This window comes from Musca domestica, unplaced genomic scaffold, assembly GCF_030504385.1.
Source record: "Musca domestica strain aabys unplaced genomic scaffold, Musca_domestica.polishedcontigs.V.1.1 24, whole genome shotgun sequence".
In the NCBI taxonomy this organism is placed as follows: domain Eukaryota; kingdom Metazoa; phylum Arthropoda; class Insecta; order Diptera; family Muscidae; genus Musca; species Musca domestica.
Window position 1 is genome coordinate 1,837,913 of NW_026712272.1, and position 72,089 is coordinate 1,910,001.

At 33.2% G+C, this 72,089-nt stretch overlaps 1 protein-coding gene across 1 annotated transcript; it reads right to left on the reverse strand.

Moving 5' to 3' along the window:
• Positions 1–24,666: 24,666 nt before the first annotated feature.
• Positions 24,667–57,656, reverse strand: LOC101891014 (neurogenic locus protein delta). The gene is made up of 6 exons (XM_011294885.3): positions 56,535–57,656; positions 47,483–47,794; positions 41,590–41,656; positions 36,997–37,245; positions 33,088–33,142; positions 24,667–27,680 (listed from the first exon to the last, which is right to left on the reverse strand). The coding sequence occupies exons 1-6, from the start codon at positions 56,592–56,594 to the stop codon at positions 25,883–25,885; spliced, it is 2,541 nt and encodes an 846-aa protein (XP_011293187.1). The 5' UTR covers positions 56,595–57,656; the 3' UTR covers positions 24,667–25,882.
• Between the last annotated feature and the right edge of the window lie 14,433 nt (positions 57,657–72,089).

A 72,089-nucleotide genomic window follows, 5' to 3' on the forward strand; every position in this document is an offset into this window, starting at 1 on the left:
TTGCTCGGCGGACAGGCAGACAAGAAAACAAACAAGTGGATGGATGGATGGATGACACCGAGAATCCATCGATCCATCGAAAACCCCAAAAACACATACGCACTTATTAAAAAAATATTTGTATATCTTTGAACAAAAACAAAACAACAAAGAAAACGAAAAATCGCTTTTTAACCAAAACCCATGACAAATGATGAGTTAGATAGCCGCTGTACACCCGCCTGCTTGCTGGCTAACTGGTCCCGTTCACAAAACTCCGAGAGATCAACTCGCCCCCTTACCAAAAAAAAAAAAAACAAACAAAGATATCGGCAATAGATGACAATGGAATTGACCGCCTCAGTGGTTATTGATATTGGTTATGATCAGCGGAGACAGCTCAGAGAGAAGAAGAAGAATATGGATGGCTAGCTGGCTGGTAGTGGTGTCAAGCATTATGACAACATAAACAATGTATGTGTAGCATGGATATTTAAATTCCTTTTTTCATGGTACCCTACACTATGGGAAGGAGGGTATATCCGACTTGATAAAGAAGACTCACGGGCTTTTAACTCTTCTATTGAGATACCATGGGCAGGCTCGCATATGGTAGGTCACTGGCCTTCTGTTTCTCAATATAGACTTCCGGGCCTTCAGCATGTCGATATGGAAACCCATCTCCTCCAGCTTGTCTATTAAAACCCCCTGGACCTGGTATTAAGAGACTACCTAGTCCTTGGATTGTCGATATAGATCCCCCGGCCTTCAGCTGGGCGATATTAACTTCCTGGCCTTCAGCTCGTAGAAATAGAACATCTACAGACTTTCTAGCTTCAGCCTGGGACTTCAGGCCTGACTTCAGGCTTCAGGACTTCAGGTTTCACCCCTGGACTTCAGCTGGTCGATATAATAGCTTTAAACTCGCCGATATAGACTCCCTGGTCTTAAACTCGTCGATATAGACTTCCTTCATCTTGGATTTCAGGCTTCAGGGCTTCAGACCTGGACTTCAACTGGTCGATATAAACTCCCTGGCCTTAAACTCGTCGATACAGACTCCCTGGTCTTCAGCTCGTCGATATAGACTTCCTAGCTTCAGCCCTGGATTTCAGGCTTCAGGGATTCAGACCTGGACTTCAACTGGTCGATATGAACTCCCTAGCCTTAAACTCGTCGATACAGACTTCCTGGTCTTCAGCTCGTCGATATAGACTCCCTAGCTTCAGCCCTGTATTTCAGGCTTCAGGGCTTAAGAACTGAACAGGTCAATATAAACTCCCTGGCCTTAAACTCGTCGATATAGACATCCTAGGATTTCAGGCTTCAGGGCTTCAGACCTGGACTTCAACTGGTCGATATAAACTCCCTGGCCTTAAAATCGTCGATACAGACTCCCTGGTCTTCAGCTCGTCGATATAGACTTCCTAGCTTCAGCCCTGAATTTCAGGCTTCAGGGCATCAGACTTGGACTTCAACAGGTCGATATAAACTCCCTGGCCTTAAACTCGTCGATATAGACTCCCTAGCTTCAGCCCTGGATTTCAGGCTTCAGGGCTTCAGACCTGGACTTCAACTGGTCGATATAAACTCCCTGGCCTTAAACTCGTCGATACAGACTCCCTGGTCTTCTGCTCGTCGATATAGACTTCCTAGCTTCAGACCTGGACTTCAACAGGTTGATATAAACTCCCTGGCCTTAAACTCGTCGATATAGACTCCAAAGTCTTCAGCTCGTCGAAATAGACTCCCTAGTCTTTAGCTCGTCGATATGGACTCCAAAGTGTTCAGCTCGTCTATATAGACCCCCTGGCCTTCATCTCGTCTATTGATACTCTATTGAGATTGGCCTTCAGTCCGCCGATATAGACATCCCAGCTTCAGGCCGCCGATATAAACTTCCTTCACTTCAGCTGGTCAATATAAACTCCCTGGCTTAAACTCGTCGATACAGACACCCTGGCCTTCAGATCGACGATATAGACTTCCTAGCTTCAGCCCTGGATTTCAGGCTTCAGACCTGGGCTTCAGGCTGCAAACCTGGACTTCAACTGGTCGATATAAACTCCCTGGCCTTAAACTCGTCGATATAGACTCCCTTGTATTTAGCTCGTCCATATTGACTTCCTAGTCCTCAGCTCGTCGGCTTTCATCTGGTCTATTGAGACTCACTCCCTGGCCTTAAACCCGACGATATAGAATTCCTAGCTTCAGCTCGTCTATATAAACTCTCTTAGCTTCAGCCCCCGATATAAACTCCCTGCACTTCAGCTGGTCAATATCAACTACCGGTCCTTAAATTCTTCGATATAGACCCCCTAGTCTTCAGATAGTCGATGAACTGCCTGTACTTCAGCTGGTCAATATAAACTTCCTGCCCTTAAACTCGTCGATATGGACTACCTGGCCTTCATCTCGTCTATATAGACTCCCTGGTCGTCAGCCCTTCGATATAGATTTCCTAGCTTCAGCCCACCGATATAAACTCCCTGCACTTCAGCTGGTCAGTATGAACTCCCTGGCCTGAAACTCGTCGATATAGACTCCCTGGACTTAAACTCGTCGATATGAACACCTTGGTCTTAATGTTGGATCTCTTTATCTCTCTAACACTTTCACGTATCGCTTCTAGCAGCAAAGGGTGAAACATATTCGTTGGAGCCTAATTCAATGACTTTTCTATAAAATTTGGTGATTATTATTTTTTCTACAAAACACACACACAGCTGCAGGCGCACCCACCGAACCCCTTAGATAAACAATAACATTTTTTTCAAAAAACCAACGCATCTTTTTTTAATATTTGTTTATTGGAAATGAATAAAACGTTAAGTGTTCCCTTTTTCTTCGATTTCGAACTGGACGGCTTTTTTTAGTTTTTGTTTGACCGTTCTTCTACTGTCTTTGAACCGGAAAAAAGAAAACCATCTCTGTTATTCTGAAGAAGAAGCCTAAAATAATATTTTCTCAGTTCGTTGATAGAGTCAATTAAATTTAAATTTAATATGTTTACATTACAATAAATTTTGGTATTTTATGTTTTCAAATGACGGTGTTTGTCGACCGTCTCTTTCTTCTGGGTATTCTTTAGCCATTGTTTGCAGACCAATATGAATTTGGTGTAAATGATCCAGCCCATTTATTTTCTAATGGTTTTAATAATTCTTAGTTAAAAGGCCAGTGATCTCCATTGGAGCTCGCATTAAGTTAATCGTTTTTGGTGACAGCTATCAGAATGAGAATTTGAAATGTTTTACAAAACGTGTGGATAAGATTTGGGGCATTCGAGAGCTGAAAGGTTTTTATTTAATATGGAGAAACTCAATCAGTGAACCAAAAAATATAGAGAAGTTCTTCGAGTTGCTGGGCTACCAAGTCTCAATCAACTCCAATAAATGAGAGTATTTACATACGAGCAGATGGACCAGAGAGTCCCTATAGAGGAATTGAAGGACAGGTCTTTACAGACGAGCTGGAGGGTCACAAAGTATCTATCAACGATGGCGGGCCATAGAGTCTCTATAGCCCCCTATAGAGATAGTCTCTAAAGATTGCCTTTTGGTCAAATAATCTCTATAGAGAGCTGGATGGCAGAGACTCTCAGTAGACCAGCTGAAGAAACTCTCCGTAGACTAGCTGGAGAACAGAGAATATCTGTAAACGACCCAGAGAGTCTCTATAGACGATCTGGCGTACCAAAGAGTCTTTATAGGCGAGCTGGTGGGCCAAAAACTATCTATAAACAATCTGGCGTACCAAAGAGTCTCCAAAGACGATCTGGCGAACCAAAGAGTCTTTATAGACGAGCTGGTGGGCCAAAAAGTATCTATAAACAATCTGGCGTACCAAAGAGTCTCCAAAGACGAGCTGGTGGGCCAGAGAGTCTCTATAGACGATCTGGTGGGCCAGAGAGTCTCCATAGACGATCTGGTGGGCCAGAGAGTCTCCATAGACGATCTGGTGGGCCAGAGAGTCTCCATAGACGATCTGGTGGGCCAGAGAGTCTCCATAGACGATCTGGTGGGCCAGAGAGTCTCTATAGACGAGCTGGTGGGCCAGAGAGTCTCTATAGACGAGCTGGTGGGCCAGAGAGTCTCCAAAGGCGAGCTTGTGGGTCAGTGAGTCTCTACAGACGAGCTGGTGGGCCATAGAGTCTCCATAGACGAGCTGGTAAGCCAGAGAGTTTCCACAGACGAGCTGGTAGGACAGAGAGTCTCTATAGACGAGCTGGTGGGCCAGAGAGTCTCCACAGACAAGCTGGTAGGCCAGAGAGTCTCTATAGACGAGCTGGTGGGCCAGAGAGTCTCCACAGACGAGCTGGTAGGCCAGAGAGTCTCCACAGACGAGCTGGTAGGCCAGAGAGTCTCCACAGACGAGCTGATAGGCCAGAGAGTCTCTATAGACGAGCTGGTGGGCCAGAGAGTCTCTATAGACGAGCTGGTGGGCCAGAGAGTCTCCACAGACGAGCTGGTGAGCCAGGGAGTCTCTATAGACAAGCTGATGGGCCAGAGAATCTCTAAGGACCATTGGGGCTCTATATTCGTGCTTGTGGGCCAGTGAGGCTCTATAGACAAGCTGGTGGGATAGTGAGGGTCTATAGGCGAGCTGGTGGCCCAAAAGGTATCTGAATGGCTAGAAGATATCTGAAGGCTCAAAAGATGTATGAAGGGCTAGAATATATCTGAAGGCCCAGGAGATAACTGAAGGACTAAAAGATTTCTGAAGAGCCAAAAGGTATCTGAAGGGCCAGAAGATATCTGAAGGGCCAGAAGGTATCTGGAGGACCAGAAGGTATCTGAAGAAGTATAAGTTATTTGAAAGACAATAAGTTATCTGTAAACGAGCTGGTGGCCCAAAAGATATCTGAATGGCCAGAAGATATTTGAAGGGCTGGAAGATATCTGAAGTATCAGAATATATCTGAAGGGCTAGAAAATATCTGAAGGCCCAGAAGATGTCTGAAGGACTAGAAGATATCTAAAGGGCCAGAAGGTATCTGAAGGGCCAGAGGGTATCTGAAGAAGTAGAAGTTATTTGAAGGACAAGAAGTTTTCTGAAGGGCCAGAAGTTAGCTATTTTGAAGGGCTAAAAGATATCTGAAGGGCCAGAAGGTATCTGAAGGGCCAGATGTTATCTGAATGGCCAGATGTTATCTGAATGGCCAGAAGGTATCTGAAGGGCCAAAACGTATCTGAAGGGCCAGAAGTTATCTGACGGACCAGAAGGTATCTGAAGAAGTAGAAGTTATTTGAAGCGCAAGAAGTTATCTGAAGGGCCAGAAGATAGCTGAAGGCCGGAGGGTATCTGAAGGGATAAAGGCTCATTATAGACAAGCTAAATTGCCAGAAAATATCTGATTTCCAAAGAATATCTGAAGAGCCTGAGATTATAAAATAAGCCAACGAATATTGAAAGAGCCAGAGAGTATCTACGAAGTCAGACTGTACCGTGTAGTGTCAAAAGGCCCAGAGAGATTTTAAGAAGCCAGGGTGTATTTACATTGCCTGAGGGACTCGGAAGGGTGTAGAAGTGTACACAGAAGCACACAAGGTTCTCTCCCCTTTCAAAAGACGTTTCAAGGACCTTCTGCCTGCATAAGGCCTGTAGAATATTTTTGGTCTTTATTAGAAATTTAAGTCTACAAAAGACAAGTGGAAGATCTCCTGTAAAAATATGCCACACACCTGGACAGCATAAATTTTAAGGTCAGAAGTGCCCTTTTTATTTATTATAGCGTACAACTGTATCTGTTTGGGATATATTAAATTTGATTGGACCAGCACAATGTCTCGCCGATCAAAGTCGATCTAGTTATGTCCGTCCGTTAGTCGGAAATGTGAAAAAAATGAAATGCACCAAAAAATGATTTTTTGTTGATTTTGCAGATGCTTTTCTGAGTTGTGCACTAAGATAGAGTAGTACAGGGCGGAATCCGACCATTTTGAATGGTTATCTGTTAATATTTAACGGTTGACATGGACCATAGTTTTTTGTGAAGATATCTGAAGTAAAAGGTCTTCAGCCAATCGTAAAGATTCTTCTATATATAGAGTGAGCTCTCTTTAGGTCCCAGTCGAATATGTGTATCATCAGACCTGTCCAGCCATTGCATTAAAATCATCACTTGTAGAGGTCAAATATCCATAGAAAAGAACTCTAGACCTTTGAAATTTCCTCTACATATGGAGGAGCACTTTACAGGTCTTTATATGAACAAACCCCTTTTCTATCCATGATAACGAGCCTTTCTCTTACATAAACAACACATCATCGCATCTTCTGCACTTGTCCAGGTGAAATTGAAACCGCAGCGGCACTTGAAACCCACAATAATTTACCGTTTTGTTAACTTTTCCTTTTTTAGCGTTGAACCCCAAGACGCTCTCGCAGCATGTGGTTTCAACAGCTAATTAACAATTATTAAAAGTCACTTTTCGGCGCAGCATCTCTAATACAATTAACCCAGAAATCGATCAGACCTCATACAACAACAACAACCGCAGCAACAACACCAACGCCGAGGAGTCATAATATTTTTCGATAACATTTTGTTGTTATTTATAAAAAACAAAATTCCGTGCACCCACCATTCATCCCTCCATGGAACGAGCGTGCGTACCTACACCTATGCAGATTCGAAAAAAACAACAATGGAAATCATATTACTTTTGTTTGCTTGACTAGCTGGCTGGTTGGATGGATGGTTGGATAGATGATCGTTATGACGATGATTACGATGAATGGTTTGGAAAAGAAGATCACGATAAAAACAAAGAAACAAAAAAACAATGAATTTCATCTAATTCATGTTATACCCATTCCAACCAAGTACGCATTTACACTTGATCCAGTACCGCTGTTGGTGTGGATGATGATTCTGCTACCTCTGGTTGGAGCGAGGTATTTTCTTCGATTCACTCGCTCACTCACCTGCTGGGAATTATTGTGGTTTACTTGTCACGATGGAGCATGTGTTTTCATAGTTATCATTTTTGATGGAACTAAGTACATCCATCAGATGAATGGAACGATGTATGAATGTGTGTGTGTGTGCGAGTATTTAAAACAATGTAGGTACATTGGGTCGTATCAGAGGTGATATTTTTAAGAATTTGCACATAATGCCAATTAAGAACTAGTAAGGAGAGATCAAAAGGCGGGCGGGGCCGACAATATGATACCCTACCATTACTATGCCTATTTAGTAGACCTCCCGTAACAAAAAAGTTTATATCGGGAATTTATGTGAAGTAGATCATACCAAATATGACCCTTATTTGAATAGTTGTATATCGAAGGTATATAAAAATCTGAACCGGTCTCGATAAAATATAACAGAGGTATTTTCGAGCTGTATCTGAAGTCCGGTATCAAATATCATTGTTGTGCAGTACATATTACGCATGTGAGGGACTTTAACACCAAGTCGGATGAAACATATATATGGGAGCTATAGGTATATCTGAACCGCTAAAATTTGAAGTACTTGCTTTTGGGCCGAATTCCATCGGATGTGCCAAAAGGCAGTCCATTTTGGTTGATATTAGCCATTTGGTGCCCAATAAACCGGAAATCAGATAAAAATATATATATGGGACCTATATCCGACCATGATAAAATTTGGCAGAGATACTTCTGGGCTGCATCTGATATCTGGCACCAAATGCAATTTTTTTGAAGTGCATATTATGAATGTCGGGGTCTTAAACCTAAAATCGGATGAAACAAATATATGGGGCCTAAAGCTATTTGTACCCTTCACCATAGTATGAAGGGTATATTAAGTTTGTCGTTCCGTTTGTAGCACCTCGAAATATAGATTTAAGTATATATATTCTTGATCAGCATAGAATTCTATGTCGATTTAGAGATGTCCGTCTGTCTATAGAAATCACTCTAGTTTCCGAACGAAATGAAGAAGGTGGTGGCCCAGTGAGTCTCCGAGCTGGTGAGCCAGTCTTCTCTAAAGACGACCTGGTAGGCCAGTGAGTCTTCTCTATAGACGAGCTGGTGGGCCACTAAGTCTCCTCTATAGTGGAACTGGTGAGTCTTTATAGACGAGCTAGTGCGCCAGTGAATCTCCTCTATAGAGGAGCTAGTGCGCCAGTGAATCTCCTCTATAGGGGAGCTGGTGCGCCAGTGAGTCTCCTCCATAGAGGAGCTGGTGCGCCAGCCAGACTCCTCCATAGAGGAGCTGGTGCGCCAGTCAGACTCCTCCATAGAGGAGCTGGTGCGCCAGCCAGACTCCTCCATAGAGGAGCTGGTGCGCCAGCCAGACTCCTCCATAGAGGAGCTGGTGCGCCAGCCAGACTCCTCCATAGAGGAGCTGGTGGGCCACTAAGTCTCCTCTATAGAGGAGACGAGCTGGTGGGCCACTAAGTCTCCCTTATAGAGGAGACGAGCTGGTGGGCCACTAAGTCTCCTCTATAGAAGTAGGTTGATAAAATTTTATTGAAATGTGTATTAGGTCTGTAGGACTTTTGGTATTGAAAATGGGCCATGTAGGTCCACGTTTTGGTATGGTCGCCATATAACGGCCCCTCCCTATTTTCGGTATTTTGATGATTTTGGCGACATTATTTACCGGAATTGTTTCAAATTTGTTATTTGAAGTTCGTAATGGATACTACAGCCTATGACAGAAAATTGTCTGTGCAGGTCCACGTCTTTGTATAGCCCTCATATAACGATACCTTCCGATAATCGGTATTTTGATGATTTTAGCGACATTATTCACCGGAATTGTTTCAAATTTGGTATTTGAAGTTCGAAATGGATACTACAACCTAAGACAAAAAATTGCCAGTGCAGGTCTACGTCTTCGTATAGCCCCCATATAACGGTACCTCCCGATATTCAGCATTTTGATGATTTTAGCTAGATTATTTACCGTAAATGTTCCAAATTTCGTATTTGAAGTTCGTAATGGACACTACAACCTATGGCAGAAAATTGTATGTGCAGGTCCACGCCTTCGTATAGCCCCCATATAATGGAACTTCCCTATTCACAGATTTTTTCCCAATTTCGAATATACGATATTTTGGCTTATGACAAAAGTTGCCTATCCAGGTCCGGACTTTTTTTTTTTTGATTTTAACAGAATTTTATATATATATATATATATATATATTTTTTTTCAAAATTGGCAAAATAAGGCAGTACACATAGAGAAACCGTACATAAAAACCTTGGTATCGACATCACCGATCAACGATATTTCTAGAAAGAAAATTGGTTCACGTATTCCAGAAAACATCAATTACTAAGACAGTGTAACTTATTTATTCATATTGTGAATATTTTTTAGCTCTATATATATATATATATATATATATATATATATATATATATATATATATATATATATATATATATATATATATATATATATGGAAGGGGCAAGATATTTAAAAGCCTTTTGAAAACCTTATCACCACAGATATTTAGAAAGATTTTTTTTTAGACGCAGGTCTTTTTAACGTTTTTTCTGAGCCTATTGTAGGATTTTAGTGGATATTTCTAACCCACTTTAAGCCCACTAAATGTTTTTTTTTTTTCGAGATAAATTTGTTGTTATTATTTTTAACTCTATCATTTTTTGCCATTGCTTTGTAGCGCAATTGTAAATTTTTAAAAATATTTTTTCAAGCCTACCCTACGCTTAATTTTTTTCATTTTTATTGTTTTTCAAGTTCCAAAATTAATTGAACCTAATAAACAAATCATCAAAGTACAAGTTGCAAGTTCTTCTCCACAACAACAACCACAAAACAAAGTTCCGCACTTTTCATCGGCCCCCTACATCAAGAATAACACATGCTGCAAAGCTATCAGTTTCACTATGACAATAGCATAGACCGACTTTAAGATGTCTTAACTTACAGCAATTGTCTGCCATGTTATGAGTTACATGTACTTACCCCCACCCAAAAAAAAAAAAAAAAAAAACAGGTAAACTAATCTACCAACAGAATCAGCCAGATCAAACCTACAACTGGTGGCCACACCGCCACCACCAGCACCACATACGGTAAATTGGTAATTTGTATACCTGGTTTGAATGCCGTGGTTTAGAATCCATCATCATCATCATCTCATCACTACAGCCCTATTGATCTCATCACTTTGTTGGCCAAGAAGATGTAAAGTATCTGGCCTCTGTAGAGGGCTATGTTACATGTGGTGTAAGTAAGATTGTATGTCTGTCTGCCTCTGTGTCCGTCTGTCTCTAGGTTTTGTTATTTTCGAATGAAACTGAAATTGAAGATCTCTGATAAGCAGAATAAATTATGGAATGGTCAAGTTTAACATTGTAATACGACTCTTAGACATGGAAACTTCGGCGGAGTAATGAATAGGTCAGGAATCGTTGGGGGTTAGCGAAAACAAAACAAAAACAAACTGAAGCGGGAAGAGTCATTGAAAAATGTTATCTGAGGTTCTTATATACAGTTACTCAGTGTTGGAATTGTACTAGAGAAAATAGAAAATTACCGTATAACAGAGTTAGAAATATAAGGACCCAGAGAGCTTTGTTTATGAGAAGACCGGAAGTTCTTCCTCGTAGAAGACCAGAAGGTCTTCTTCATAGATAGCAGGAAGGTCTTCCTCATAGAAGACCCTTAGATCTTCTTCATAGAAGATCCTGAGGCCTTCTAGATATAAGACTCTGAGGTCTTCTTCATAAAAGACAATGAGGTCTTCTTTATATACAACCCTGAGGTCTTCTTCATAGAAGACCCTGAGGTCTTCTCCAGAGAAGACCCTGAAGTCTTCTCCATTGAAGTCCCTGAGGTCTTCTCCTTGCGATCTTATTCATAGAAGACCCTGAGGTCTTCTTCATAGAATACCCTGAGGTCTTCTTTATAGAAGCCCTGAGGTATTCTTCATAGAACACCCTGAGGTCTTCTTCATAGAAGACCCTGAGGACTTCCCCTAGAAGACCCTGCAAACCCTGAGGTCTTTTGCAGACCATGAGGTCTTCTGCCTAGAAGACTTTGAGGTCTTCTCAAAAGAAAACCCTGAGATCTTCTCCATGGAAGACTCTAAGGACTTCTTTCTAGAAGACCCTGAGGCTTTTTCCATAGAAGACCCTGAGGTCTTCTCCATAGAAGACCCTGAGGTTTTCTCAATAAAAGACCCTGAGGTATACTCTTTAGAAGACCCCGAGGTCTTCTCCATAGACGACCCTGAGGTCTTCTCCATTGAAGGCCCTGGGGTCTTATCCATCGAAGACCCTGTGGTATTCTCTATAGAAGACCCTGAGGTATTCTCTTTAGAAGACCCTGAGGAGTTCTCCATAGAAGACCTTGAGGTCTTCTCTATAGAAGAACCTGAGGTCTTGTCCATAGAAGAACCTGAGGTCTTCTCCATAGAAGGTCTTGAGGTTTTCTCCATAGAAGATCTTGAGGTCTTCTCCATAGAAGATCTTGAGGTCTTCTCTATAGAAGAACCTGAGGTCTTCTCCATAGAAGAACCTGAAGTATTCTCCATAGAAGACTCTGAGGTCTTCTCCATAAAAGACCCCAAGGTCTTCTCCTAGAAGACCCTGAAGTTTTCTCCATAGAAGTCTCTAAGGTCTTCTCCAGAAAGGCCTTCTTCATAAAAGACCAGTAGGTCTTCTAGAAAGACGAGAAGAGTATTCTCTAGAAGACACGAGGATCTAGAAGAGCAGGAGGTCTTTATCATAGAAGACCAGAAGTTTTTCTTTATAGAAGACCAGAAAGCTTCTGTGAAAACCAGAATGTCTTCTTTATAGAAGACCTTTCTTTCAGAAGAGATACAAAAGGTCTTCTTAATAGAATAAGGCCGGGTGGTCTCCTTCATAGAAGATCAGAAAGTACCTTTTGTAGAACGATTTACTTGTTATTCATTACTAAACAAATTCTCTTAACCCAGTTACGCCCATCATGAAAATAATTAATTATTTAACAATTTCTAATACATTTGTTGTTGGTGTAAAAATACGTTTTAAAGTTCCCAACTTCTTAGGTTATTTCGAATGGAAGAACGATGATGGATGATGAATGGCTGGCTGCGCAGTTGAACGAACGAGAGTGTAGTTAGTCTTTGGGCGGCTGCAGAAATATTGCCGATAACTGCACTCACACACAGCCTAGAGAACGACATAAGTATGTTGCGCATGCGCTGATGCATAATTTAATTGAAGTTGTGCCTGCTGTAGTTGAGACACCATGGGTTTTTCGGAATTTGCTATTTTTATGAATATTACTATGCTAAAAGAAGCTTATGTATAACACTGCATAGGTACACATGTATATTTCTGTGTATGTGTATCTATGAGCTCTGCTTGTGTAGATTTAAGATCAAAGGTAAATTTTAAAACAAGTGCTATCATCTGACGTTTGATATGTGATAAAAATGATGATGAAATTCTCAAATAGCTTGAATTTTTTATGGATTTGGTACTCTACTGTCGGTTTGTTTTTTGGTAGTTCTTGAAATAATATTTTTAAAACATCCACGTGTTGTTGGTCTTTGAAATAATATTTTTAAAAAATCCACGTGTTGTTGGTAGTCCTTGAAATAATATTTTTAAAAAATCCACGTCTGTTGGTAGTCCTTGAAATAATATTTTTAAAAAATCCCTTTTTTTGGTAGTCCTTGAAATAATATTTTTAAAAAATCTACTTTTGTTTGTAGTCCTTGAAATAATATCTTTAAAAAATCTACTTTTGTTGTTAGTCCTTGAAATAATATTTTTAAAAAATCTACTTTTGTTTGTAGTCCTTGAAATAATATCTTTAAAAAATCCACTTTTGTTGTTAGACCTTGAAATAATATTTTTAAAAAATATCCACGTTTCTTCGTAGTCCTTGAAATAATATTTTTAAAAAATCCATGTTTGTTGGTAGTCCTTGAAATAGAATTTTTAAAAAATCCACGTTTGTTGGCAGCCCTTGAAATAATATTTTTAAAAAATCCAAGTTTGTTGGTAGTCCTTGAAATAATATTTTTTAAAAAATCCAAGTTTGTTGGTAGTCCTTGATATAATATTTTAAAAAAATCCACGTTTTTTGGTAGTCCTTGAAATAATATTTTTTAAAAAATCCACGTTCGTTGGTAGTTCTTGAAATAAGGTTTTTAAAAAATCCACGTTCGTTGGTAGCCCTTGAAATAATATTTTTAAAAAATCCACGTTTGTTGGTAGTCCTTAAAATAATATTTTTTAAAAAATCCACGTTTGTTGGTAGTCCTTGAAATAATATTTTTAAAAAATTCACGTTTTTGGGTAGTCCTTGAAAAAATAATTTTAAAAATACCCGTTTTTTGGTATTTAATATAAAAAACTGTACCAGACTTCTATAGCACACCTTAAAAGTCGCTGCCTATTTTTTTTTTCCTCCAAATTATTATCTCTTGATGTAAGTTTCACATTAGCATATAATCGTTAAATTCTCACAGTTATAAGAAGTTACGTTTACATTAACAGTTCTTTTTATGTAGCAGCAGCAGCAGTGAAGTTTTTCCAAGCAGCACCCAGCATGCATTATTACGAGTCATAACATTCCGTTCGCTCCGCCCTTCCTCCCCCCGCCCTAAAATAACACCAGCGATCAGCATCATAAATGTCTAATTGCATAGCTAAGCCTCTTACATGAGCTTCTCATTTTCTCGATGTAATAAGCTGTGGTGTGTGTTTGTGTGTGAGCGAATGTTTGTAAGCATCTAAGGTAAAATAAAAAAAGCACTAGCTTTTCACACAGATATGTGTTTTTCCACAGCGCATTAATTTTTCATTTGCCTAGCTAAAGAGGTAGAGAAAAATTCTGCAACTAAGATTTTTGAGTGCCCTACCAAAGGGTAACAAATGGGAGAGAATCTCAAGAAACGTGGCTATTAAAAAAAATATTTAAAGAACAACATAGAAACGTGGATTTAAAATAAAAAATTAAGAACTATCAACAAACGTCGAACAAGCTTGGATTTTTAAAAATATTTTCAAGAATCTATAAACAAAATATTTTTTTAAAAATAAAATTTAAAAATATTTTTTTCAAGGATCTATAAATAACCATGGATTTTTAAAAATATTTTTCAAGGATCTATAAATAAACGTGGATTTTTTTAAAAATATTTTCAAGAATCTATAAACAAGCGTGGATTTTTAAAAATTTTTTTTTCAAGGATCTATAAATAACCATGGATTTTTAAAAATATTTTTCAAGGATCTATAAATAAACGTTGATTTTTTTAAATATTTTCTCAAAGATCTATAAATAAACGCGGATTTTTTAAAAATATTTTTTCAAGGATCTATAAATAAACGTGGATTTTTAAAAATATTTTTCAAGGATCTATAAATTAAAGGTGCACTTTTTAATTTTTTTTTCAAGGACTAGCAACAAACGTGGATTTTTTAAGAATATTTTTTCAAGGATCTATAAATTAAAGGTGAACTTTTAAAAATATTTTTTCAGGGATCTATAAATAAACGTGAATTTTTCATAAATATTTTTTCAAGGATCTATAAATAAACGTGGATTTTTTATAAATATTTTTTCAAGGACTAGCAACAAACGTGGATTTTTTAAAACATTTTTTCAAGGATGAACAACAAACGTGGATTTAAAAAAAAAAAAACAATTTTTTCAAGTATGATCAACAAACGTGGATTTTTTAAAAAAAAATTCAAGGATGATCAACAAACATGGATTTTTTTAAAGGATGATCAACAAACGTGGATTTTTTAAAAATAATTTTAAAAGATGATCAACAAACGTGGATTTTTTAAAAATATGGGTTTATTAAAATATTTTTTAAAAGATGATCATCAAACGTGGATTTTTTAAAAATATGGATTTATTAAAATATTTTTTAAAAGATGATCAACAAACGTGGATTTTCAAAAAATATGGATTTATTAAAATATTTTTTAAAAGACAACCAACAAACATAGATTTTTTAAAAATATTTTTTTAAGAACGACCAACAAACCTAGGTTTTTTAAAAATATTTTTTTAGGGACGACCAACAAACCTGGATTTTTTAAAAATATGGATTTATTAAAATATTTTTTAAAAGATGATCAACAAACGTGGATTTTTTAAAAATATTTTTTTAAGGACGACCAACAAACCTAGATTTTTTAAAAATTTTTTTTTTTAAAAGACGACCAACAAACCTAGATTTTTTAAAAATATTTTTTTTAAGGACGACCAACAAACCTAGATTTTTTAAAAATATTTTTTTAAGGACGACCAACAAACCTAGGTTTTTTTATAAATATTTTTTAAAGGACAACCAACAAACCTAGATTTTTTAAAAATATTTTTTTAAGGACGACCAAAAAACCTAGGCTTTTTAAAAATATTATCTTAAGGACTATTTTTTATGTTTTAAAGGACTACCATAAAACGTGGATTTATTAAAAATATTTTTTCAGGGAATACCAACAAACGTGAATTATTAAAAAAAATTGTAGAATTTTTCAATAATATTTATTCAAAGATACCAACAAACGTGAATTTTTTTAAAAAATATGGATTTTTTTAAAATATTTTTTCAAAGACTGCCAAAAAACGTGGATTTTTTAAAAATATTTTTTCAAGGAATACCAACAAACGTGAATTTAAAAAAAAAATCGTGGATTTTTTAAAAATATTTTTTCAAGGAATACCAACAAACGTGAATTTAAAAAAAATCGTGGATTTTTTAAAAATATTTTTTCAAGGAATACCAACAAACGTAAATTTAAAAAAAAAATCGTGGATTTTTTAAAAATATTTTTTCAAGGAATACCAACAAACGTGAATTTAAAAAAATGAATTTAAAAAAAAAATGTTTCAAGCACTACCAAAAATGTGGATTTTTTTAAAATATTATTTTAAGGACAACCAACAAACCTCGATTTTTTAAAATTATAATTTTAATGACTACCATGAAACGTGGATTTTTCAAAAGTATTTTTTAAAGATTCATTGTAGTCTTTAAAAAATGCTTTAAAAAAAATCCAGACTTCATGGTAGTCATTAAAATTATAATTTTTAAAAATCGAAGTTTGTTGGTTGTCCTTAAAATAATATTTTTAAAAATCCACATTTTTGGTAGTCTTTAAAAAAATACTTTTAAAAAATCCACGTTTCATGATAGTCATTAAAATTATAATTTTAAAAAATCGAGGTTTGATGGTTGTCCTTAAAATAAGATTTTTAAAAAATCCACATTTTTTGGTAGTCCTTGAACGTGGATTTTTTAAACATATTTTTTCAGGGACTATTTTTATTAAAAATGACCAACAAACCTAGATTTTTTCAAAGATAACCAAAAATATTTCCGTTGTCCGCTTTTATTTCCTAGGTCTATGGTTTGATTTTATTAATGTTCCATACCACGAAGGGTATAAAAGCTTCCACCCTGCCGATCTTCATACCTTTCCCACTTGTTGTTAGTTTTAACAGAGAATTACAGTTTTTTCTAGTTCTCAGCATAAATAATAAAAATAAAATGTGGGTTATAAAGATGGATTTTTTTCCAAACAATTTATCTTCAGTTATTTGTTGCTATTGTTGTAAGTTTTCTTCTTCATCATCATCACCATTTATTACATAAATAAATTTCAAATGGCATTCTCACACTTGTTACACAGTGTGATTTAGGTTTGTGCGCATGCGTGCAGGCTTTTCTCTGTATTTGTAGGTTCCGAGTGCGGTGCATAGAAAAAAAAGTTTAATTGATTTTGATAAATTCCGCTGGAAAACTGGGTAGAATCACATACACACACATGTGAGTCTCATTGTAAATTGAATAAAACCAACTTCTTAAGCAAAAAATATATTTTTATTGGAATTTTATGATTACTATAAAAATTTATTGTATTTTTTTTTTAATTTCATAAAAAAAAATTAATTTTTAGATTGAACTTTGCTGTGAGAATATAATTTTATAATTGTTAAGAAATGTTAAAGCAATTAAATTGCTTTGATACTTATTTCAACCTTGTGTAGGCCTTATCGATTCTAAGCCACTTCGATGGTGACGCACAAAATTAGCCAACAAAATTTATAAATTACATTTTTTGATTTCTTGTTATGGATATTACGTTCAAAACATGTCAAATCGTTATTTTTTATGAAATCGAAAATTTTTTAATTTGTGTGGTAATCTAGATTATCACACAGCTTAAAGCATTCTCAAGAAAATTGTGTGTGAAAATTGATTGAAAAAAACACAGATTAAATTTTTGTATTATTTCGAGAAGATGTTCAATCTATTATCCCATACAAATATCAGGGACATCATTTTTTAAGAACTATCGGGAAACGATTTTTTTTAAAAAATAATTTTCCAAGGATAAGCAAGAAACGACTTTTTTCAAATATAATTTTTCAAGGACCATCAGGAAACTTGGATTTTTACAAATGTTTTTTCAAGGACTACCAGAAAACGTGGATTTTTTATTTTTTTATGGATTTCCAGGACACATGGAATTTACACCAATATTTCTTCAAAAATTTTCAGGTCGCGTGGATTTTTCAAAAAATATGATTTCAACAATTTCCGGGACACATGGATTTTTCAAAAATTATTTTTCCAAAGACTATCAACAAACGTGAATTTTTTTAAATTGTATGTACAAGGACTTCCAGTAAATGTTGATTTACCAATAGAAGTGGATTTTTTTAAATATTTTTCAAGGACTACCACCAAACGTGGATTTTTTTAATATTTTTTCAAGGACTTCGAACAAACGTGGATTTTTTAAAAATATTTTTTCAAGGACAACAAAAAACATTGGATTTTTAAAAAATATTTTTTTCAAGGACTACCCGAAGCGTCGATTTTTTTTTAAAGACAACAAAAAACATTGGATTTTTAAAAATATTTTTTCAAAGACTAGCAGAAACGTGGATTTTTTAAAAATATTTTTTTAAAGACTGCCAACAACAATGGATTTTTTAAAAATATTTTTTCAAAGACTACCAACAACAATGGGTTTTTTTAAAATATTTTTTCAAAGACTACCAACAAACGTGGATTTTTTAAAAATATTTTTTCAATTTGTTTAAAAAAATTTTTTCAAAGACTACCAACTAAGATGGATTTTTCAAACATATTATTTCAAGGACTACCACCAAAAGTGTATTATTCTAAAATATTTTTTCAAGGACAAAAAACAAACGTGGATTTTTCAAAAAAAAAAAAAAAATTACTACCACCAAACGTGGATTTTTCTCAAATATTTTTTCAAGGACAACCAACAAACGTTGATTTAAAAAAAAAAAAAATTAAGGACTACCACCAAACGTGGATGTTTAAAAATATTTTTTCAAAGACAACCAAGAACATTGGATTTTTTAAAAATATTTTTTCAAAGACAACCAAGAACATTGAATTTTTTAAAAATATGTTTTCAAGGACTACCAGAAACGTGGATTTTTTTTTTTTTAAATATTTTTCAAGAACTACCAGAAACGTGGATTTTTTTAAAAATATTTTTTCAAAGACTACCAACAACAATGGGTTTTTTAAAAATATTTTTTTCAAAGACTACCACCACCCGTGATTTTTCAAGAATATTTTGTAGGGACTATTCATAACCTTGGACCACAATTTTTTATTTTTTTATGTTTAAATGATAAATTTTTAACCTTTCGAAATATTTGCATAAAATGGAAAATAAATTTTCCCTTCTTTCATAACAAAGATTGTCTGCTAAAATTCCCTTCAAATTCACAGATTCTTGCAAAAACCTCAACAACTCTTAAAAATTCTTGGTAAAAACTTCAATTTCACAATAAATTACATGGTTTTATGACAAGCTCAGATGATGATGATTTTCAGCAAAATTTTACTGCAACGGCAAAAACAAAACAGTAAAACAACAACAACGATCCAATGCGCCAAGTTACAAAGTTACTGCGCGTACTTGACAGGGGTATAAACTAGTCAACTCTTGGAATATTCACCTATGCTTAGTCGAGCTGTTAGAAGCCAAGAAAATCCATAAAAGTAAAAAACGAAACGTTGAAGAAACTCCAATGAAAATCATAAACAGTCACTCCCGTGTCGTAAATATTTTCTTTTTTGGAAAGCCGCTCAAAGAAAAACAGAACTGTCTTTGGTTAATTCTACAACAACATTAAAATCACATAAAAATCAACGCCGATACAGCGGCAATTTATGGCCGGTGGTTGCTGCAGATAAATGTTGCCGTTGGTCGGTCGATACTTTGAGACAATAATGAGCATGGTTTTGGAGGGAAAATCGTTAACTGTGTTTATTTTACAAATTTAATCTGCGATATTGGAATTTTCAACAAGAATAAAAACAATTCCTATTAGAAAATCTAGCGCATTACCAATCATAAGTAAATTAGAATCTAGTGGGATTTGAGTTGGTCTTATCGTATTACCCAACAAGATTATTATTATACTTGTCAGTTATGTTTATGGGACATTAAATCTGCATAAAAAAAATCAGCCAAAAACACTTCTACAAATTAAAGGCTATAATCAATATTATCAATAGTTCTTGAAAAAAAAATTCTTAGAAAATGTAAATTCTTGCTATAATAGTTGCGTAGTCCACGAAAAATATTTTTAAAACAATCCAGGATTGTTGGTAGTAATTGAAAAAATATTTAAAAAAAAAATCCACGTTTGTTGGTAGTCCTTGCAAAAACGTTTTTAAAAAATCCACGTTTGTTGGTAGTAATTGAAAAAATAGAACAGTGTGGCTTGTTTGTTCGGGATACCGTAGTATTTTGTTGTTGCAAAATGGTCAGGCTTTACCCTTTTATTGCTGTTTTTATAAAAACAACAATAAAGGGATAAAACCTGACCATTTTGAAACAACAAAATTGAAAAAATATTTAAAAAAAATCCACATTTGTTGGCAGTCCTTGAAAAAATATTTTTAAAAAATCCAAGTTTGTTGGTAGTCTTTGAGCAAATATTTTAAAAAAATCCACGTTTGTTGGTATTTCTGGAAAAAATATTTTTAAAAAATCCACGTTTGTTGGTAGTCCTTGAAAAAATATTTATAAAAACACGTTTGTTGATAGTACTTGAAAAAATATTTATAAAAAATCCACGTTTGTTGGTAGTCCTTGAAAAACTATTTTTAAAAAATCCTGGGTTGTTGGTAGTCCTTGAAAAACTATTTTTAAAAAATCCTGGGTTGTTGGTAGTCCTTGAAAGAATATTTTTTTAAAATCCACGTTTGTTGGTAGTCCTTGAAAAACTATTTTTAAAAAATCCTGGGTTGTTGGTAGTCCTTGTAAAACTATTTTTAAAAAATCCTGGGTTGTTGGAAGTCTTTGAAAAAATATTTTTAAAAAATCCACGTTTGTAGGTAGTCCTGGAAATAATATTTTTAAAAAATCCAAGTTTGTTAGTAGTCCTTGAAAAAATATTTTTTAAAATCCACGTTTGTTGGTAGTCCTTGAAAAACTAATTTTTGAAATCCACGTTTATTTATAGATCCTTGAAAAAATATTTTTAAAAAATCCACGTTTGTTGGTAGTCCTTGAAAAAATATTTTTTAAAATCCCCGTTTGTTGGTAGTCCTTGAAAAACTAATTTCTGAAATCCACGTTTATTTATAGATCCTTGAAAAAATATTTTTAAAAAATCCACGTTTGTTGGTAGTCCTTGAAAAATATTTTTAAAAAAACCACGTTTGTTGGTAGTCCTTGAAAAAATATTTATAAAAAATCCACGTTTGTTGGTAGTCCTTGAAAAATATTTTTAAAAAATCAACGTTTGTTGGTAATCCTTGAAAATATTTTTAAAAAATCCACGTTTGTTGGTAGTCCTTGAAAAATATTTTTAAAAAATCCACGTTTGTTGGTAGTCCTGGAAAAAATATTTTAAGAATCCACGTTTATAGGTAGTCATTGAAAAAATATTTTAAGAATCCACGTTTGTTGGTAGTCATTGAAAAAATATTTTAAGAATCCACGTTTGTTGGTAGTCCTTGAAAAAATATTTTTTAAATAACCACGTTTTTTGTTAGTCCTTGAAAAAACATTTAAAAATCCATTTCTGTGGTCCTTGAAACAAGTATTTTTAAAAAATCAACGATTGAGGATAGTCCTTGAAACAACTATTTTTAAAAAATCCACGTTTGTGGGTAGTCCTTGAAAAATATATAAAAAATTCAATTTTTGCAGTCCTTGAAACAAGTATTTTTAAAAAATCCACGTTTGTGGGTAGTCCTTGAAAAATATATAAAAAATTCAATTTTTGCAGTCCTTGAAACAAGTTGTTTTAAAAAATCCACATTTGTTGGTAGTCCTTGAAAAAATATTTTTAAAAAATCCATGTTTGTTGGCAGTCCATGAAAAAATATTAAAAAAAAAACGTTTTTTTTTTGTTAGTCCTTGAAAAAATATTTTTAAAAAATCCACGTTTGTTGGTAGTCTCTGAAAAATTATTTTTAAAAAATCCACGTTTGTTGGTAGTCTCTGAAAAATTATTTTTAACAAATCCACGTTTGTTGGTAATCCTTGAAGAAATATTTTTAAAAATCCAAGTTTATAAAAAATCGATGTATGACCGAAGTCCTTAAAAAGTTTTTGTTTAAATATCGTCCATTTTCCAAATTTCTTCATAAACATTAATATTTTGTAGTTATTCCCTCACACCCCCATTCCTCGAGTAAATAAAAAAGATTTTACATTTTCATTTCATAAAAATTATATTTCTTTATTTCATTTATATTGTTTTCTTCACTATCATTTTTTCATATATTTTTTGTTTTTTTCTTATTTTATTTGTCTTTTGTTAAATACATCTTTTTGTTTATACATTTAAAATTTAAGACTAAAAAAATATTTTTCGTTTATTTATATATATATATTTCTATGTATATTATTTGTTTTTTAAATATATATTGTAGACTTATATCAAAATTAAAGGAGATACATACATACAATTTCTGTTTGTTTCTTTGCTAATTTTACACGATATGTTTTGTGTGTTTATTTTAATAAAGTATATTTCGGGGGAGACTTTTTATTTTAAAAATAATAACATATAATTAATTAAGAAATAATAAAAAATAGATTTAAAAAAATAAAAGTTTTAAAAAATAATGTCATTAAAATTTATAAAAAAAAATATTTAACATAATTAAAAATTCAACAATAAAAATGTAATATTAAAAAAAAATAAAACATAATTCTCAATTTTTTCACATTTGTATAATCAAGGTTATTTTTTTTTAGTTTTTTACATAAGTTTATTTGTATATTTTTTATTTCTACTGAGGAACATTTTCATTTTTTATTTACAAAGATTTTTCACATTCTAAAATAACATTTTAATTTTCATTATTCCTTTTTCTTCTGAGATCATTTGCCTTTTTGAAATAATATTAAAAAAAAAACTAAATATTTTGACTTGTGTTGAAGCTGTAGGGGAATTTAGAAATGGTTTGATGGCTTGGAAAATAGATTCTGTAACTTTATAAAAAAATTGAGAAAATCTCAAACCCGAAGAATGCCTGTTCGAATTCCTGAATTATGATTCCCGAATAATTGGATGTGAGCTGATGACAACTTCTCCAAACAATTCTGTAGTTTTATTGGTGCGAATCCTGGCTAATTGTAGTTTGTAAATTTTCCCGACATGTGGCGTTTCATTTTAGGCATATGACGTCGATTTATGGTTTTGATATATCATATGTCCCAACTTCACTATGATATCATATTTAATTTACTTATAAGGAAGTTAAGACGAAGCTGATGGAAATCAAACTAATAGAAGGACCTCACATGCATATTTTGAAACGCCACCTATTGGACAAAATATAATACACTAAAATTAGTCAAGATCCGAAGCACAAATCGCCTAATTACTTGGAGAAATTATTATCCTTGCCGGATCGAGTTTGTTTTGAGGCTGTACCCAGCAATCAGACTTACCCCAGAATACATGACAGAAAAAAATTTGACCATTTTCAAAATGGGTTTCAACTGGGCCAACGACCCGTAATAGACTTGATTCATTATCAACCAAGGACTTTTAACTCGGCATCTTAGGCTTTCAATTAATGCAAGATGGAGAAGCCGTATGCCATTTTTATTAACATTTCCAAACAGACCCTAAAAGTAGACATCACAAAACTATTTTTTATTGAAATCATATGTTTGCTCTAAAAATATTCAACCACAAGATATAGAGCAGCAACAAAATTCAAACCGAAATTGGGGAAATTTGGAGATGGAGAGACCTCAGCGATATTCCGTAAAGATTTCTCTCCGAAATTCTTGGAAAATTTTGATATGCATCAACTTTTAAGGACTTCATTCCAGGACCTCTCAAGATAAAGGATGCTAGATAAAGGACGTTAACAACAACAACCTCAAATCTCCATTAGAAGGAACTTTCTCATGCTAATCGCATTAAAATTTCCCAACAGCCCCTAAAAGTAGGCATCATAAGACAATTTTTCCGCAGTCATATGTTTGTTGTCAAAAGTATTCGCCCACAAGAAATTTGTGCTGAAAGATGACAGAACAGAAAGGAAAAACACTTTTAGCTAAAATAATCAATTCTTTAAAAAAAACCATACAATTCAATCCATTTAAAAAAGACCGGCATTTGGAAAATGGCAGAGCATTTTTTAAATTACCAAGCATTAACAATCCTATTCCAACGAAGGGCGCCAACAGCTACAACAACCTCAAATTCCAGAGGATGAAACTTACTCGTGCTAATTGTATTAACATTTCCCAATAGCCCCTAAAAGTAGACATCATAATACAGTTTTGTTTTTAGTGCAATCATATGTTTGTTGTCAAAAATATTCGCCCAAAATAAATTAATTTTAAGCTGAATGGAAAATACTTTTAATAAAATTTCCCAAAAAAAATTAAAAAGAAAAAATCCTTCAGACACGGCGGAAATAATTAAAAAAAAAAGTTTTTATAAAAAACAGTCATCCGAAAAATTGACAAAGAATTCGGATATATATCGGAGAGGCAGAGGCACAAATCTAAGGTCCGTTATTTGATTTGTTGGGTATTTAGTGTGAGAAAATATACCCTCAATCTGACAAATAAAAGTCTCTGATTCTTATGAGACACAGAGAAAGTCTGAAGTCCCCCAGGGATTATGAGGGTTAAGTGGGTAATCAAATACCTCCAGGAGTTCTTATTCCAAAAGCGATTGTATTTTCCCAAGGCATTATAAAGAGATCTCCAAAATCAATTTCCCCAACCAAAAATATTCGGAAGATGTTTGCCTTTCAGAACCCATCAATCCAAAAAAAAAATTACCCCAAATTCCCATGAAATTATTTCAGCTTCAATATTTTCGGTTTATCGTAAAATAAAAAGAATTTTGTGTTTTTTTTTTTACAAATTTTTTCAATATAAAATTTATTATTTTTTGTTGGTTTTTTTTCAATGTTTTTTTATGTCGGTATTTTTTGTATAGAAATTTCAAACAAAATAGTAAATAAAAAAATTATAAAAATAATATGAGAATCGATCACTATTTTTAGAGAAAGAGAGCACAAAAAATAATAGATGGATGGATGGAGAAAAAATTTTGCAGGATTTTTTTCCAAAATGTCTTTTTTCTGTTTTTCGGTTTGTTTTGCGGTTTTGTTTACTATAAAATATAATTCGTTTGTTTGTTTTAAATTAAACTATAAAGAAAAAAAATATCTTAAAAAATGAACATAAAATACTAAAAAAAACTTGTTTACAAATAGAGTTCGTTTAAGGTCAAATAGTTATTTTTTGGGGTTTTTATGTTTGTTTTGTTTTTTTCCAATTCGTTTGTTTGTTTTCTATAAGCTAAACTTAAAATAATTAATAGTAGTTTATATATATATATAGTTATATTTATAATTATTAAAACTAATATTTACATTTTTTTTCAAATGCTCTTTGCACAAAAAAGAGCCGAAAAAACACTTAAAAAAGCTAAATAAAAATAATTTTTGTGGGGGAAAGGAGGGGAGGAAATATATTTTATAAAAAATATATTAATTTGTTGGGGTAGGGAGGGAGGTTTAGGGGTTTAAGGAATACCCAATATTTCTATATATACAAAAAAATATTTTAGAATTTTTTATAAATTTCGAACATGCGTCAAGTGGTGAGTGGTGAGAAGAGGAAGGAAGGAAGGAAGGGAAATAGTTTTGGTTTTAAAGGGGAAAGATTAAAAAGCCTTGTCTTTTTGAGTTGAATTGGGGGTTTTTTGGTATTTCAAAGAGTCAATATAAATTTACATAAAAAATCAGCTTCAAAATCTTTGGAAAGTTTTAGAAAGAGAGAATGGAGTGGGGTGGAAATTCAAATTCGTAGCAGTTTAAGTAAAAAGTATAGTAAAAAGGAATGTGAGTGTGAGTGTTAAGGAGAAAAATTCTTGAGAATAAATCTTGTTGTTACACTTAATAAACATTTTTTCCATTTGTTGTTTTTTTGTAAGAATAATTAGTTTTAGTTTTTGTTTTTTTTATACACAATTGTTAGAGTTTAATATTTTTTCATATAAATCAGTCCATGTTTCTTTAAACTTATATAAAAAAGTAGTATAGCAGGCTTTTTGTTATAAACACAAATGTGGAAAAGAGAGAGAGAGAAAGGAGAGTGTTGGGGGAAAAATGAAAAGAAAAACTATTTCTTGAGGTCTGTTTTGTATTAGGTCTTTTGGATAGAGAGAGCAGGAAAAAAATAAGTTTTTATGAGTTATTATTTTGTTTGGATGTGGTTGGTGAGAGTGTGTGTGTGATAATTATTTAAAAAAAATTAAACACATATTTTATAAAAATATTCAACAGCGCTTGGTTTCCTTAAATCATCTTCATCATCTTCATCGTTTCATTTCTTTTCTTCATTAAAACTTTACACCTAAATAAATTTGTTGTTTTGCCTACATTTTGTTTTTCCTAAGAGTGTGTGTGTGTGTGTGCTTGTGTCTTATATATGAGGAGTACCACATACTATGGATCTTTGGCCTGACGTCGCCACACTGGCTGCTGAACTTGAGGCAGCCGCCCCACAACTACCGGCCACACCCTGGGCCGCCAATGATGGCCATCTCTGAGAACAATAGGCACTTTCGCCCAAAACTGAGATCCGTTTGCCCTCACCGGCAGCACCAGACGAGGAGCTACCACCGGCAGCTCCATAATCTTTGGTTGGTGCATGTGTGGCATTGCTATTGGCAACGGCAGCGCCACCACCAACAGCACCCATTAGTTGGGAGGCTCTGTGCATAAGGGAGGGATCAGTGTTCAACTGCTTTTGGGACTTGGCCCTTTGCAATGGCTGAATCTGGCCAACACCACAAAATTCCGAATTGGCATTGTTATCGGCAGCATAGTTAGACATGGCTCCACCATACAGGGAGGTGTTCATCAGACAGTCGTCAGTGGAACCCGAACTGGCAATGTTGTTGACCGATTTATCCCAGGTATTTTTAATGATGTTGGGATTGGAGTTATGGAAAGTCAGACCGGAACTGCTACCTCTCTTTACACCCAAGGCGGCAACGGCAACACTGGACAAACCCCCGGTATTGTGATGGAGTGTGGCAACGGCATTTTGTTCATTTTGCTTACGGGCCTCAGCATCATCCTTTTCCTGATCACGTCGGCGTTTACGTTTCATGCAGAACACAACACAGGCAGCAATGACGGCCACCAAAGGCATGGCAACGGAGAGTATGGCAATCAATATCACCTGGCCGCTGGTAAGGCCATCACTTCTTGGCTTGGCCTGGGTGGTGGCCTCATATTGGCGGGCATCATAGGTGGCCGAGGCATAGGACTCTTCATCACACTGGGGACCACGGAAACCTTGGGCACAAACACATTCAAAATAGTTGACACGATTCATACAGGTACCACCATTGTGACAGGGCGATGAACTGCACTCATCAATGTCGACAGAGCAATCTTTGCCAGTGAAACCAGGACGACAGGTGCATTCGTAATCGTTGTTCAAATTCTTGCAGGTACCACCATTGGCACAAGGTTTGATCAGGCACAAATCAACTTTTTCGGTACACAAAGAACCCAAATAGCCAGGAACACATTGACATCTAAATTGGTTGACCATATCAATGCAGGTGCCGCCATTGTGACAGGGATTGCCTTGGCATTCGTCAATGTTCTCTTCGCACAGGGAACCGGTAAAGCCACTGGGACATTGACATTTGTGGGAGCCATTTGAGCCTACGGAACAGGTACCACCATTTTGACAAGGATTTGAGGCACAGGTATCGGTATGGACTTCACACATGGAACCGCTATAGCCGTTGGGGCACTCACATTGGAAACCTTTGGTGGTATCACGACAAGCACCATGGACACAGGGATTATCGGCACAGGTGATGACTTTTTCCTCGCACAAACGTCCAGCCCAGCCTTTCTTGCACTCACATTTGTAGCCACGTTTTGAGCCATCTTCGATACAGGTACCGGAGTTTTGACAGGGATTTACTTCGGCACAGGAGTTGATTTCAAATTCACAATCTTGTCCTTGGAAACCGGGTGGGCAGTCACAGGTGTAAAGGCCTTCGCCAGTGTTATGGCAGATACCATTGTTGCGGCAGGGTTTGTGGTTGGTGCAGTAGTTGAGATCTTGATTGCAGTATAGGCCACCCCAGCCTTCGTTGCAGATACATTCCCAGGGATTGGAGCATGTTCCATGGATGCAGCCAGGATGGACTTGGCATTCGTTGCACAATGGTCCCTTCCAGCCAGATTGACAACTGTAAAGAGAGAAGGAGAGAAAAGAGAGAGAAAATTAGTAAAATTTTAGTAAATCGTGAAATTAAAAAAGGAGAGAAGAAATAGAGGAAATGAAAAAAGAGAACCTAAGAAGTTATGGGAAATTTCCGTTTTCTGTGAGAGAGTGTGGGCTACTCCCCCACCTCTTAAAAGAAAAAAGAGATCCGTTTGTTGTTGTTTTTGCTTCATAATTTTTAATTAAGACATGAGTGTGCAGAAATGTGAGTTTTAAGAACGTTTATCAAACAAACAATGTCTGTGGCCATGCAACCGCCACCACCATCACCATCAGGCCGGCTATGCCCGGCCCGGTTCGGCCTGGCCATTTGAGTATGAGACAGCGAATGTTTTGCAAATGCATTTTTGTGCAATAAATAATGAATGAACAAATGACACACAGCTCGGAGTTGTTGGATGAACACGGCTTTGGTATGGACAGACAGACCGACAGCTGAGCTAAGCTGACTGGTTTCTGGTTTAAACCATCCCATATATGTACGTTTGAATGTGTGTGAGTGGAGGAGACATTAAATTAATCGTGAGAAATAATTTGCAAAAATGGTCACATATTGAAATAATAAAAATAACAACAACAATGATAGCTTTTCATAAGCCAGAAAGAAAATAAAAAAAAATAAATGGGACAAGAATAAAAAATAAACTTTTTTTTCCAATTTTTCAAGAGAAAAAGTACAAACTGAAAATTGAAGAAATTTTTTTGAGCAAAAAAGGTGGCCCAAAAATTTTTTTTTTTCAATTTTAAATTTTCTTTATTTTTGAAACACTACGCGTGTCTGCAGCCTTAACAAACCCCAATTCGTTAAGCTTTATTAAACAAAAAGCCACTGGACACACAATAAATAATCATAACTTGCCTCACATTTTTGACCATCATTTATTTTTTCACACACTTTGGTCATGGCCCCCGGGGGTGTTTACTCATAGCTTTTTCTTGGTGAGTATTGATTTTTGTTGCTGTTGTTGTTGTATTATGACTTTAATGAACCATTTGAAATTTGTTTAGCAAAAGAAAACCCAAAGCCTTGGTTTTTAATGAAGTGATCTTGTTAAAAGGAAGGTTTTTGAAAACTAAAAAAAAAAATTGGAAATAATTTGCAATACTTTCAAATTGTGTCAAATGTATCAAATTGAAGATCTACTTTTTGAAAATTGATAAAAAATACATGAATAATTGATTTTGATATAGAGCGCTATGCTTTGATGTTGAAATTGGAAGGGCAGAAATATAAAATTAAAAAAAAAATAAACAAAAAAATATATCTCAAAAATAATGTGTCTATTCAAAAAAAAAAAAAAATAAATAAATAAATAAATAAATAATTATAAATATAATAATAATAATAATAATAATAATAATAATAATAATAATAATAATAATAATAATAATAATGATAAAAATAATAATAATAATTATAATAATAAAATTATGTGGAAATTACAAGGGTAAAAATATAGAATTAAAAAAAGAAAATAAACAAAAAAAATATCTCAAAAAAACTGTGTCATTTCAAAAAAAAAAATAAAATAATAATAGTAATAATAATAATAATAATAATAATAATAATAATAATAATAATAATAATAATAATAAAATAATAATAATAATAATAATAATAATAATAATAATAATAATAATAATAATAATAATAATAATAAAAATAATAAAAATAATAATAATAATAATAAAATTATGTGGAAATTACAATGGCAAAAATATAGAATTAAAAAAAGAAAATAAACAAAAAAATATCAGAAAAAATATGTCTTCAAAAAAAAAAAAATAATAATAATAAATATAATAATAATAAAATAATAATTAAATAATAATATTAATATAAATGAATATAATAATAATAATTTTTAAAATAAAATCTTTAATGATGTTTTTTTTTTGAAAACTAATTTGTGTATTAAAATGTCTTGGTACTTAAAAATTAAATATTTAATTTAAAATTCATTTTTACAATTTTTATGCTTTTTTATATTTTTATTATTCATTCTTTAATTCTTTAATTTTTTTTTAATTTTTATATTTTTTTCGTTGTATTTCTTATTTAATGTTTTTTATTTTTAATTTTTTATATTTTTATTCCATTTTGTATTTTTTTAAATGTTCTATTACTTTTTTATTTTTTTTAAATTTTTTTATTAATATTTTTAATTTTTTTATTAATATTTTTAATTTTTTTATTAATATTTTTATTTTTTTTTATTAATATTTTGTATTTGTATTTCTTTTAATGTTTTTTTATATTTTTATTCCTTTTTTATTTTATTTTTTTAATTTTTTATTACTTTTTTAAATTTTATAACTTTTCTTCTAATATTTCATAATTTTCTTTTAAATACATTTTTCAAATAATTTTTTTTAATATTTATGAAATTCTTTTGCATGATTTAATTCTTTGTTAATTATTTAAAACCAGTACCATTTGTCAAAAAATTAATAAAACTCCAATAAATATCCCCAAAACAGACCTCCGCGCCATATGCAAAACTTAAAATGTTGTTGATTATAGAAAACAGAAAAAATGATTTATGCACGATTTTAATAAGTAGCAAAAAAAACCTATTTAAGTTACTCATGTTGGCGATGAGTGTTTTGATGTCGACGACTACGACTCCGCCACAATTTGCAATGGAGGAGGAGCAGGTGTGGGGGTATATAGCTGGCGTCGCAATATGGCTAATAGTGTTGCATGAACTTTTATAAATATTGAGGATTTGTATTTCTAGATAACCAAGTTTTTTTTCAATTCTTTTTTTTTTTTTTTTTGCATATTATTATAATGCATCCAAGTTAGACAGCCAGCAAAGCACTCCTCAATATCAAAAGAAAATAGAAAAACAACAACAAGAAAAACTTTGACACACCTTATGCTGCAGTATTTAGTTTTAGTTCTCAATTTTTTTTTGTTCGCCAATCGTTCGTTGATGGTGGGGTGGGGTATTGTTTGAAAGGGCATTATGCAGTAGTAGTAGAAGACAACAACAAAAGAAAAAAGACAAGTAGCTCTAATGGAAGTTTTAAAATTGATATAAACCCCTGGAATGCAGAAGGTTTACAATTACAGGCTGCCATTTAAGCAAAAAAATGCAGCAACAAAAAATCCCATCATATTTTTACTATAAAATCATCGCTTAAAAAATATTATAATTTTTGCCAGGTGTAAAACAAAACCTTTTACTGCTGATTCAGTTCGAAAAATTATATGACGGAGAACGGTTTCAATTCCCTTTTATGATCATCTTCTACGTTTGAAAAAAAGTTTCTGGTGATCTTGATTATTTTGAGAATGTGTGCGGGTAAGGAGAGTTTGATTTGGTTGTTGCTTTTATGGTTTTTTTTTGCTGAAATCTGCAAAAATCTTGTGGTTTCCACTACTCCCAAACAAACGGAAATTACCCATTAAAAAATCCACAAAAAAAAAAAACAAAAATACTTAAATAATTTAAGCAATTTTTATTTCAGAAAATTACTGAATTACCGGGGAGAGAAAGAGAAATCAGTTGGGACACCAACAAAAAGAGAACAGGTGCCAAAACCAAATAAAACAAAAATGGATTTCTTTCATTACTCCCTTTTTTACATTACAACACGCTGACGACAGACGAAAAAGTGGTCTATTTGTTTTTGTTGTTTCTTCTGCTTCTTCTTCATTAAACGTTAAAGAATCCGCTTTTATAGGCCGGCCGCAGCCGATAGCTGGCTGCTTGTTCGTGGCCAAACTCGAAAAGTGTGGGAATGTTTTAATAATTCTACACACATAACATGTCATAAAATCAAACAACTTCACTTACATATTCGACAACAAAGCAAGACGTTTTGTTTTTGTTGTTTTTTTTTTTTTCATATGAGAAATGACAATGTCCACAACGACGACCATGGACAAGAAAGAAGCAAACGCAAGCAAGCAAGCAAATCTGATGTCACTTTTTTTTTGTTTTTGTAGATTTAGTGCATATGGTATTCAAGAAAAAAGAAGCCACGGTTGGAGCAGAGGTGGGTAATGTAGGCTTAAAATGCTGACCAAGTTGTAAAACAAAAAAAAAAAACTAAATATATTTACATTAAGTGGTGCTACTATGCCGTTGTAATTTTTAATGGTTTATAAGTTAATATTTAAATATAAGCAAAAAGGGGCAAAGAGATACAGTGGTAGGGGGGAGTAAGAAAACAATAAAATATATAAATATTAAAAAAATAAACAATTAAAAGAAAATAAAAAAATAAAAAAAAATTAAAATTAAAAAAATAAAAATAAACATAAAAAAATAAAAATAAAAAAATATTTATAAAATAAAAACATTTAAACAAAAATATATAAAAAATTGTAATACTATTAAAAATAAATATTTAATTGTTTTTTTATTGATTTTTAGTTGTTTCTTAATAATTTTTTATATTTTATTTATTTTTAATTATTTTTTTACTACATATTTTTGATTATTTTTTTAATTTTTTGTGTTTTTTTTTAATTTTATTTATTTTTTTAATTTTGTATTTATTTTTATTTATTTTTTACTATTATATTTTTTTATATAACTTGTTATTTATTTTTAACTTTTTATATATATTTTTTTAATTTTGTATTTTTTTAATTTATTTTTATATTTTTTTTATTTTTTTTTTGTTTTTTTTTTTTAATTTATTATATTTTTAATTTTGTTTATTTTTTAACTTTGTATTTATTTTTATTTTTATTTATTTTTTTTATTATATTTTTTTAATTTTTTTATATAATTTATTATTTATTTTTAACTTTGTATATATATTTCTTTTTAATTTTGTATTTATTTTCATTTTAATTTATTTATTATTTATTTTTATTTTTTTTTTTTTTTTGTAATTTATTATTTATTTTTAACTTTTTTATAAATTTTTTATTTCCCCTACCACTTTCTTACACCACCTTCTTATTTTGTATTTATTTATTTTTGTATTTATATTTTTGCATTTTAGTGGGAAAAAATACTTTGACCAAAGAGGAGGAGACTACTTCGACGACGACGTCAAAAATAAAATAAAAATGGTTCTGATTTTTATATGGAAAAAGAAAATGCCATAATTATGGATTTTGCATACGAAATTTCTTTGTATTAAGAATGGCCAAGAACAGCAATGACAACAACAACAACGGCAACAATTATTATTAGGTGAAGGCTCTTTGAAAAAGAGGCCCAGTCTAAAGTCAGTAGCAATAAAAATAAATTCCTAGAAATTCTGGACATTTCGGACAAATGATATTCTTGGGAATTTGGAATTTAGTTTTATGGGGGGAAGGGGGTGGGTATAAAAAAGTATATGTGAAAGGAAAATGTTGGAAGAGTTCTAAAAATTAAAGAAATAAATTTGCAAATACTTACATGCATTGATTAGGCTTATCACAGTGACCATGTTCACAACCTTTGGCACATTTGGCTGGAATTAGAAGAAATAAAAATTGAAAAATTATTAATTTGAAAAGATGAAAGATTAAGATCAAATACAAAATTATTTTTTTAATTACAAAATAAAAAAAAAAATATTTAAATATTTAAATTGAAAAAATATTTTTTTTTTAAATATTGAAACTTTTGTGGCAAAATCACAAATAAAATATTGAAAAATATTATAATAAGATATAGAAACATTTTTGGGAAAATTATAAATTAAATAAAAATTTAAAATATTAAAAATCTAAAAAAATATATTTTGTTTTAATAATTTTTTCAAATAGTGAAATGTTGTTTTCTAAAAAACTATTATTTTTTATTTTATTTATTTATTTTTTTTTTTTTTGGAAATACTAAAATATTGTTTTCTATTAAAAATCCAATTTTTTTCACGTCTTCTCAAAAATAGATTTTTTGTCCTGCTTTAAAAACCTAAAATCTCATGGTCAAAAAATTCTCAGCCTTAAAAGAAAAACACGACGCGATGCCATCATGATCTGCTTTTTGCAGGCCAGCAACAAAGGCATCAAATAATAATCATGATGATGGTGATGGCTGGCCAATATCACCCAACAACAACAACAGCAGCAGCATCAAAAATAAAACATGTTTCACAAATAACAACAACAACAAAGACCACAAAAGAATAGGCAGGCATCTGTTTAAAGCCCTTTTTAAGTTTGGCTCAAAACGTGCCAAACGTTATGAGACGACTAACGTCATCATCTCCATCCGAGTACATAATGAAGTTAGAGCCTCTTAAAGGACTGGTTGTTTGCTGGTTTCGATGGGATTTTTCATTCAAGGAATCCATGCAGAAGAAGAAGAAGAGGAAGAAAAAACAAAACCAGCTGGAAAAGTAGACACTAAAAACGTGAGACGCTAAAGATTCTTAAGAAAAATTCAGGTTTGTTGCTTTTTTTGTTGTTGTTGATGGCTTGGCAGGCAAGTTATAATTTTGGCCATGTATGGGTGAGCGCTCAGCGCAGCGAACTTTTTGTAATGCCAATAATGGTAAAATGCTTTTAATTTTTCTAGTTATTGCAGCATTATAGAAAGTGAATAGCAGACTGGTTGGGTGGGTTTTTTTCTGCATTTTCTAGAAGAAGAAGACCAGCTAAGCTGGGGTTTTTTCTAAAAAGATTCACACGCCCTCAAGGATAATGGCGGTGTTGGTGTTGAGTGAGCATGGAAGCTGCCCGCCATACCAAGAATAATGATATGTTAGGAAAATTCCCAGGAATTTTCTTCTTGGAATTTTTTTTTTCAACTTTCACTGGTAGTCCAAGCTCCGGTATTTTGAAATTATAAGGAAGAGAGAAGGGAAGTTGGGGGCACTTGAAAAAATAATTCATAATTATGTGTATGTTTATTTATTTATGAGAGACAATTGAAAATCAAATTAAATGAGTCAACAAAAAAGAAACCAAACTCAATATTTTGAAAAAAATAAATTAAATCACAATTAAGAATGAATATTCAAAAAAAGATCAATGGATTCAATGAACAAATATTGAAGAAAATCATTTGTCATCCCAGAGTTTATTTTTCTATTGAATTTTGGTAGGAAAACTGGTTTGAAGTTCAAAAACAATCAATCGATACCCATATTGAGATTTTTTTTTTTTAAGGTGTTCACCCAAAACTTGAGCGGCGAAAAAAAATTTATCATAAATTAAACAAAGTAGTTACCGCTCGCATTTGAGGAGCAGCAGTCGTCAGCAGCATAAATGAGATTTATGGTGTGTGAGAAAATTTTGTTGGTGGGGAGTTTTGAAATTCCCCTTCTCCAAAGCCATGTCTCTCGAGGCCCTTTTTTCCAAGTTAGAAATTTGAAAAATCATAAAGAGGCAAACAAAAAGCGGCTGCATCCGTTTAAGAAAAAAAAAAAAAAGAAGAAAAAAATACCAAAAAACAATAGCAGAACAAAAGAGCTCCGCTACCATTCAAACATTTGTTAAATGATGTTTAAGCAGAGTATCCAAACAGCCAGCCAGCCAGCCAGCAAAGCAATAACAACAATTCCAACAAAGAAGAAAAAAAAAATAAAACAAAACCAAAAAGGAGAACCTTGGCTTCAAGCAAGCTGAAGCAGGCTGGATGGCTGGATATGCAAGCAAAGCCTGTTATACCAACATCCATGTGGATGTTCTTTTTTTGGTATTGGCTCTTCTGGCTGTAAAGGAGGAGAGTAGACACACTCGCGCACACACACACACGAAAAAAACAGATACTTTGGAGTTTTAGTACAAAAATCTTCCCACGCCCGTATTAGGGCATTTAAAGGGTATGATGGATGTGGTGGGGCGGGGGAGAGGCAACAACAGAACATCAACATCAGCAGGTAAAATATGCCTTGAAATCACAAAAAAAAAAGAGACGGAGAAGAAGAAAACCAATACATTACAGTAGTTTCCTGGCCACCAATACAGCAGCAGAAGCAACGACAGCAGCAGCCGTGGCCATGGTCGCCGCAGCACTTTGTTAGTGTAATGAATTCTTAAACTCCTCCAAAAAGGATGGTGAATCGATGGATGGATGGATTTGTGTGCGTGGTGTTTTTTTCTTCTTCTTTATCTTGCCTTAAAACAAAAGCCAAAGATCTTTAAGAGAAACAAATCTTTTGGGTTCTTTTTTTGTTGTTGTGTGATGGGCTCTTAAATACCTGTTTATGAAAAGGAAGTATGTGTTTATCTTCAGCAAATACAACAAAAGAGGGAAGATGTGTGTGTGACAGGAACCCCAAATTTTTTATCTCTCAAAAAAACCTCCAAGGATGACGGATGTTGTTCAATCAAGCACAAACAAATGGTGAAGGATATAAAAACACAATTTTTTCTGAAGGAGTGTCTTTTTTTGGAGAATTCCCAAAATGGGGAAAAAATTTTCAAATTTGGGGATTTTGAAAATTAAGTGGAATTAATATAGAAGAATAACAAGGAATTCAAAATAACATAACATTTTTGAAAAAAAAAATTTTTTTTTTTTGAAAAATCCCCAAAAGTGGGGAAAAAATTCCAAAATGGGGAATTCTGAAAATATGAAAAATATCTAAAAAAATATCAGAAAAACTATCAAAAAATAATGCTAATTTATTGCTTTAGAAACAAAATTACTTTTTTTGGAGAATTCCTAAAATGGGGACATAATCCCAAAACTTGGAGATTTTAGAAATGGAATTAAAATACATAATTTAACAGTTTCTATTTTCAAAATCATAAAAATATAGCGTAAAAACGTTAATTATAAGAAGAAATTGAGAAAATAATTATTTTCAGTATTCGATCAAAAATTTTACATCTTTCAAATTTATATTTATATTTTTCAAAATTCGACCAAAAGTGAACATTTCCCAATATTTTTCAATTTAAAATTTTTTAAATAATATTTGAAAAATTTGAAATCCATAAAAAATCTTGTTCAAATGTTATTACAACATGAATATTAATTAAAAGACAATCTTTCAAAATACGACCAAATATGAAAAATTGTAAAATTTATTTTAAATTTCAAATATTTTTAATTAAAAAAAATTTAAATTCGCAAAATCATAAAAAAGATGTTGTTAAAAAATTATTAATTCCGTAAATTTTTAAGAAAAAATATTTTTCAAAATTCGACCAAAAATTGAAAAAAGTCCAATTTTTTAAATTTCAATTTTTTTAATTAAAAAAATGTTTAAAAAGGTAACAAAACTTGTTAATTTTCTCAAATTGAAAAAAAAAATAATTTTTTACCATTTTCAAAATTCGACCAAAAATGAAAAAGACCCAAAAATTTTTCTAATTTTTTATAAAATATGTTATTAATTTTTAAAGTTTTGTTCTTTCCAATACTTACGTTTCACACAATAATCTCCCGTCCAGCCGGACAAACAAATAATTTCACCAGTTTCGGAGCATGTATAGTGGCCAAATTGATCATTACGGGGACGACACAAATCGGCACAGCCCGAACCATAATAGTGTGGATCACAGGTAACACGAAAATCATATTCCAACCAGGTATATTGAGATTCGGATTTTTTGCTCTCCCAGTCGGGGGATACTTCCAAGACTTGTTGCACCGATATGCGTTGTATCAGTACACCTGAAAAAAGAAGAAAGAGATTAGTTTTGATAAGAAAAATGAAAAATAAATTCCCATGGTATTCATGAAGATTAATTATAAACATTAGAGTGGTGAAAAAAAAAAAAAACAAGAAGAAGAAAGATGAGGGTCAAAAGCAGCAGCAACAAAAAAGGAGGCTGGTCTTGAAAAATTTCAGGCCCAAAAGCAAAAGAAAAAAAAAAACAAATACAGGTAAATGCAAGTTAAGAAGGTGTTCTGAAGAAAAAACAACAAGAAATGTTTAAAAAAAAACTAACTCTGAAGAAAAAAAGAGGAAGGGGGGCTAAAAATTTATGTCAAAACTTCCATTGAAGGGCTTTGTTCTGGATTTTCAAATTAATATTCCATTGACCATTGAATTGCTGTTGTTGTTATTATTGTTATTTGTTTTGTTACATTTAATTCCATGAACGTACTTCAAACACACTCTAAGCACACGTACCGCCACTGTCGCCGCCGCCACCGCTGCCAAAGCACAGACGGTCAGTCCAATGAATGGTGCTGGTGGCCGGCCATTGGATCAGCATAAAAAAATACCTATGCTGGAAAACTTTTGTATGGCTTACAATTTGCAACAGCAGTAATAAAAAAATTGTTGTACAAAAAAAACCAACCACACATATTTTGTTGTTGTTTTTGTGTTTTTTGGTTGAACAAACGATCGACAACAACATCACAAAAAAAACTGATCGTCGTCTTCGTCTTTACAACGCTTGTATAACATTCAATATTCAGGTGTTGTTGATTATATTTTGAATGTATGCGGGGAGAGGGGGCTCTGCTAACATCTCAAACTCAGCTTAACTCTCCTTAAAAACTACAAAAACAACAATCATGATGCCAATATAACTTGCCATGGTCTATAAAGTAAATTGCAGGTGCATGACTGACTGACTGGCTGGTTGGCTGCTTGGTTGCATGTGGCAGGCATGTGGGGTATTGAGACGACCAAGACAACGATGATGATGGCGTATAAGATCCCAAAAGCGAAAATGAAAATAACAACAACAAAAAATGAGCAGAAAACGCAAAAACAAAGAACCCAACATAAATCTCCCGCAATGTTCAGCAGCAACACCAACAATATTATCGGCTCGCATACTTATGATGTTCAACGAACTATACGAAAAAAAAAACAACAACTCAGACAAACAAGAGCCTAAAAACGAAGGCAATAACTGATAATGTTGCATATGCTCTTTGCCGAGTTTTGTTTATAAAAAAATGATGGTGGTGGTGGAAGAGGAACAAAAAAAAAATAATAATAATAATAAAAATTAAACCATGAAGAAATGTAAATTTTTTCAAAAGACCAAAAACAAAAACTTTAAAATTTAAAACTTTTCAAAAGGGAAGTGGCCAGTTTTGGCCGGAAATGAGCTCCTAAGACTTTAAAATGTTTAAAAATACCCAAATTTTAAATTTTTCCCCAGAAACAAAAATTTCCCTTCAAGGGAAATTCTCTCAAAATACCCAGAACATTTTTTCTTTGCTATTTTCTGGATGTAGGACCATAGAGCTTACAGAAAATCATGTTGAGGAAAATTTCCCTAAAAATTCCCCAAATGGGAAATTTTGAGTTTTTGCCGGAAATGCATTCCTGATGTCTTAAAACCTTAAAAAATACCCAAATTTAAAATTTTTGCCTCAAAACAAAAATTTCCCTTCGAGGGAAATTTTCTCAAAGTGCTGGGAACTATTTTTCTTTGCTATTTTTGGGATGTAGGACCATAGAGGTGAACAAAAATGGGGTTAAAAAAAATTTCCCTAAAAATTTCCCAAAAGGGAAATTTTGAGTTATTAACGGAAATGCATTCCTGATGTCTTTAAACCTTGAGAAATACCAAAATTTTAATTTTTGCAGCAAAAATTTCCCTTTGAGGGAAATTTTCTCAAAATGCCCAGAAAAAATTTTCTTTGACATTTTTGGCCTCTACAATGAAGTAGTAACATGAAAATCAGGTTTAGAAAAATTTCCCAAAAATTTTCCTTTTGGGAATTTTTCAAAAATATTGGAAAATTTGCTTAAAAATTTTATTATAATTTTTTTGCCAAACTTTAATTCCTCAAGAACTTTTAAATGTGGTCTCTGGCCGACCACACAACGCCACAAAATCTATGGAATTCCAGCAATGTTGGTTTTTCGGATTGGAAATCATATAAAAATTTTCTATTTTACCTTACAAACAAGTTTTGTGGTAGATTTTTCGTTGTCAATTTTTGTTGGTGTTGTTGTTTTCTTTAAATGTCCAACTTAAAGATTAACTAATGGCTTAAATTCTATAAACCACCTGTTGAAGCTGGCTGGCTGGTTGGGTTGCAGAAGGCAGGCGACAGGCGGCCACAACCAGTAAAGCCATGCAACCAACCAACTCGACTAGTGACAAAATTTTTTTGTTTGAAAAAGACCTAGGCAACATGTTGCCTGCAACGACGACGGCTTCGACAACGACGACCATTAACATTTATGTGCGTTTTTAGTGGAAAATCAACAATTTTGCGTGGCATTTTTCTGCTAAAATTTTTTATTGTTATTGGGTGCTCCACCAACTCCATGGACCCGGTTGTGTGTGCCCAATTCAATTGAATTGGCTTTTGGGTTTTGCGTTTGGCTTTGTGGTATGACAGGTTATTAGAAAACTTACAATCTCTGTTTGTTTGTTGGTTTTATCATTGGATTTGCAATTTTTTTTGCAGTTTCGAATGCAAAACATTAACGCACTTCTTTCCACTTTGGCTAGGTGTGAGTGCGTGTGTGTGTGATTTTTTAACAAGGAAAAGCGTTAGAAAACTAATTATAAAAAGTTGTTTGAAATGACAAGTTGAACATTAAGATTAAAGCGACAGGCCAACATTTTTGCTGAGAGAGAGAAGAGGGAGGAGGAGGAGGGGGAAAATAATTAGGCTATGGAAAATTTGTTTTAAGATAAACCCTAAATTCCTTTTTCATGGCATTGGAAGGAAGAGAATTTTTGGGATTCTCAGGAAACAAAAAAAAAATCACCTAAAACTTGTTGCACACCAATGATGTTGGACAGGCGTAAACTTGCAAGGCAGCTTCGAAACAAATAAGGGGGAATGGAAAAACAACGTCGACCGATTGTCCACCAAAAAATGATTGGCCACAAAACGAAAGACTTAAGCAACAAACCTGTATGCTAAGCATAGCCAGCCACACCACCATCATCCATGCCCTCTTCTTCTTCCTTGGTTGCTTTTTATGTGATGTGATTTAGATAATGCTGGATTGCTGAGATGGTGGCGTTGTTAAGCAGACGACCCGACCCTCTTCGAGCAAAAGTATGCGGGAGATCCAGCCAGCCAGCAAACAACACGAAAAACGTTTAAAATAAATGAAATTAATCCTTGACAACATGTAGAACAACAACAAAAATGGAAGATTTACAGCAACAACAACAAAATTGCATTACATCAACTGTTGAGATAACAAATCTGGCAGAGGATGTAAAAAAGGGAGAAAATTTATAAGCTTCAGCTCAGCAGGAGTACTGGCAGGCCGGAATGGAAGGCAAAAAGGGAAGGGAACAATTAAATATTTTTCAGAGGGAAAAAATTCAAAATATTTTCAAAAAAAAAAAAAAATTGAGAAAAATTAAAAAAAAAATATTAAAAAAAAATATAAAAAAATATAAAAAAAATATAAAAAAAATAATTTAAAATATTTTCAATTTATTTTTTTAAATTTTCATTTAATTCAATATTTTTCAGAGAGAAAAAAATCAAAATATTTAAAAAAAAATTCAAAATATTTTTAAATTTTTTTTTTTTTTAATTTTCCAATACTCGTTTTAATTTTTTTCTTTGTCTTGAAGGAAAATTTTTATTTTTCAAAGGAAATGTGTTCTTTGGAAATCCAAGAATAAAAATTGAAATTTAAATGTTTTTGTTGTTGTCGTCTGTTTTTTTTTTTTTTTTTGTATTTTTAGTTTTTTTTTTTTCTTCTAAATGAAATCAGATCAAACCCCGAAATGGGATATTTTGAACCTTGGCCAAGCAGAAAACACAATACTAGGCCGGAAATTTACCAGCAAACAAAAGAAGTAGAAAAACGAAGAATGGGGAGGATAAAACTGAAAACAAAATAAGACACAAGTGTCAACTAAAAAAAAAACCATATCACATTACAACACCAAAGAACGGCCATAGAAGGAGAGGAGACAGAAGAGAAACAAGGCGGGCAACATACCCTTGGCCAAAAAAAACCGGCTTATGAAAGGAAGCAGGATATGGGTTTTATGGTGACCCGGAAAAAGGATATAATAACCATAACAAGGATTATTGTTATTAACAAAATATACTTACTGCTTGAACGAGCATTTGCGGTATTGTTGGTGTCATGCAAAGCCTCCACGATTAAGGTAAAAGTACCCTGTAAAGAAATGAAAAAAAAGAAGAAAAAATTAAGTTTACAAATTACAAATAAATTTCAAAACAAAAAATTAAATTTATGGAAATTTTTGTTATTTTTCTTAACGCCTTCAAAGCGAAAAAACCAAACGAGAAGACAAAACAACAAATATTACAAAATACAAAATAACACCCACACACACAGTCACTTACTCTGAATGAGAAAAAATGCAATAGAAGACGAGATGGTAGTAGCTATGATGCGCAGGCGCAGCAGCCAACCAGCCATCGATCGTCATATTGTGGATTTTAAATGCAAATGAATAGGCAACAACAAAAGACAACAACAGACAAAGCTTTATGGCTCTAGCGCGCCCTCAATTCACACTTGATTACAGAGAGTAATAGAAAACTATAGAGGAGTCTAGTATCCCCCCACCATACCCTCCTAGCAATGCAACCAGCCAGCCAGCCATCTGTCTTGGGTGTGTGTGTGTGTTTGAAAGTCTAAGTTATGCATGTGAATCTATTTGGACACAAAGATGACACCATATAGCGCGCAAAACCAGACCCCGGTGGAGAGGTGGCTGGCTTAAGCTTGGCAATAAATAATACAATTGAAAGACAAAACACAAAAAATAGCAATAAAAAATGCAGAGGTGTTTGGTAAAAGTTTTGTCTGTTGTAAACAGCTTACATTTAGCTAATGACAAATTTATCGGGGGAGAAAAAAAACGAAAACGAGGAGAGAAGATATGAAGCTGCTTAGGAAAAACTTTCGTTTTCCATTACGAAAACGAGGCTTTTTTTTGTTAAAATGCCAATCGCGAGTGTGGGTTGCAATTTAAAGGTGGAGGAGGGAACAAGTTTCGTTTTCGTTTTTTTTTTTTTCAACGAAGAAGAAACAAAATTTTAATGTGAAAAAATATGAACAAAAACATAATAATTAAATATTTTGACAAATAATTCGGAAAAATCCATCAATTTTTTTTTCAAAATCCTAAAGGAAACTTTTTTATTTTTGCTTGAAAAGTATTGTTTTTTTTTTTTTTTTTTTTTTTTTTTTTTTTTTTTTTTTTTTTTTGAGTTCCTCATGCCAAAATAAACAATTTTAAACAAAAATTTCAATTTGGGTATTTTTTCCCCAGTTTGGGAATTGTTAAGATTTTGATAGGAAATACATATTCAAAGCCCTGGAAGCCTGAAAACCTGAAAAAACGTTGAATTTCCGTGAAAAATTATTAATCCCCCAAAAAAAATGAAAATCCGACCAAAATGTTTTATTTTAAAGGAAAATTTTAAATTTTTTTTGGCAGAAATTTCTTATTTAAATTTGTTTTGAGTTCGCAAGGCAAAAATAAACAACTTTCTATAAAAATTTCAATTTGGGGATTTTTTCCCCAGTTGGGGATTTTTGATTTCCATTTTGGGAATTTCTAATTTTTGTCCGAAATAAATTTCTAAACCCATAAAAGCTTAGAAACTACAGATTTTCCCACTTTCTTTAACAAATAAGTAATTCCACCAAAGAAAATTGTTGAAAATCCGACCAAAATGTGGAGCATAACTAAAAAATCACAATATTTAAGACTGCAATTTTCAAATTTAAATTTTTTCTGAGTCCCTCATGCAATTCCAGGCAATTTTATGTAAAATTTTGGACTTGGGGATTTTTACCCCAGTGAGGGAATTTCTGCTCTCATTTTCGGAATTCATTCCCCAGTCTCAATTTTTTTAAATTTTGTAAAAAAAATAATTTTAAATGATAAATAAGTCAAAAATTTTCAAATTGAAAATCCCCCTTCCTGGAAATTTTCACTTCCCCTCAAAAAAAGTGGGACCATAAATTTAAATTGTCATTTTTAATAGTTTCTTTTTTTGCTACTTTGTATTGTAATTGTCACAAGTTGAGGAGGAAGACTCTGGAATACATATATGTAGTATATGACAATAAAAAAATAGCATAAAGAAAATAAAGACAACAAAACAGAAAACTATTTCCTTTCGTTCGGCATGAGTTAAATTTCTTTAAAAAGAACTTGAACCTGAACGAAGTTGAAAAGAATTGAAAAAAAAAAAAACTCCCCCTGTTTTCATTTTTTTGGAACAGCACGTGTTTTTCGTACTTGCTGTAATGGAACATGCAGCATGATCTCTAGTATGATGTGGTTCCCCCCGTGCACGGTTTGCCAGCCATGCAATTAAAGAAAACGATCATTGTGTCTAGGAGACGAAGAACCAAAAGAAGGCGTAAAGAGGGGAGGGAGAGTGTATATTCTTTGTTCCGATGATAATGGCAGGCAACAAAATAACTTTACTTTGATGAAATATTAACGCTTCAGTGAGAATTTGTTTAAAGTTCTTCTTTAAGAGGTAGAGGAAAAAGCATTAGCATTTCATGCATGGTATTGCCGCCGCCACCACCTTCCCCGAGGACCAACCATGTTTACTAGTTCTTTCATACAGGTAGATAGATTAAGAAGTTGGCAGAAGAAGAGACCATTAACATTAGTTGTTGTTTTTGTTGCTTGCTTTCAAAACCGTTGCAACTCAAACAAATTCACTCAAGCCTTACACTTGGTAGGGTGATTAGGGTTTTTTTGTAACGTCTTTTTCTCTTTCCCCTTTTTCTTTTTCCATCCAAAAAAACCCCAAGTCTTGCTCATTGTCATCATTAGTTTTCAAAAATTTCCTGGACGGGGGGAAAATTAATTTATGAAAAAATTTGTTTTCATGAAAAATTTTATGTTAATTTCAAGGAGAGAAAAACTTGCGGATAACACGTGCCTTGTTGTAATTCTAATTAAATTCCTTGACCTAAAATCTAAATAGATTTAGTTACATGCCCTGACACAGACTGAATTGCAAGGGAATTTATTTTTAGAATTTCAGTTTGGTTTCCTCTTTGCAAAGCCAAAATCGGGGAGGAATGGATTTTGATATCCACACGCTGATGATAATGGTTGGCTGGATGCCTGGCGTTTGGCATCAAGCATTGTTTGGAATGCCATCATGCAATGGCTATTTTCGGAATCCCTATCCCTCTATGCTGCCAAAAAGCAGCAGCACCACCACAACCTCAAAATAGAAGGGGTGCTAATTCCTGCCTTTGGAGAATTCAATTCTATGGAAAGGAGTAGCAGCAATCTTTCCATTGAACTTTACACTTAAGTGTTGTTTAAAAATAATTTCCATGGCAGTTGTACTTCTCGCCATGTCTGCCAACCAACCAGTCATTCGATTTCAGAGTTGTTAATGTCTTCAAAAAATGAAGAAGGTTGCTCCCTTCTGGGTAGAATAAGGCCCGCTTTGCCTGGCTGGCTGGCTGACAACCGACATATTAACGTCGCCGTCTTGCATGGTGTGCCTGCCTGCTCGCCTGCCTGCCTGCCACCGCTGCTGTCTGTTATTTTAGTGTCATTGATAATTTAAAGCTCCTGCTGTCTTTTGTACATTTTATGCTGCTGCTGCTTCTTGTCTCCTAGTTTCCATTTTAAAGATGTTGACGCATTGATATAGCATCTTGAAACACGCGATCATTTTTTTTGGCTTGCTGCTTCTCTTTTTTTTCTGGTTGCAAATTAATTTTATTTTTTAAAAGGAAATGTATTTTTAGGTTCCCTGCCGCCCTCTCTCTCTGCCTCTCCCACTCTACATCTCTCTTGCTGTGCAAGTGAGTGTATCTTTGTCACTTTGATTAGGTGTTATGAAACCCCGGCAAGAAATCTGCATTTCAAAACCTTTTGCTAGGGATACATAGTATTTGCAACATTTGCCTGTGCCTGTGTCTGCTTGATTTCCTGTCAAGCCCCTAAATCAAAAGCAAAAACGGCAAAAAATCAATAATAACAAAATTTGGATTCGGCTGGCATTTACCTTTCAATTGCATGCTTTTCAGCTTCAACAACTTTTTTAAACGGCATGCATAAACAATCAAAAAAATAAAACAAAAGCAAAAAACCTTTCAAATTTTTTTGCCAAAATTCCCAAAAGGCTGTGGAGCGTTAAGAATAAATTTGAAGGCAAAAAAAATTCTAGGATTTCCTAATCAAATCAAATTCAATATTTGGCAAAAAAATCAAATAAAAATGCCAAAATACAAGGAAAATTTTGTTTACATCGTTTTTTTGCAGCTAAATATGCAAGAAATTGAAATTCAAAAGAATTTTTTGAAAATACCCAAAAACACAAAAATCCCCATTGTGGGGATTTTGAAATTTTCAAGGAATTTCGAAAATTCTTTTTATTTTGGCTTGTTTGAGACCCGGAAAATCATTAGCCACAAAAATTTTGAAAATTCCGGAAGTGGGGAAAAAATCCCCAAAGTGGGGAAAATTTTTCAAATTCGAAAAACTTGGAAATTTTTTAAATATTAATGAATAAAATGTCTAAAAAACAGCAATTCAGGAAAAATATAATTTTTTTTTTCTTAAAAAAAAACAAATTCTTGAAAAAATTTCCCCAGAAAATGTCTATATTTTACGAAAGCATAGCAAATAATGCCGGGATTTTCAAAATTCCTTTTGTTTTAGCTTATTTAAAACCCAAGAAACAATTAGCCACACATTTTACAAAAATCCCCAAAGTGGGGAAAAAATCCCCAAAAACGGGGAAATTTTTTTTTAACTCAAAAAATGGTCTATTTTTTTATAAAAACGTTATAAAATAACAAAAAAAGCAAAAATTTTAAATTTCCAAAAATTTTCCTTTAAAGAAAATTTAATTTTTGCCCTGTCATTAAGAGAGTGTTTGGAAAAAAGTAACGTATTTTTGCCCAACTTTAATGATGACAACGGTTGGTGGTGGGCTTTGAATGGGGTTGAAAAATATCATTAAAAACAACACATTTCTGTTTATGTCACTTCAAATATTTACATTAAAAATATGTGTGGCGCACGCGCTAGTATTACCACCACGGCAACAGAAATGTTGCGCGCAAAGCCATGAACTCACTCGCAGGGCTTGCTTATTCCGTCCTCCATCGCTGGCGACGTTATTTTTATCAAGTCAGTGAGAGACAGACACACGGAGTCAGTTTAAGGTTTACTTAATAGCTGACAGATGTTTCACACAAAAATATATGCTTGTATTTCCAATGGATCGTGGTGTTTTTCAACCCTGTTCGTTCGTTCGTTCTTTTTTCAAAGATACACATGGTGGCATGGCAGAGAGGCAAAGAACTTTACTCGCTCTCTCCATGTCGGTGTATATAGGTGGTGGTAGGTATATAAAATTGATAAATGCTGGTGCAAATATTACATATCAAGAGGAGAAGAGTTCTTTGAAAAAACAGGGGGCATATGTTTGGTTTTGAGATACTGCAAGGACAAAAAAAAATATATTTTTAAAAATAATTTTTTTTATCAATGAAGATAAGCCAAGATTTTTTCCATTTGGCAAAAAAATACAATGTGACCACCAAAGAAATTGTTTATCCAAAGGGAGGGATATTATTTTAATGGCCCCAAGACCACAAGCAAAACAAATAAAAACAACATAATGACTGACTGACTGGCTGACTTTACATTAACGTCAAATTCTAAATTTAGAAGAAAACACAAAAAACTGCAACGCAATGCCACAAATCTTATGGACGAACTATCTAATGATCTTTTGGCTCGCTTGCTCGCTCCCCATCCCCATGACTGTGTACAGGAAAATGCTTTCAAAAATTATTGTCAATACAAATTTTCGGGTTAGACATGTGAGTGAGTGAGTGTGTGTCTGGTTGTTGTTTTACAAAATTAGGTTATTTTTATCTGCGCCGAAAAAAAAGGAAAATAGAAACGGGAAGTTTTTCTTGCTGCACAACTAAAAATACACCAAAATTGTGTTTCTCTCTACTTACCGGCCATGCAAAATTGAAGGCAAACTGTATGGGATTGGTGTAATCTTTATTCTGCAATGCCAGGGAATCGGTTAAATTCACGGAATTTTCACCCAATATCGGCGTTACAACTTTGCCATAGGTACACTGTGATGTTGTATCGATTTTCGCCTGATAATGTTTGAGACAAACGCGAAACCGTGTTTTACAACCGCCAATACATTTGCCCGTCGCCGCATCCGTTTGCCCGCTACAACAGTGACCTTCGCTGTCGCGACCGTAATCGTTTTTGAAATATTTTAAACGCAGTTCGAATAAGCCGGATGATTGGACCTGAAACAGGAAAATAAGAGAGATAAAATTAATAAAAAGCTATATAACAATAATAAAAAAAATATAATAGAAAAAATTGATCGGAAATCCTTAAGTTAAGGAAAATTTAGAATTTTTGAAAAACGCTTCGAAGTTTTCCTGAGCAAATTTCCTTGGAAAATTTTTAAGTGTGCGGAAAACGTTTGAAAAACGTTTTTCTATGATCCCTAGAAGCTAAATTATTACATTTGCAGTTAATTTTGAAGAAAAATTTTAAACCCAGGAGATTTTTTCAAAAAATCCCCAGATGGGGAATTTTAAAATTTCGCAGAAATAATTAATGAAATGAATTTTTATGACTTTTAGAATCTAATTAACAATATTTGGCTGTAATTTTTACGAAAAAATAAATCCCGGAAATTTTTCAAAAATCCCCATTTGGGGAATTTTAAAAATTCTGGGGAAAATTTGTAGAAAATGCATTTCACGAGTTGTAGAATCGAATTTAAGACAATTAAAGTTAGTTTTGAAAAAAAATGAAACCCGGGAAACTTTCAAAAATCTCCAAGTGGGCAATTTTTAGATTTCCAGTAAAATGTGTAAAAAATGTGGGGAAAGTTTTATAAAATACGTTTTCATGACTTGTATGTGCAATATTTATCAATTTGGATATTTTTTTACAAAATTTTGCAATTCTGGGGGATTTTTCAAAAATCCCCAAAGAGGGAATTTTTATTTTTTTTTTTTTTAATTTTTTTTTCATCAATAACGCATTTATATGTCTTCTGTGAGGAAAAATTAGTACATTTAGGGGTAATTTTAAGGCCCGGTACATTTTTCTGAAATCCCCAAAGTGGGGATTTTTTAATTTTTTCAAAAAATATTGCAAAATTTTAGTATTAAGTTCATCAGATTCAAAATGTAGTCCAAATTTCCTAAATTTTGATATGTATCCTAAAAAAAACTTCACTATTCATTCAAAAATCATCAAAAAGGGTGATTTTATTTTTTCGAAAATTTGCAAAATTTTATTTATTTATTTTTTTTTTTTTTAAATAAAAATTTGGTCAAAATCCCTAAATTTAAGTAATTTCCTTCCAAATTTGTTACTTATTTTTTTTTTCTTTCCTTGGAAAAGTATCTTGTTTTCATTAGAAATCCCTGGAAATTTTATAAATTGTTGCTGTAAAATTCCTCAAAAAAGGATCTTCTTAACGTTTTTTTATTTTTCCTGTATTTTACCACCAAAAAAATGGCTGGTGTTTGAAATCTTTGGTCTGGCGGTCGGTTGCTGGCTTGTCTTTTGAAATGAAATGCTGGACAAAAATTCCAGCTTCTGCAACAAGACGATAAATCTTTCAGTATGGTATTTAAGCAAAAATGCTACAAAACTGCAACAAAAAGCCAGCAAGGCGGGGACAAACACGAAGGCAAAGCAAGCAAGGAAACAACCGGCCAAAGAAACAACCAGTCAGCCAACCAAGCCAGACCATGGCCAGTCAGTCAGTTCATGGGTTGGTGGTACATTTTTGTGTTAGTCACAGCCACCAAAATGTCCAGATGATGACGAAAATAACAACAGACATTAAGCTGCTGCTGGTGGCAGCAGAGGATGCAAGAATTCCAAGGAACCCAAAAAAAAATTTTAAAAAAATATTTGACAAAGGAAAAAAATTCCTGGCAAAATTTGAAAAAAAAAAATCAACTTAAAAGAAAAAAGTATTCAAAAATTATTAACAATAATTTAAAAAATAACCAAAAAAAATATGGCAAACAAAATGTTATGGCCCTATAAATTATTAACAAAATGGCTGGTTAATTAAGGCGAAAAAAATGAGATATAAAAACGTTTTGTTTATGACATGGCCAAATATGTGAAAATTATTGTAATTTTCGATTTGATTATCAAAAAAAAAAAAAAAAAAAAAAAGAAAAAGAAAACAACACCGAACGAGATGACATGAATTCAACCAATCGATATCAATGTTAACGATGTGCTATAAAGATGTCGAAATAATCAAGATTGAAATTCTGAATATTTAATTATCCACCAAAAAACAACAGAGGGACTTGGGACTTGTTTTTGATGCCTTATTTTATTGTGTGTATGGCTGTCAACAACTGTTTCAGAATACTAAATGAATTTCAATTTTATAAATGATTTAAAATGACAACCTTAAGCTGGCTGTTGCCTGCTTGTGTTGTGTTTTGTTGGTGTTGTTGTTTGGCCCCTCTGAACCCCAAGCATCAAATGGGAAATGAATGGCCGCTCGCATGAAGAGCTGAAGCTGAGTTGTAGTATGGAGTCCAAGTAATTATGACACTTGTTGGATGAAAAACACAAAGGCATTTAAATGGTTAATTAAGTTAAGCCGTATATGGTTAAGTGTAGCAGGCACACAGCTCAAGAGAAGGGGTCGCTCTAACAAACAAGTGTACGAAGAAGAAAAACCCGGACAAAAAAAAAAAAAAAAAAAAACAGAAATAAATAGGCCTAAAAATGCCTTAAAAAGACTTAAAATACACTTGAGAGTACGTATGCCACAAGCAAGATGTTTTATAACTGTGTTTCAAATCATAAAAAACAAACACAGACTAGAGAGCAGAATAACAAAAAATGTTATAAAAAATCCCAGAAAATGACAATTTAATTGTGTGACGCGCACCACAGCTTTAGATGAAAAAAAGGCCAGGGAGAGAGACCATTACAAAAAAATTGGTAGAAAAACTTGACAACGATTGCTTACACACTTTTGGCCATGTGTTGTGTAAGTAGATTAATAATAACAAGATGACTTAATTGTGGGATATCATGTAAGGAAAAAAGAGGGAGGGGAGATTTGAAACTTTGGAATTCCTTGGAAAGGTGTTACAATTTTTTTTAGATTTTTATTCTAAGGAAATTTTTGTTGGAGGAAATTTTAATAACTTTCTTACTTATTTAAGATCTGTAGAGCCCATTTCATGTTTGGGAAAGGAAAATTGAAAATTTCCCTTTTGGGAAATTTTGAGTTAAATTTTTGTTCTTAATGGAAATCAATATTAGACATCAGGATCCATTCAAATATGCAGGAATTTTAAAGTTTGGCTGGAAAATAAAAATTACCCTTCGAGGGATATTTTTGTTTTTGAGGATATTTTGAAATTTTTTGCATTTTTGGAACTCTCATGAATAGTAAAATCATTTGGGATTAAAAAACAAAAATTTCCCTTTTGGGAAATTTTTAGGGAAATTTTTGTTAGGACTGGATATGAACATTTGGCGTCAAAATCTGCCAAAATATGCCAGAACTTTCAATTTTGTGTGAAAATTAAAAAATCCCTTCCAGGGAAATTTTTGTTTTCAAAGATTTTTTTGAAAATTTTTGCATTTTCAAAACTCTCAGTGGTCGAAATTATAAATACGACAAAAATCTATAACTCCTTTCTTTACAAAATAAAAATTAAATTTTCCTTGGAATTTTTTTCCAAACCCTTTGAGGGAAATTTTTCTTTTCAAAGAATAAAAAAAAATTAAATTAAAAAAAAATTTCCCCTGTTAAGTGAAATTTTTTTTTGGTAACATCCCATTAGTTTGCTAAATTACTGGCGCCTAACACAAAACGTAAAGCTAATAGGCTTAAAATCGTACAACAAAATAGGTACATAATAGAAAACAAAACCATTTAAGCATCCACAACAAACATGAATCATTAACAAAAAATTTCCCAACTTCCCAAAAAAAAAGAAAAAAAGATCAAACCTAGCTACACAACAAACTCCCTTTTGCTATCCATGGCCAACAAGAAAAAGAAATAGGCCCAAATAATGGCTGACTCCCTAAACTAAACACAAACAGCAAAAATAATGGCTGTGGCGGTGATGATGATGATGACGTTGAACGAAGACAGCCAACTAAACAACCTTAAGAAAAAAAAATTGTAGAAAAATACAACATTAACTTTAGAACACCATCAAAATAACCCAGCCAACAAACAACAAGAACAACAAACGTTATAAAAATGTGTAAAACTCCTCGATTTAAGGCTAAAAACAGAAACAGAGAAAAAACAACATCAACGACGACGACGACAGCAACAAAAAAAGAAGGCAAGAAGAACAACAACGTACCAACTCCTCTCTAAGCAACAGTAGACATATGGACACAGACAAGGTACACGGGGATCGAAGCAAGCAACAAAGAAACGTCAGACAGGACAGACAGACAGACCGTAAGACATACCAACCAACCAAACAACAAAAGTGATCCAAGCAGGCAAGGCACACAACCAAGCATACACATTGCCTGGCCTGGCCTGCCTGCCTGTTGCTCTAACTCAATATCATCATATTGCGCTGCTGGCTTGGCTGGCTTAAGCACACACAAAGCTTTAAAATAAAACAACAACAACGGCTACAACAGAAAAAAATGTTTCAAGTAAAACCGAATTGTTTCCCACGGCATACGATTTGCCGGTCAACATACATATACATTGATGACGATGATCGTTGTCATCATGACAATGATCATTAATGGTGCAAACATCATTATGAGTTAAACACAATAATGATATTATGGCTCTCCGACTCTCTCTCTCTCAAACGGATATAATTTGCAAAGGCAACACGACGACGAACAGCTACACGAGTAGTTGCTATTTTTGAAGACTACTTCGTCGTTTTCGTTAATGGAGTCAATGATGGTGATGGCTCTTCTGGTTTTTTGTTTGCCAAAACCAACAACAACAGCAAAAACATTTAATAAAATTTGCCAAGCAGATGATGAAGTTTAGAAAAAAAAAAAAGACTGGGCAACAACAAGTTATGTTGGAAAAACAAGTTTTCAATTTCAAATGATAAAATTTTATACAGCTGGCCTAAGTAAGTTTTTCGTTTTAGTTTAGCTCTCTTTGCAAATTCTCTCAAACTCTTTTTCTCTTTCTCACACACACTCCCCACTCTGTTATGATCGTGAAAATATCAACGGTGTTTTTTGTTGTGTCTTATTATGGCAAAAGCCCTCGGCAATAAAGCAGTTATAAAAGGAGGTGGTGGTGGTGGCACCAACAGCTGTATGTTGCCAACAACAACAACAGCAAGTGTATGCTGCTGAGTATGCGTGTGTGTGTGTTTGTTTTGCATTTGCAAAATCAATGATGAAGCTCTGTTATTGATAGTGCCTTCGTTTTTTGTTTTGTTCTGCTTTAATGAATTGTGGATGGAAATAATTGAACAGTGAGTGTACTGTAAATAACAGAGAACCATCACAAGACAATGTTATGAGAGCCAGAGATTATTTGTGAGAGTAATGGAGAATTGGTGAGTTATCTATGGAAGAGGAAATGCTGTTACTTGACGATGCATTTTTGGTAGTGTAATTTGAATTGAATTAGAAATATTAGAAATAAGGAATTTTTGTGGGTTATTATGACCAAAATTAGGGAAATTGGAAAAAATATAATATATTAAAAAAACGTTTTAAAATAAAACAAAATTTTAAATAAAATAATTAGGAAATTAAAGCGAAAAAAATGGAGAAAAATATAACATATTTTAAAAACAAATGTTTTTAAAATGAAACAACATTTTTAAGACTAAAAAAAAATAATTAATTGAAATTGAGAATAAATGATGTTTTTATTAATTAAAATAATTTATTTAATATTTTTTTAGATATTTGAAAAGTATAATATATTTTTTGTGCTTTTTTCCTTCAATATCTTTTTAACCAAAGAAAAAATTTTGAACTCAAAATAAAAAATAAAGAAAAAAAATAGTGGACGCAGAAAAAAAACTAAAACTTGCATTAAAATCACTCAACCTTAGCATTACCAGTTCTTTTTTATGCCATAAAGTTTGTTTTTCTTTCTTGCCATGGAAGAGGTAACACAGCAGCAGAAAAAAAGAAGCAACAATTAATGAAGTAGTAAAAATAAGCGAAGAGAAATAAGCAAGAAAAACTAACTCTTGTGACAGGTTGAATAAAAAATGGCTAGCAAAAAAAAAAAACAATAACAACAATTCATAGCAAAGAGGAAGACTACCTGCCACACATATGAAGTTTATATTAATAATTTATAACAATGGCAACAGTTATGTGAAATTAAGCCACCAGCGGCCTATTGAGATGAAGAAAAAAATTTATGATTATGAAAAAGTAGTGAGCGAGCGAGCAAGCGACTTAATTAAAACCAAAGGAAAAATAGCTGCCAAGCTTGGTATTTCATTCTAATGTTGTAATGAGGAATTGTAACACAATTTTTCTTTTGAAAAAAAATGTATTAACTGTAAAAGTCATACGTTTTTCTTTTTATAGAAACAACCAAAAACATCTGTTGTTAATTTTTTTTTTTTGCATATCTTTAGCTCTACTTATTTTTTCCTACTTATGTCAAAATATAATTTAAAATTAAACATTTTTTTTTTTTGGTTGCTGCTGATGATGTGCATCATGTCATGCTTGGTTTTGTGACAAGTTAAGGTTCCAGCTGCTGGCTGGGCTGTCTGCCCGGCATTAAGTGGAAGAAACCCAGCAAAAAAAAAACGAAAACAGACAAACGTGATATAAGACCGCAGGAGATATTTTTTGAAGTATGAAATGCGTACGAAGAACAACAACAACAGCAAAGATAAAAAACGACCTGCAACAATTAAGCTAAAGCAGCCAAGGAACAAAAAAAACACATTTTTGCAACAGGAGGCCGGACAGGCTTTTAGTATCATCCTCACCAACAGCAGGCATTGGAGCCAAGCTGGAGTTAAGTGAATGTGAAAAAATGCATGCACACACATGCAAATGTTGTGTGTGTTTTTTCATGTGTTAAGGCCCCAAACAGTTTGACTTACTTTAAGTCAAAGACACTGTGACAGACAAAGTTGACCTACGCAAAGAGTTGGCTGGATGGCCGTCCAGGCATAACCAACCGACCAACCAACAAGCTTATATCATTAACAAATTAAGTAAAAAGCAGATGTTTTTTGATGGAAGAAAAAACAGAAAACAACAACAAAAATGATACATGTAAAAAAGACTAGAAGAAAATTTTTCTTGTGGCATAAGGAAAAATTGCTAAAAAAAGGCGCTTCAGAAAAAGTTTTTTGTATTGAAGCATAAATTTTGAAAAAAATATAAAAAATACTAGTTTTGAAAAAAAATGTAAAAAAAATTATGTATTTTTATAACCTTTTTCGTTTTTTTTTTATCGAAATAATTTCAATACTTTTCCCGATTTTCTTTTTTGAATTTTTTTTTTAAATTATAATATGTTTGCTTTAATTTCAATGTTTGTTCCAAAATGATATCAATTTAAATTAAGTCGTTCCAAAAATTCCAGATTTCTTTAAAAAATCTGAAAACAATTTTGACATTTTTGAGGAAATTTCCAATATTTATGATTTTTCTACTTTTATTAAACCAAATCTTCAAATTTTAATATTGAAATTTGTCATGCAAATTATATTTCGTTATTTTTTAGGCAATTATGAACATTCTCTAGTAGTTTTTTCTTCAAAATATCTTTTGAATATTTTAAAAATTGAGACATTTTTCTACAGTTTCTCAACATTTTCTTAATAGAATTTTTTTTCTTTTTTAATAGAATTTTGCGATATTTTCTCTAGAATTTCAAAATTTTCTTCACGACTGGCCAATGAGTATCGCGATTTCATTACCAAATTTTAATCGTTTACTTTTTTAATATTTTTTTGGTGCTCTGAAATATTTATTCGAAAAAATATTTTCCAATGTTAAAGTATTTTTCAAACTATTCAAATATTTTACAATTTTTTTTTTAATTTTTGTCTATTTTGACTCGATGTATCTTTAAATAGCAAAATTTGTTTCAATCATACATTATCAAATTGATTTGCGCTATATACCAATCCCTTTGACATTTCAATTCGATTTTTCGATTTATTTTTTGTGTAATTGTTCAATTGTTGCCAAATCATAAAATTTCAAATCAATTTTTCTCTCTGTCCAAATCCCTTAAAATCGTCAAGTTCAAATTTGTAACATAAATATTATTTTTCATTTCTCAAAAATTAAATTATCTCTCTTTGTGATATTTTTTCAATACAATTTATTCAATTTTAAATATTTCATTCAGTTTTCTTGATTTAAAAACTCTTTTCCATGTAAATTCTAAATTTTTCTCGACTTTGCGATCAAATTCATGCATTTCTTTCAAATTTCCTCTTTATTGAGGTTTTCTCTCTTCTCTTGTAAAAATTCTCCAAGATTTTCATGTCTCTTTTGTGATATTTGAATGAGAAATTTCGTTCGAGTTTTTTAATTTCCCTTTGAATTTGACTCCCAAACTTCTACATTACTTGCAACTTTTTTTTTCAACAGGGGCTCTCCTACAATTTTCTCCCAGTTCTCAAATTCCCTTCCTAGTGATATTATTCTTTACTTCCCTTGTCTCTTTTTAATGAAATGATTCTCATTTATGTTATGTTGCGGCCTCAAATTGCAATTTTACCACCTTCAATTGAAGACAGGTAGTTTTCGTTCTAGAAATGGCCAAACGAAACGGAAACACATGCCTAAAAATTGGTTTCTTATTTGCGACATGTGTTTCCGCTAATTGTTGGAATAACACCAGCCAACCACCCTCTTTCGAGCAACTCTCATTAAAAGAGAGTACAAGAAATGGTTAACCAACCACATAGAGAGGGTTGGGTGGTGAAAACAATGATCAATGATGTTTGGTTTGAACTTCAAACATTGAAAGGAAGAAACTAAAGGGCAGTGGAGGATTTTTTTTGTCATAAAACTTACCTCTTCAATAATAAGGGAGAGCACCAAAAAGGCTGCTAATAATAATTTAATCCAATGCATGTTGAAGTGTTTTTGTTTTTTTGTGTTGGAGGTGATTTCTTTTTTACAGTGGCTAGGAAATATATCACTGGTGAGCGTATGTGAAGTTTGCTTTTTTCAGATGATGATGATGGCGATTGATGTTAGAAAAACTTTGGTAATCCTTGTTTTTCTAAGACTGCGGCTGCTAAAGGAGAAAAGCAAACACAAACGCTTGGTGCACAATTCCAGAAGGTGCGCTGTGGTGGGGGAGGTAGGTTTTTATTTCGATTTTCTTTTTTTTCGCTTCAAATTTCAAGAATCCGTTTCGTTTAACACTCCGTCGTTGAAAAGAATTTTCTTTCGTTTTAAAAAATATAAAATTTCTTTTTTAAAAAATTTCTTTAAAATTCTTCATATTTTTTGTGTTGGTTGTCGTATCTCGATTGTTATAAACAAATTGTAGCAGCGTAACGACGACGTTGAAATCGTACGTAAAAAATTGTCACGTTATTTCAGACGGCACATGGTTTTTGACATTTATTTTTGCTTTGCTTTTTTTGTTTTAGTTGGTGAGAGTAACGTTTTGTTACTTGGCAATTGAAAAGTAACGGTATTGCAAAAAACACAAACTCTTTTTTACAATTGTCAAAATTCCTTAGAAACACGTTTTTATTTTTATTTTAATAAAATTGTTTATTTTTTAATAACTTTTTTCAATACTATTTTATTTCATTTAGGGGAATGTGTTTTATTTTATCTTCAAGTTTTTTTAAACTTTATTTCAGTTCTTTATATATTTCTTTTTTAATAAACTTCCATTAAATAATTCACTTTTCTTGTTTATTATTTTCTCTTAATAATTTTCAAAACTTTACGTTTTTTTATTTTCGTATTTCTTGCAATTCAAAAATACTTGTAAATTACAACAATGCTTCTTCTTCTCTTCTATAATTTTTTGTTGTTAACAAAAATTTCAAGTTATGTGTAGTACTTGGTTTGCTTCACGGTGGTTTCACGACCCGACGACGTTCACCACTCAAGCTACAATTTGAAACTGCTGCTTCTGAAGTTCTGCGAACGCTGCTCAGCCGTAATAAAATGTTAAACATGTTTTTTCGGTGGTGGTGTTAGTGGTGGTTGTTCGTTTGTCTTCTTCTTCGTCTGCTTTTGCCTGGCCCTCGTGAATGCATTTAACAACAACAACAGCAACATACATTGATGCGCTCGCTGCTCATTCATTCATTGTTGATGGCAAGCAAACAACAACAACAATAGCAACCATTCTTATGCACAAGCAAACGCACTCACTCACACACACACACCCACACTAACATTGCACACACACAGCAAACAAGAGAGAAAGAAAGATAGGGAGAGCGTACTCACTGTTAACTATGCATTATTGAGCGATAACATGCATTTGTGTTGGGAGCAGATGTTTTTCCTTTGCCTTCAAAAATTAATCTCTGAGTGAGAAGTTGTTTGTTCTCAATCGTTGTTTGTGTTCTCTATGCATCTCTCATATTTGAGGGAATTCTCAATGGAAATGAATTTATGCTAAGAGTGGCGTTGCCATTGTGTAGGGGTATTTTGAAAGGGAATTTCTTAAGGGAGTTTTGTTGTATTTGGCGTAGAATGAGTAAATAAAATTCATGGAAATAAGTGAGGAAAGGACTCAAGGCACCTGTAAGGCAGTGCAATATTGGTCCTTATGAAATAGATGATTTCAATTTATGATTTATTGCAATTTTTGCCAAACACTTGGTTTTCAAATAATACAAGAAAACTGTAACGAATTTATATTTTATTTGTTCTGATTCTATGAAAAATCTTTAAAATTCGCAGAATTTGTCCTCATCTTAGTTGAAATACCGACAATTCAAATTGATTGAAAGAAAAAACTGGCTTTATGGCTAAAAAGGTAGATGAATGGGCAAAGTTTGGAATTTTCATTGCCCAACACCTCCATTTTTTATATATGAACTCCTTTAGGTGTAATTTCGGTAGGTGCAATCTCAACTAACCTAAAAAATCTATCAAAACACATTAATTTATTGAATTTTAAAGAATATTGCAAATATACGGATCATAATTTCACAGAATTCATTCCAAAGATCATGGTGATCAATGGTGTTGATTTGAAGGAAAATGCTCAGGGAATAAACTAAGGGCAGTGTCTCCACTTTTCTATGGTATGAAAACTTGCCTCTACAATGATATGTAAGAGAATCAAAGTGGCTGATAATAATAATTGAATGCAATGCATTTTGGAGTTTTTAATTTTTTTTTTTTGTGGTAATTTTTTTACGATAGCTGGGAAATATATCATTGGACATGAAGTTAGCTTCTTTAAAATTACGTTGAGGAAGGCATTCCATGCTGGAATAAAAGTAAAAATCAATGATGAAATACAAGTATATTTATTTTTTTCAGATATTGAGATTAATTCGTGTTTCCGTTAGATTTAGTAAAGTCGATGCTCAAAAATAAAAGAATTCAAATTTCCGAAAATTTTATAAAACGGCTAAATATGACTACCATGAAAGTAAGTATCTAAGCATTAAGTTGAGGTCGGAACGATAGTGCTTTAAGGAATAAAAAAGACTTTAAATTAAATTATCTAAAGTTTATTTTTTATATAAATTTTGAAATATATATAATAAGTAAAAGGGCAGTACTTTGAATACCCTGAACTTTGAATACTCTCTACCATTCGGAAGGAATTTGCAAATTTTCAAAACAAAATCTGTTTAAAATACTGCTACAATCATAAAAATAGCGAATATAGGGAGTTACAGTTATTTTCGGGCCTATAACTGGAAGGTACAGTTATATGGGGACTATACAAAACTCAAACTTCGACCGATACCAAAAGTCCTGAATATATACTTTGAAGTTTGAAATGATGAATGAGATAATTTTATGTTTTCCGGCTTTCGACTATTTTGCTAAAAACTCTTACAATTTTCTAATTTTAGAATATTCAATCGAATATTTTTAAAGTTCGCGAAATATGATATGGAGAAATTCCAACACTTAATGATATGGCTCAATTATAATTGCAATGCCAGGTTCTAATCGAGCAATATTTTTCAATTTAAATCAAATAAGTAAAAAAAAACGGTAAGTTCGGGCGAGTGGAGCATTGAATATCCTCCACTATCTGGAAAAAAATTCTTTCGCTTAGAAAGAACTTATAGTGTGGATTGTTAAACAATTCCATTTAAAAATGTAGCTAAAATCATCAAAATACAGAATATAGGGAGGTGCCCTTATATGGAGGCTATACGACCAATATAGCCCATCTTCGAACTTGATCTGCCTGCAGACAAAAGACTGATCTGTGCAAAATGTTAGCTTCCTATCTTAATTCGTTTTGACTTTACCGTGATTGCAACAGACAGACGGACGGATTTTTAGACAATTCTATTGAAAAAAGTAACAAAAAACATCAAAATACGGAATATATGTAGGTGCCGTTATATGTGGGATATATGATATCGTGGACTTATATATACAAGGATTTCTTTTTGTGGATTTTCAGACCATTTCATGGAAAAAGTTGGCTACAATCTTCAAAATATCGAATATCAAGGGGTACCGTTATATTGCGGACATTTGATATCGTGGACCGATATCGTACATCTTCGAACGTGACCTGTCTGCAGACAAAATTTTAGCTTTCTATCTTTATTCGTTTTGATTTTAGCGTAATTACAACAGAGATATATCCTTTGCTGGGTCTAAAATAATTATTTCGATGAATTACAAACGGAATAACGAACTTAATATTCCCCTTACCATGTATGGTGGAGGGTATAAAAACTTCAAAGATCTTAAAAAGTGTCTTTAAGGTGAAATTTTTTGTCACAATCTTAACTTAAATCTATGATTATTTGTAGGAACATCTTCAACAATTATCCTAAAGAAATATACATTTTGGTCTAAAGTCTTCAAAAAAAAATCCTCAATAATCTCCTAGTATTGGTTTTATGGCTCTCAGTGCTTATTATAACAGTTTTCAACTAAATGATTTTTGATCTCAGGACCTCAAAATGTCCCTCAAAACTAAATCTTAAGGTATGCAATATTGTTGGTTTATGAAACCTCTTAATTTGAAATTCTTAAAAATAATATTTTGGTCCAAGAACCCATGAAAAATATTTTAAAAAAATCGACGACGATGACATTATCTCAAAAAATTATTTAGAAAATTCACAACATTCACAGGTCATTAGAATAGAAATCCGAGAAATACATATAAATTGAAACATAAGTACTGCTCGGATTTCTCCTCTAAGTGGTCTAAAGCAAATCCTATAAAAATGCAATTATTGCTTAAATTCACTATTTTATCAATGGCAATTCCAGGCCATTCCAGTTGACTCAAAAAATATTAGCAATCTAGCAATTTCAACTCTTCCGACCCCAAAAACATTTGTTGGCAATATATGTGTATACACGTTTAAAACAATAATTCTTTTTAAAAACTTTCTCTTAACTAATACTATTTTTGCGCTCAAAATCTTTAAAAACTATACCATTATTAATCTGAAAGATTTGTATATCCTAAAATTCCCTAGTACTTAGACTCATAATTCCATAAAAAATATTTTGAAACATATTTTCCATTGTTGCGGTGTTATTTTAACATGTAATAACTTCCCCTAGCACATTCTTACGGGATTCTCATCTATAAATATAGGAATCATGTGGCAACACCTTTTTCTCCTCTCTTTTACCATCCATATTTCTCATATGTTCTCCCTCTCTCTCACATCGCTGTTGTTTGTGGATGCTATTCATTTTGTGTGTCTTTGCCTCGGCTCTAAGGAGGAAATGAATTGTTGTTTGTGGATGGAAAAAACAATAAAGCCGGTACTGTTCCTCCTAGTGTGTTTTATTGTTGTTGTCACTATTGTCTATTGGGCTAGGTAAAAAATTGGTGTGTTGTTTCATCCACAAGAAGAAATTGAAGTTGTTTGATGGTGTCTGAGTGAAGTTTTCCTCTTCTGTTTTGGCAAACAATACATTTCTTCGTTCGGTGTTTTTGGGAAATTTCCCCTATTTCGTTTGAAAAGAAAACATGAAATAGGTACTACTTTCTCCTTAAAGGACTCACAAATGAATTGTAGTGCATTTCTTTCATACGCAGGGGAAATTGAGGAAAATGCACTCACTTACTCATTACTCAATGAAAAGGGATTTGTTATGTATTTCATGTTGAGGGAGGTTGGAGTTTTCTTATTTTTCTTAGTGACAATAATTGTAGGAGTTTTGAGTAGAAAATTTTCTATTTCATGTTATTTGCAACAGGATCAAACTGTATTGGTGTTGGATGGATGATGGTGTATTTAAATTGTTTTACGGAGGATTTAGAATTTTTTAAGGAGGAAAACAAATGTTTTTTGTGGAATATTTGAAAAAAAATATTAAAATGTTAATTTTCGTATATTGAGGATAACTGAATAGATGTCGGAAACCAAAAATAAATGTATAATGAGCGTCTAGGTTTCTAAATAAAAGTAGTTTTTAATAAAAAATCAATAAATACTAATGTAATCGTATTTTTAAACAGTAAACAAAGAATTAAAACCGATTATGAAAATATTTTCACTTAATATTGACATAGATCAAAAGGACCCAAATTATTTGCATTTGAATAAAGTCCCTACCAATGTTATATTTTTGAAAGATATTTTACCAAGACAATTTTAAAAAGATAATTCAATTCAATATTGAATACTTGAACAAATATCGAATCAATAAATAGCAATGCAATGAAGAAATATTTTTTCTTTTTGTGATGTAATATTTAAATAATTCTTCACACTATTTTTTCAAGGTCCATTTAACTATTTATTAAATAAAAAATGGATGTTAAAAAACTTATGTTCGACAGCCCAAAAAAAATGTTTTTCCAAACAAAACCGATTTGGGATTTTAACAACAATTATATCTCACCAGAAAAACTTCCTAAAGATGTCTAGAATATTTTTTCAGAACAGATCAATAGAACTTCTCATTAAGGAACTGTAATCGTGCAGGACCCAAACGTATTGTAAAAGAAAGCCATTAAGCAGACCGGAAGGAACACAATTCGAACGGCAGAATATCGAATATCAGAAGCTCTTCTTTTAAGTGAGCCTTTCTCAAGAAGTCAAGGAAACCTCAGCCAAAGTTTTCTGCTTAAATTCCAGAAAATCTTCTCGAAGTAGACCTTAAATATTTTAATGTAAAAGACAAGAAGGCCTCCTCATAGACGACAACAAGAATTTCTAATAGAGGACCATAAGGTTTTCTCCATAGAAGGGCTGAAAGATCATTCTCAAAGAAGAGCGGAAAGGTCTTCTTCTCATAGAATAGCTGGAAGGTCTTCCTTATAGAAGATCTAAAAGGTCTTCTTCTCATAGAAGAGCTAAAAGGTCTTCTTCTCATAGAAGAGCTAAAAGGTCTTCTTCTCATAGAAGAGCTGAAAGGTCTCTTCTCATAGAAGAGCTGGAAGGTTTTCCTCTTAGAAGAGCTGAAAGGTCTTCTCTTAGAAGAGCTGAAAGGTCTTCTCATAGAAGAGCTGGAAGGTCTTCCTCAGAAAAGAGCTTAAAGGTCTTCTCATAGAAGAGCTGAAAGGTCTTCCCATAGAAGAGCTAGCTGAAAGGCCTTCTCATAGAAGAGCAGAAGGTCATAGAAGAGGAAAAGGTCTTCTTCATAGAAGAGGAAAAGGTCTTCCTCATAGAAGAGGAGAAAGTCCTCCTTGTAGAAGAGCTGAAAGGTCTTCTTCTCATGGAAGAAGGTCTTCCTCATAGAAGAGCAGAAGGTCTTCCTCATTGAAGACGAGAAGGTCTTCCTCATCGAAGACCAGAGAAGGTCTTCCTCATCGAAGACCGGAGAAGGTCTTCCTCATCGATGACCGAAGAAGGTCTTCCTCATCGAAAACCAAAAGATCTTCCTCATCGAAGACCAGAAGATCTTTTTATAGAAGATCTCAAGGATGTCGAAGACCAGAAGTACTTTTTATAGAAGACCTCAAGGAGGTCTTTATATAGAAGGCCTCAAGGGGGTCTTTATATAGAAGACCTCAAGGAGGTCTTTATATAGAAGACCTCAATGAGGACTTTTATAGAAGACCTCAAGGAGGTCTTTATATAGAAGACCTCAAGGGGGTCGTTATATAGAAGACCTCAAGGGGGTCTTTATATAGAAGGTCTTAAGGAGGTCTTTTTATAGAAGACCTCAAGGAGGTCTTTATATAGAAGACTTCAAGGAGATCTTTATATAGAAGACCTCAAGGAGTTCTTTATATAGAAGACCTCAAGGAGGTCTTTATATAGAAGACCTCAAGGAGGTCTTTATATAGAAGACCTCAAGGAGGTCTTTATATAGAAGACCTCAAGGAGGTCTTTATATAGAAGACATCAAGGAGGTCTTTATATAGGAGACCTCAAGGAGGTCTATATTTATAGGAGACCTCAAGGAGGTCTTTATATAGGGGACCTCAAGGAGGTCTATATATATAGGGACCTCAAGGAGGTCTTTATATAGGAGACCTCAAGGATGTCTATATATAAAATATCTCAAGGAGGTCTTTAAATAGAAGACCTCAAGGAGGTCTATATATAGAAGACCTCAAGGAGGTCTTTATATAGAAGACCTCAAGGAGGTCTATATATAGAAGACCTCAAGGAGGTCTTTATATAGAAGACCTCGATGTGGTCTTTATATAGAAGACCTCGATGTGGTCTTTATATAGAAGACCTCAAGGAGGTCTTTATATTGAAGACATCAAGGAGGTCTTTATATAAGAGACTTCAAGGAGGTCTATATATATAGGAGACCTCAAGGAGGTCTTTATATAGGAGACCTCAAGGAGGTCTATATATAGAATACCTCAAGGAGGTATTTATATAGAAGACCTCAAGGAGGTCTTTATATAGAAGACCTCAAGGAGGTCTTTATATAGAAGACCTCAAGGAGGTCTTTATATAAAAGACCTTAAGTCTATATATAGAATACCTCAAGGTGGTCTTCATATAGAAGACCTCAAGGAGGTCTTTTTATAGAAAACAGGATGGCCTTCCAAGAAAAGAAAAATTTCTGGTCTCCTATAGTAGTAGTCCTTCTAGGCTCCGATAGAAGGGTTTCCCCAATAGAAAGACCTCCCAACTGCGCCCTTTAAGAACCAGACCTTCCTGGCTCTTAAAGAAGAAGATCTTCTCATTGAAGACCAGAAGGTCTTCCCAAATAGTTTTTTTATAGACTAAAAGGATTTCTTATAGATGACCAAAATTGCTTCCGATATATGAGAAAAGAAGGCCTTATGTCTCCTTATCAAGGACGAAAAAGCCTTCACTTAAAGCAAATCCATTCCATTTGCAACCTTCAATGTTTTAATGTGTGAGAAAATTTCTTCTTAGTGTTTACTTCCCAAAAACTGCTTTGAAACTTCCTTCCGGAATTCCGTGAATTATAAACAACCAAAATTCTGCAGCAATTATCCTTTGATGGAATTCCTGGAATTTGATTGTTTATTTCCCAAAAATAAAGCCTTTTCAAAAACATTTGAAATCAAATTCGCAATTATTTCCCAAACAAAAGCAATGCCATTTATATCAGGCCACTGGCTGACAAAAAGCTTTGGTTGTCCTTTTTACCAGTCCTTCTTCAGGTTATTATGCAGTGTACACCGTCTGCGTCAGCCAAGAAGCATCCTTTCGGGTAAGTGTACGAACATGTTTTTGTACTTTCCTTTGGCAAAATCCTGTTTTCACTTGGCCACAGCACAATGTGCAAGTGAACGATTCGAAAAAACGAAACGAAACGAAACGAAACACGCCAGGCATAAGCGGAAATGTCCACAAGACCAGAAACATCCATGGACACACTTAAGAGCAAGCAAGCAACAACAAAAAGAAATCATAAGAAAAACAGGAATTGAAAAGGAAATAAAAACAACCTGCTGCATGTGGACATAGGAGAGACGGACAACAGAGGCAGCAGCAGAAGCAGTCCACATTAAAACACTTGAGAAAAAACGCACTTGAACAACAACGACGACATAAACAACCATTCGAAAAAAAAACTACTTTGGCAACCTTAAGGACTTCTTTCAAGGCGACTAAGGACATAAACAGCTTTTACTTCCTCATCCGGAGAGGGAGAGAGAGGCTGTTTGGAAAAAACCCCGAACTCAGGCAACAACAAAATGATAAATGTTTGCTTTGCACAAGTGGAATGGCAGGACAGCATCGCTGCCAGTATTGCTGCTGCCGTCGCCTTCGAGTAGCGTCCTCATGTGAAACACAAACATCAACCGGAAGTAAACTCCAAGTGCAAATAAGGATAAGGGACTCTAGTTTGGATTGCCGCCGACTGCTCGTGTTGAGCTCCAATAGCTGGCTGTTCTTCAACGCTTTTATCTAAGATTTCTTAGGGCTTTTGCTCTGCCCATTTCGGATGAGTGCAAAACGGAAGTAAAGATGCAAGGATTTCCTAGAAATTCCCACGATTTATGGCAGCTCCACAGCTCGCGTTGTACACACGCTTCCTTGATATTTGCAGTACCGTTTTTTTTTTCTTCTTCGTTTTTCTGTATCCTGGAGTGTGATTTAGTTTGGTGTTTTTGTTGTTGTTTTTACTTGGAAAAAGGATAATAAAATATGATCAATGATGATTTCCTTGTTAAATATGACCCTGAAATGATTTTTGCAGAGCAATTTGAAAGGAAATGAAGAAAATAGAAAAGTTGAAAAAAAGGTTGTGAATGTTTAGCTTTCGAGGATAGCTATGATACGTAGTAGTCGCAAAGAGCTTGTTATGGAGTTCCGGGAAGGGTAGTACTATTTTCGATCCACAGTAAGATGGTAGTTTTGATTCATTAGAGAGACCACCTTGGGTTTAAAAAGAACTCCACTAGGCCCAGAATAGGAAAGTAAGAGAGAGAGAGAGAGATAGAGAGGGATAGGGAGAAATAAGAGAGAGAGAGAAAGGCCGAGTGAAAAAAACAATTTTTTCATCTGTGGGCTTTTTCAGAAAAGGACATTCGGCTCTCTTAGGGGAAGACTTTTCGCGTTTCTCCTAAAAGACACCCTATAGAAGAAACAACCTGTCTTCTAAGGGATAGCAATTTTTTTTGAGAAAAAAAGACCTTCAGGTCTCCTTGAGATGGATACCTTTTGATCTCCAAAAGGAGGCCATGTGTTCTCCTAGCGGAGAAGACATTTCAGTCTCCCAGAGAAGAAGACCATCTGGTCTCATAAAAAAGGAGATCTCTGTTCTCCTGAAAAAAATACATTATGTTCTCATACAGAAGGATACATTATGGCCTCCAAAAGAAGACCCCCTGGTCTCCTTTAAAGGGAGATCTCTGTTCTCCTGACGAAAGGGACCTTCTGTTCTAATACAGAAGGATACATTTTGGTCTGCCAGAGAAGAAGACCCCCTGGTCTCCTTGAAAGGGAGACCTTCAGTCATTTATAGAATTAGACCTTCAGGTTTCCTAGAGAAGGAGGTTATCCGAAGGTCTCCTTTTGGTCTCTTATATAAGGATACCACCTGGTTTTGTAGAGAAGGAGACCATCTGGTTTTCTAGAGAATGATAACATCTGTTCTTCTAGAGAAGGAGACCTTCTGGTCTCCTATATAGGAGATCTTTCGGTCTCATAGAGGAAGGGACGTTCTGGTCTCATACAGAAGGAGACTTCTTGGTCTCCCAGAGCAAATACCACCTGGTCACTCAGAGAAGACCTCCTGATCCCTAGAAGAGGAGACCTTCAGTCTCCTATAGAAGAAACCCATCTGTTATTCTAGAGAAGAAGATTTCCTGGTCTCCTAGAAAAGGGGACCTTCATTTTCAAAGAGAAGAAGACCATCTGCTCCTCTAGAGAAAATGACTTTCTGGTCGCGTAGAGAGGGAAACGTTCTAGTCTCCTATAAAATAAGACCTTTAGCTTCCAAGAGAAGGAGACCATCTGATCTCCAAGAGAGGAAGACTCTCTGGTCTTCTGTTGAAGGAGATGTTCTCGGCTCCTAGAGAAGGAAAACTTATGGTCTGCCAGAGAAGACCTTTTGGTATTAAGAGAAGGAGTTCTTCTAGTATCAAAGAGACCGAGACCTTCTGGTATCAAAGATAATTATACCTTTTGGTGTCCTACAAATGAAGACCTACTGGTCTCCTAGGTAAGAGAACATTCTGGGCTACTAGAAAAGGAGACCTTCAGGTCTATTAGAGAAGGTCTATTGGACTTATAGAGAAAGATACCTTCTGGCCTCTCAGCTATGGAAAGAGGGGGATCTTCTGGTCTCCTTGAGTAATGTGACTTTTCACCATCTAAAGAAGGAGACAATTTGGTCTTCTGGAAAAGGAGACCATTTGATCTTCTGGAAAAGCAGACCTTTCGGTATCCTAGAGAAAGATACCTTCTTTCCATTTAGAGAAGGAGTAAAATGGAGACGGAGACTTTCTGGTCTCCTATAGAAGGAGACCTCCTGAACCTTTTGCTTTCTTTTGTAGGCAAACCATAATTCGAAAATCCTGTGCAATTTTGGCGCAAATCACATTTTGGCGCCAAAATTAGATCTGCACGTGTCTGTGTGTGCGCTCATAAATCCTTTCGCCACACAAAAGACATGCAAATTGCTTGTTTATTGTTTTATCATTGTTATTCGCATTTTCGTCGTTTTGTTATAAAACAAAAACAAACGAACGAATGAAGGGTGAGGGGTGAGGGGGTTAGAAAATTGGATACACATACCACCGTATCACACTGGAATAGTCCTGCAATAAAAAACGAATATGATTCATTTCTTTTATTTCGTCACATTCAACGATCGTTGGAATTTTAATCCTGCCAAGCGAGTTTGTAAAAAAAATGAGACTCTATTGTTCGACATTTCCTGTTTAGTGCCGAGCGTAATCAACCCTTTCTTGTCTTTCATTTTTGTTTGATTTGTGTTCTTTATTTTGTTTCTGCTTTGCATATTCGTTTTTTTTTCTTTTTTATGTATGCCAAAGCGCATATTTGCCTCGTCCTGTTACACTCGTTGATGATGACGATGACGACCCGCCATAAAGGATTAAACACATAAAGTGGGCAATTATGCTCGAGGACATGTTAAGGAATATATGTAGGTATGTATGTCCTCGGGAAGCATAAAATGGGGTAGGGGTGGCATTAGCAAACCATGCAAAGATTTATCAGAGCATAGGGCAGATTCGAAAAAAGAGCAATATTTTCAAAGTTATTTGTGCTGTAAATGTGCCATTTGAATAAAAAATCAATTAAAGCTGAATAAATATGTGTGGCGAATTAAGGACATTGCAGGAACAAATTAAATAGATTTTCAGATGATTTTAGACTAGAATATTTTGTGATATCTGAAAAGAACGATGGCAATAATCCCAAAATTCTCTGCTAAAAAAAAAAATGCTGGTCTTTGTAAAAATATTCTTGAAAACTCCGATTTTGTTCGGTTGGTGTGGTCATATTCAACAACATATTCTTAAAATATCCACATTCGATGGCCTGTTGGTTCTTAAAAGCATATTTTAAAAAATAACCGTTCATAAATCCTATCTCATAGCTCTGTTTGTGTTAGAGAATATATTGTGGTAAATCCGCGACTGAAGCTCTATTGGCATCTGAAAACATATTCTTTCAAAAATTCTCACTTTAAGCCTTGTTGGTCCTGGAAAAAATATTCTTAAACTACCCTTGTTTGTTTATTCTGTTGGCTCTTGAAAAATATTCCATAAAAATTCAAGATTCTGGCTCTATTGGTCCTTAAAAAATCCACGTTTTTTACTAAATTATTTGCAAGTTATCACTACTTCCTCAGCGAAAGTCTACCTTAAAATTTTAACAGCTCGAGTAAGGAGATCTCTGCTCTCCTAGAGGACAACATCTTCTTGTCTCCTTAAAGAGACCTTCTGGTCTCCTAGAGAACAAGACCTTCTGGTTTCTCTCCTAGAGAGACATTTTTTCTCCTGGAAAAGAAGACTTTCTGGTCTAGAGAGATGAAGATCTTCTTATCTCCTACAGAAGGAGGTCTTTAGGTCTCCTAGAAATGGATGCCTTTTAGTTTCCTAGACAAGAAGATCTTCTGGTCTTATTGAGAAAAAGACCTTGAGGTCTCCTTGAGATGGATACCTTTTGATATCCTACAGAAGAGTTCCTCCTGTTCTCCTGGGCTTTATAGTTCGATTGGTGTGGTCCTTAAAAACATACTATTTAAATATCCACATTTGGTTCTTGAAAAATGTCCTTTCATTACTCTGATAGTCCTTGAAAAACTATTTTTAAAAATCCTCGCTCGTAGCTCTGCTTGTCCTCTGGAATTATTTGTGATCAAACCCGCGTTCAAAGCTCTATTGGTTCTTGAAAATATATTCTTAAAATTTCCAAATTGATCCCTGTAAAAATCTTAAAAATTCCACGTTTGCTTGGTTCGCTTTTCCACGGAAAATATTCTTGAAAAATCGAGGTTTTGTATCTCTGTACTTCTGATCCTTGAAAACAAAAATCTTAAATTATCAACGATATCATCAATAATCAATAATCTAAATATCAAATTTCAGGATTGTACCTCTATACCTTTACCCAATATTAAATATAGTACCATTCAGTACTTTTCGTATAATTATTCAACAGATTCACGAAACCACCTCCATATCTCAATTCCAGGTACTAACATAAACCACATAAACAAATTTCAGGATACCAGTTCTATCCATTCACATAATGCTAAATTTTGTACCATTCTGTACTTTTCGTAAATTTATAATTCAAATTTCCGAAACCACCTTAATATGTCCAGGCTACACATGAAGATCGACCCTAATACTAAATTTCAGATTTCAAGAACCATTGTATGAAATAAAGTACTATTTAGTACTTTTTGTGCAGTTGTAGTACACATTCCCATAACCAGCTCTTTAACACAAACCTACTACCAAACAAGGATCCCAAAACAAAATTTCAAAATTCAGGTTTTATCCGTTCACCCTAAATCACAATGTACCAGATTTAGTACCATCTAGTACAATTCGCACACGAGGAACACATTTCCATAACTACCTTTATATATCAAACTTACTTTCCAACCTTGATTCTCGCACCAATTTTCAAAGTCTTAGCTCTATCCGTTCAATTAATACCAAATAGTACCATTTTAGAAGTTTAGTACCATTTATAACTTTTCGTAACCTTAAAGTTCAAAATTTCAAAAACTTCTTGGTATATACTTCATCAAAGACTCTTTTTATACCCTCCACCATAGTATGGAGGGTATATTAAGTTTGTCATTCCGATTGTAACACCTCGAAATAAAATTCTATGTCGATTTAGCGATGTCAGTCTATCCGTCTAGCTTTCGAACGAATTGAAGTAGATTGATAAAATTTAACTCAAATATATACTATGTCTGCAGGACTTTTGGTATTGAAAATAGGCCATGTAGGTCCACGTTTTAGTATAGCCCCCATATAACGGTACCTCCCGATATTGGCTATTTATATGATTTTTGCGACAATATTCATCGGAATTGTTTCAAATTTGGTATTTGAAGTTTGAAATGAATACTACAGCCTATCACAGAAAATTGTCTGTGCAGGTCCATGTCTTCGTATAGCCCCCATATAATGGTACCTTCCGATATTGGGTATTTTGATGATTTTTGGGACAATATTCATCGGAATTCTTTCAAATTTGGTATTTGAAGTTTGAAATGAATACTACAGCCTATCACAGAAAATTGTCTGTGCAGGTTCACGTCTTCGTATAGCTCCCATATAATGGTACCTCCCTTTATTCGGTATTTTGATGATTTTAGCTACATTATTCACCGAATTTTTGTCAAGTTTCGCATTTGAATATTGCAATGGCTTATGACAAAATTTACTTACAAAGGTCCATGTCGTCGTATATACCACAATGTGACAGCTACATTCGGTATTTTTTAGATTTAAACAGAATTTTTTAACGGATTTTATTGCTTTTGAGAATTGTCAAAATTGAGAATTGTCATTACTTTACTTGTTTCAAATGTGCAGCTCATTCCATTTGTCCAATACAAAATATTAACTTTTTAGTACTTTTAAGTTCCCTTCGTACCATGTTAGTCCTTTAAATAATATTTGTAAAAAATCCAAGTTGGTTAGGTCCTTGAAAAAATATTTTTAAAAAATCCAAGATGGTTAGGTCCTCGAAAAAATATTTTTTAAAAAATCCACGTTTGTTAGGTCCTCGATTGTTTTTTTTTTAATCCACGTTTGTTAGGTCCTAGATTTTTTCGTACCCTGTTAGTCCTTGAAATAATATTTGTAAAAAAACCAAAATGGTTAGGTCCTTGAAATTATAATTTTAAAAAATCCACGTTTGTTAGGTCCTTTTAAAAAATCCACATTTGTGGTAGCCCTTTGGTATTTTTAAAAGATCCACGTTTGTTAGGTTCTTTTAAAAAAAAATATTTAAAAAAATCCTCATGTTTTGGTAGCTCTTAAAAATTATTTTTAAAAAATCCACGTTTATTTTTGCAAAATTA

What these genes read in the sequence shown, in the direction of transcription:
- LOC101891014 (XM_011294885.3), bottom strand. Translation starts at nt 56,594, where the DNA reads ATGCATTGGATTAAATTATTATTAGCAGCCTTTTTGGTGCTCTCCCTT. An exon ending in CCTTCAATTTTGCATGGCCG is followed by an intron (nt 41,657 to 47,482) that starts GTAAGTAGAGAG and finishes ATTTCTTTACAG; the next exon opens with GGTACTTTTACCTTAATCGT. An exon ending in CGCAAATGCTCGTTCAAGCA is followed by an intron (nt 37,246 to 41,589) that starts GTAAGTATATTT and finishes TTCTTTTTTCAG; the next exon opens with GTGTACTGATACAACGCATA.